At 43.0% G+C, this 72,089-nt stretch overlaps 1 protein-coding gene across 2 annotated transcripts; it reads right to left on the reverse strand.

The window, feature by feature from the left end:
- Positions 1 to 4,896: 4,896 nt before the first annotated feature.
- Positions 4,897 to 57,921, reverse strand: LOC139408552 (phosphoinositide-3-kinase, regulatory subunit 1 (alpha)). 2 transcript variants are annotated; one of them, XM_071152576.1, is made up of 15 exons: positions 57,678 to 57,912; positions 52,883 to 53,076; positions 51,059 to 51,733; positions 28,308 to 28,400; positions 27,509 to 27,583; positions 25,851 to 25,982; positions 24,760 to 24,961; positions 24,287 to 24,369; positions 10,339 to 10,546; positions 10,044 to 10,224; positions 9,649 to 9,917; positions 9,350 to 9,526; positions 9,151 to 9,225; positions 8,823 to 8,993; positions 4,897 to 8,348 (listed from the first exon to the last, which is right to left on the reverse strand). In XM_071152576.1, the coding sequence occupies exons 3-15, from the start codon at positions 51,387 to 51,389 to the stop codon at positions 8,159 to 8,161; spliced, it is 2,187 nt and encodes a 728-aa protein (XP_071008677.1). In that variant the 5' UTR covers positions 51,390 to 51,733; positions 52,883 to 53,076; positions 57,678 to 57,912; the 3' UTR covers positions 4,897 to 8,158. The 2 variants fall into 2 exon arrangements, with proteins under 2 accessions (XP_071008677.1, XP_071008675.1); XM_071152574.1 differs by lacking the exon at positions 52,883 to 53,076 and having other exon boundaries at positions 57,678 to 57,921.
- Positions 57,922 to 72,089: the final 14,168 nt, after the last annotated feature.

Below are 72,089 nucleotides of genomic sequence, written 5' to 3' on the forward strand. Positions count from 1 at the left end.
GGTAGATTTGCAGTGGTCTGATACTCCTTCCATTTCAATATTATCGCTTGCACAGTGCTCCTTGGGATGTTTAAAGCTTGGGAAATCTTTTTGTATCCAAATCCGGCTTTAAACTTCTTCACAACAGTATCTCGGACCTGCCTGGTGTGTTCCTTGTTCTTCATGATGCTCTCTGCGCTACGGACCTCTGAGACTATCACAGTGCAGGTGCATTTATACGGAGACTTGATTACACACAGGTGGATTGTATTTATCATCATTAGTCATTTAGGTCAACATTGGATCATTCAGAGATCCTCACTGAACTTCTGGAGAGAGTTTGCTGCACTGAAAGTAAAGGGGCTGAATAATTTTGCACGCCCAATTTTTCAGTTTTTGATTTGTTAAAAAAGTTTGAAATATCCAATAAATGTTGTTTCACTTCATGATTGTGTCCCACTTGTTGTTGATTCTTCACAAAAAAATACAGTTTTATATCTTTATGTTTGAAGCCTGAAATGTGGCAAAAGGTCGCAAAGTTCAAGGGGGCCGAATACTTTCGCAATGCACTGTATAAATAAGTGCATTGGAGATGTCGTAACCACTGTGACTATTAAAACCTACCCTAACCAGAAACCATGGATGGATGGCGGCATTCGCGAAAAACTGAAAGCGTGATCCTCCGCATTTCACCATGGAAAGAGGTTTGGCGATGTGGCTGAATATAAACAGTGTAGTTATTCCCTCTGCAAGGTATTCAAACAAGCGAAATGCCGGTACAGGGACAAGGTGGAGTCACAATTCTACAGGAAATCCGCAACTACAAAAACAAGAACAGCCACTTCACGGATACCGACGTCACGATTCCAGATAAACTAAACACCTTCTTTGCTCGCTTTGAAGATAGTACAGTGCCACCATCGCGGCTCGCTAACAAAGTCTGCGGCCCCCTTCTCTCCTTCTGAGTGGCTGACGTGAGTAAAACATTTAAACATGTTAACCCTCGTAAGGCTGCTGGCCCAGACGGCATCCCTAGCCGCATCCTCAGGGCATGCACAGACCAGCTGGCTGGTGTGTGTATGGACATATTTAATTGCTCCCTATCCCAGTCTGTCTCAAGGACATCAGACTGTTAAACAGCAGTCACTAACTCAGAGAGGCTGCTGCCCACATTGAGATCCGATCACTGGACACTTTAATAAATTGATCACGAGTCACTTTAAACAATACCACTTTAATAATGTCTACATATTTTACATTACTCATATCACATGTATATCGTGTATTGAGACCCAATCACTGGACACTTAAAAAAATGGATCACTAGTCACTTTAAATAATGCCACTTTAATAATTTGTACATATCTTACATTACTCATATCACATGTATATACCGTATTTTATACTATCTACTGCACCTTGCCTATGCTGCTCGGGCCATCGCTCATCCATATACAGTGGGGCAAAAAAGTATTTAGTCAGCCACCAATTGTGCAAGTTCTCCCACTTAAAAAGATGAGAGAGGTCTGTAATTTTCAGCATAGGTACACTTCAACTATAATTTGCAAATAAATTCATAAAAAATCCTACAATGTGATTTTCTGGATTTGTTTTTCTCATTTTGTCTGTCATAGTTGAAGTGTACCTATGATGAAAATTACAGGCCTCTCTCATCTTTTTAAGTGGGAGAACTTGCACAATTGGTGGCTGACTAAATACTTTTTTTGCCCCACTGTACCTATATGTATATATTCTCATTCACCCCTTTAGATTTGTATGTATTAGTTAGTTGTTGGGGAATTGTTAGATTACTTGTTAGATTTTTTGTGTATTGGGTAGTTGTTGGGAATTGTTAGTTATTACTGCACTGTTATTACTGCACTGTACTGTTGGAACTAGAAGCACAAGCATTTTGCTACACTCACATTAACATCTGCTAACCATGTGTATGTGACCAATACAATTTGATTTGACTGTGTAAAACCTAGTAGTAGTTATTTCTCTGAGAGTGAGGCGGATATATAGCATTATTTGTCTCTGAAATGAACCCACCAATTTAAACAAATACAGGTCTGTCATTGAACAACCCCATGCCATGATTAGATAACGGAAAAAACACACAAAATCTCTTACATCAATAAAAGCTAATTTACCAACATTTCTGAAAATTGATATATAGCATTTTGGAATTAAACTTTTCACTTACTCTCAAACCTTCCTTGTTTTATTTTTGCAATTTAACAAGGCTAGCCAGTTAAGAACAAATTCTTATTTACAATGACAGCCTACCGGGGAACAGTGGGTTTAACTGCCTTGTTCATGGGCAGAATGACATTTTTTTTTACCATGTCAGCTCGGGGATTCAATCCAGCAAGCTTTCGGTTACTGGTCCAACACTCTAACCACTAGGCTACCAGTCGCTCAGCCATAGCATATGATTAGCATATGAATGAGTATGATAACAAATGCAGACTCTTTCCATGATGAGTATGCTCAGGTGCATGCTTTAGTTTTCACAAAATACTAATTCAAATCAGGGCTGGCATTAGATGGATATCACAGGATAGAAAAGCATGCTGTTGAGACGTTAATCTGACCGAATTTTTAAAATGGAAATCCAAACACTGAGATTAAAACACCCTTGTTGAATTGGACTGGAATGGGCCTACAACAGTTTTTCTCCCCTACTATGAGTGTGTGTGCATGCACGTGTACTTCCTTGTCTCAAAGCATGTACCACATCCGCCAACAGTACATACCAACCACAGTCAGAACACATAAATACGCATCCCATCTCATTACAACTAAGTACCTCAAAACATTTCACATGGGCCCTCATCTCCTCTCTTTTTAACATGTACGTCATAATACAAATCATTAAATGCAGCTGACCTCTGCTGGTCTCATTTATAAGCTTAACCGTTGTAAATCTCTGTCCTGAAAATGTCTCTGCAGATTAAGCACATTAATCAGAGATGTGGGAGCAGAGGAGACCATTAATGTCATCATCTGTGATCTAACGGCAGGAGAATCCACCTAAAGCAGCGTTATTACCCAGGGCCCAGCTGGGCAGGAGTGTTGCCTCGTTGCAATGCCCTTTTCTGCACTACATTTATGACTGTATATAGGCTACTGTATGAGACTCTTATTCAGGTGTTTCAATGTGAACTGTAAGATTCGCTGGCAGATCTCGACTGCAAGACCAGGGTTGGAGACCCCCACCCTCAGCTCTAACCAGCCTTCCTACACCTAGTGCAGATCAAACTAATGGTGGAACAAACATTATGAACGATGGGTTAGAGTTGTTCATACAGGCAAATGTGTTTAGAACACCAATTTGAATTCAAGATGGGGAAACTACCTTGAACTTGTTAAGGCCTTTAGCTAATGGACACTCCCCCTTTGCCGTTTCATTCGGTTTAACTTCGATACCATAATAGCTTTGTGCATAGAGGTATCTTGGAGTTAGGAGTATAACTAACATTGATAAGATTCCTTAATAAAAATACAAATTATTTAAAATATTTCAGTATTATGAATTGAGTTTATGATTTACTACTTAAACAAGCTGTGACTAAATGCAGCCATAATCTAGTTTACCTCTGTCATGTTATAAGATAAGCACTACATTTGACTATGGAAACATTTGCTCTATATATTTATTCGTATGTGTGAAAAAGATGCAGTCCGCTGAGGTGTGGCTTGTACTCAGCTCCAGTACAAGTCCAGAGGTTAAGGTCATGTGATCTGTGGTTTTACATTTTCCGTTCCCCAAGCTGACGCAAACAGTAAACAGTGGTTGTCAGAGGATACGCTTGATCAACCTCATCTATATCCTACATCTCGTAGCTACATCTGCATTCTGGCACTTTAGTTGAGAGGAAGTTCTAGAAGGTGATCGAATTTGAACAAAATACATTTCTGCATGTTTTAAAACTGAACATTTTGGAATTTCCCATCCTGGTGGTTCTAAATGCAGACTAAGGACACTACTGATGGGCAGGAGGGTGGTTAGTGTTTGCAATTCAAGGAACTGCAATGGGAAGAATCCAGTCTATATTTACTTTTGGTCTGCATTGCTGAAATGATATCCCTCTCTCACACTCCCGCTCTCTGCAGATGATCACTCAAGTTTTCTGGGATGGCCATAACCTCCAGTGAACTATGTGCCTTTTGAGCTGGAGCAATGTTACATAACCTAGGACAAAGACTCATTGCTCCCAGTCAGTCAGGTCTGGTACGGCCTGCTGGTACGGCCTGCTGGTACGTCACTGGATGTCTTTGTAACACTTAAAACCTGTTAAAAGACTGTGATAAACTTGTTACACACAATGGTGGATAGCAGCCCATACCTACTGGGTTGCTGCTTAAGATTTCGCTGTGGATAGAACCAGTACTTGGTCAAGGCATTAAATAAGTTAATTAACCACAGCCTGGTTAAGGAACACTGAGCTTAATGTGGTACTGGGCATGACAAAGTAAAATGCTAAAATCAAGTGAAATCTGATAAAAAGACCCATTTAATTTAATACATCAACATCCTGTATCTGCAAGTAGAAATGAACTGGTGAAATGTAGGATGTAAAAGTCCATTCTAGAATTAAGTGATGAGTGGTAAAATAGCTAAAACCACATACGCCTCTATAAATTCAGTCACAATGTGAATGTTCTCAGAGGGAACAAAGCGTTCAGACGCTCTCGGTTTTCTTATTACTGGTGACATCAATGCTGTGCCATCATGCCATACCCGGAATTTGCATAACCTAAAAAAAAGACACCCAACTGTACACAGAGTTCTGCAACTGAAAAGGAGCCTTCAGTATTTTTTCCTTTGAAGTCATGTAGTTGTACTTTTCAGCTGGTATGGATACATAGATGTCACAATATTCTGGTAAAATGAGCAATTTACTTCAAAAATAGTTTCTTAAACACTTTTATTTCATTTTAACAAAGCCTAATACAGGTTTGAAGCAAAACTGGGGAACACTGTTAAATCTCAATCTCAACATTTCTGTCACAGTCCCCATGTCAACTGAAGTCATATAGTTGTTGAGGGTTAAAAGAAAATAAACCTCAAAACGGTGCAGGTTTTTTTCAAAGAACACAGAGCGTAGAGATGACACTTTGGACTAAAGTGACAAACAAGACCAGGGCCACCTGAGATCAAACTACAATTATACAACAAACTTGAAAAGGTATTGTATAGTACAATGGGTATTTATCCCAGAGGTGACATAGTAGCTTGAATCCAAAGTTGCTTTGTTTTAACTGGTTCTGTAGTTATTGGCCTCGAGTGAACCAATGTGAGTAAAGCAAAAGAAAAACAGTTAATCTGATAAAGAGTAGTTCAATATTTTACAACTTGGATGTTAGATGTTAGATTTCAGGGAGAGGAACTGTCTAACATAAAGTTGTAAAAGAGTGAACTACTCCTTTAAAATGTGTAAAAAGGAAAATTCTACATTTTGAAATAGCTATTGACTCTTGACCAATCAGAATGACGCACATCCACATTGCAGAGCTTAACAGTGGACATGCTGCTTTCCACTAGATGTTGGAACATTGCTGCGGGGAGTTGCTTCCATTCAGCCACAAGAACATTTGTGAAGTCGGAAACTGATGGGCGATTAGGCCTGGCTCGCAGTCGGCGTTCCAATTCAATCCAAAGGTGTTCGATGGGGTTGAGGTCAGGGCTCTATGCAGGCCAGTCAAGTTCATCCACACCAATCTCATTTCTGTAGGGACCTCGATTTGTGCACGCGGGTACTGTCATGCTGAAACAGGAAAAGGGCCTTCCCCAAACTTTTGCCACAAAGTTGGAAACACAGAATTGTCTAGAATGTCTTTGTATGCTGTAGCGTTACAATTTGCATTCATTGGAACTGTGGGCCCTAGTCCGAAGCATGAAAAACAGCCCCAGACCATTATTCCTCCTCCACCAAACTTTACAGTGGGTACTATGCATTGGGGCAGGTAGCGTTCTCCTGGCATCCGCCAATACCAGATTAGCCAGTCGGACTGCCAGATGGTGAAGTGTGATTCATCACTCAAAAAAACGCATTTCCATTGCTCCAATATCCAATGGCGGTGAGCTTTACACCACTCCAGCCGACGCTTGGCATTGCGCATGGTGATCTTAGGCTTGTGTGTGGTAGCTCGGCCAAGGAAACCCATTTCATGAAGCTCCCGAAAAACAGTTATTGTGATGGTGTTGCTTCCAGAGGCAGTTTGGCACTCGGTAGTGAGTGTTGCAACTTAGGGCAGACAATTTATACGTGGTACGCGCTTCATTCTGGGGACATAACGGAGTTGAAAAGAAATGTATCAAGATTATTTTTGTCATGTTAGGTCATACAATATCTATCACTGTGAATTTCCATTGATACATGTTTACAGTGTAGTACAGATTCAAATTCAAATCATTACACTCATGGACATTTTAATTTTTGAATAAAGGGGTGAGAAAACTAAAACTGCAGCAGTGACACTGTTTACTAGAGGGTTGCAGCAAAATGTTGGTACTTCCTCCAAGTAACAGAACCACTATGTATTGGCAGACTAAGTCGTACGATAATAAGCAATCATTATTCTAAATGAGTTGATCCACCCCTTTAAACACTCAAAAGATTTTCTGATACAGAAAAAATACTATAGGGACAAAGCATACGGGAAGATCAAATGTCTCCCAATTTATACTTTTAATAACAATTTGTCATTTAAAAACACAGATTTGCTTTGATCTCATTGTGAAGGGGAAGGGTTATATAACAAAATAAATCTATACTGTTGTTTCCATGGAGATGGTTGAAAAGTTGAGTACAACATGCACCATTATGACTGCAGTAATCAACAAATATTCCCATTATTCCATGCTAAGAGCGCACATACTTAAGAGCCATCAGCTACCTCTCAAATGGCACCCTAGTCCCTGTATCCAATAAGGAATAGGCTGCCACGTTGGATGCTATGGGATGCTACCATTGTTTGTTTTTCGACTAAGATCTAGAACATGTGGCTCTGCTAGAAATATTTGTGACTGAAGCAGCTGTCAAATACTCAAAAGGCTCTCAGCCTGAGAAGAATATCAGTTTGAAGCAAAAAAAGTACTAATAAAACACTCATTTTATCAGTTGCTGATAAAAATTTGTAATAAAGTATGTTACTATTATTTACTTTCTTAAAAAATATGAAGCAGTTTTTATCTTGGCATTTTGACACAAAATATCCTCTTGGATATTTACATGGGAAAAATACACTTTTTCAAGCAATAAAAACAAGCTTATATTATGGGTTTGCAACAGAATAAAAACAACTTTGCAGAAATAAGGGAGACAGAATTGCATAGCATATTAGGATATAACCGAAAAGGAACTGAGCTTTTTTGGTATGGTAGGTTTTCATCGCTTTGTACTGACATTCTCCTCTGTATATATACATACTTATTTCCATTTTAAGTCCGTTCATATTTTCACTCATCCACAGTAGAGAACAGTTGAGTCTCTGCACTGGTTTGCAAGGGAAAAGTCCGGAATTCTTGCCACCTTGTCATCTCCTTTGCTCCTTTGATTCAACAAGTCCGTAGTCTTTTTCAATAAAACAATTATCCTTTGTCAAAAGTGCCATTTTGCTACATTTATCAGTTGATCCACAGTCTGTCACTGAACACTTAAACACACAGGTGTGTTAGACATCCCCAACACCTTTCAGATACTGTGAGTTTTGGTCACAAGGATGCACACACTAACTCTCAAACACTCTCAGACACATACACACAGTAAAAACAAATGGGGAAAAGAGGAGGAACAGTAGAAAAACAAAAATGATGCACTCGAGTTTTATCTGCATTTTGACATTCCAGCTGGTAAAGCTTTGAAAAGAACAAGCACCATTAGGAAAAGGCCTCCAATGTCCTCCACTTAGGGAGAGAGTTCAGCAGTTTCGCCTTGACTCTGTGCTCCCACAATAAGCACGAGAGTAACAAGACTACATTCAGGCTCTCGCCACTGCTCACAGTCGCTGAAATGTTTTCAGGCTTCGTTTTGCGGTTGTCTTTAGTCCTTTCCTCTCTTGTGGATAAAAAGTATGTATGTTAGTAGGCAAGACACATCCTAGCTTTTAAAATCCTTAAGGACAAAGTCTGAGTAGACGTTTCTGTCCGACTGAATGGCCGGTAGGGTCCTCACCGCCTCTGCTGTGCGTAGACGGGGTGTGCTAGTGTCACATTCAGAGAGTCATTGTGCTGGACCAGTGACGTGTGCTGGTAGTGGAGGACCAGTTCTTTGAGCGAGCTGTACAGGTTGTAAGGCTCAGCGAAGCCAAACCCTGAGGGTGTCTTGTTGATGACACAGTGCTTCACTTCACCTTCCACCCTGGAGAGGAGAGAGAGAAATGTTAAGTCTTGTCCTGTTAGGTCAGGGTTGTAAATTTTTGTTACAGCCCAGCACTACGGCACACCTGACTCTACGACTCGACAAACCACCAAGCCCTTGGTCAAGTGAGGTTCTACCCTACACTAAACTAGTCCATGGTTGAGCTGCAATGTCTACACTGAATGCTACACCAGTCTACAGTGTCTGATGCGTGTTTGCAGTGCAAACGTTGATGTATTACTGAACAGTGTAGAAGCAGATAGCTGGAATACAGGTTGAGGTAAACAGAAACTGTGTAAAGCAGCACAGTCCCGACCTTCAAGGGAACACATAACACCTGTACCTAAACGGTCTATGAACTGTGTTTGCAGTACTTCTTAGGTAAATTATGTCAGTAACCAAAGCAGGTAATGTCAGTTCTGGATGAGGTAGTAGAATGAGTACTTATACTTGTACTTAGGTCTTTATACGTACACAACACTGCAGGCGTAGCACCCTGCCTTGCTGCTGTCTCGAACCAGGAATGTTCCGTCCCTCTTCCCCCGGAGGAGGGCCTCAGCCTGCAGCCGGTTGATGTTGCCCAGCTTCCAGGAGCGCTCGTCGTGGTGAGGAAGGTCCTCATCGTCATCCACCATAGAGTATTGACTGGAGAACACAGATGGGCGGAGAGAGGGAGTTCGATAATTAAAGTTTGATATTGAATGTTTCTACCGCATTTAACAATGGTGCAATGTGATTCCCCTTTGTCAACTTCAGACACCAGGAACATAAAAAGGATGTAAGACCAGTCTAGAATACTCACTCTTCTGTGTTCTCGTTTCTGATGTCTAGCCACTCGTTGAGCTTCTTCTGCCTGACTCCCTTCTGGGTCAACCACCTGGAACACAAGAACCATGACACCGATTAGAGACAGGAAGTAGGGAGACCTTTACAAGATGTTCCCTCACCAGAACAAAGTTATTTGAATTTGAGACTAGGAGGTGGATAGAGATTATACTTACGTGAGGTACTGATCCCTGGTTTTGCGGAGCTGGATGAGGTCGGGTTTGATGCTGTTCATCCGTTTGTCGATCTCTCGGTAGTCAGCAGCCTGCTTCTTTAAATCCTCCTCCAGGCGCCGCTTGCTGTCCACGATCTCACTGATACGAGACTTTAGCTTCTCATAGTTGACCACGATCCTGAGAAAAACAATAATTCACATAGTTAAGAAACATGAAGAAATTGATCAGTTAAGAAAACGTTACTGTCCAAATTCAACCTTTTTATAATTTTTTGGGGGGGTTTAGATCCAAGTCCTTACCTCTGGATCTCCTTGTCATTGCCTTCCCTCCTGAACTTCTCAATGTACTCCTTGCTGTACCGCTCTTGCGTTTGGCACTGCTCCTCGAATATCTTGATGGTTTCATTGAAGGCTTCGATTGCTGTCCTTTTCATTTGGATTTCCTGGGACGTCCTGGTGTACTCCTCGTAGAGTCGGTCATACTCTCGATTCTTCTCCTGGTACTGCTGATGGTACTCATGGAGCTTCTTCCCCACAGCATCAATATTGTCCTCCTTGACCACCTGATCCTGAGGAAAGGAGAAGAAATGGATTGAATCTTCAGATTTATGATGAACTTGCAAAGACCTTTTAGCTAAGATGTATTGTATGAAAAGTCCTAGACAAATAAAGTTGATGATTATGCTGATGGTTACCTGCTGGTGTTTGGAGACGGGAAACTGCAGCTTCACGTCTAGCTTGGGATTGTACTGGGCCAGGGACTCGTTACGGTAGTGGTTGATGAGCTCCACCACTGAGTTGAAGGTCAGGGGGTCAGAGAAGCCATATTTCCCATCCCGGTGGAATATTTTTATCAGCTTATTGTTACCCCCTTTTCTGAAGTTGGAAACCAATAGAAAACCAATTAAAAACTAAAATATCAACAAACACTTGTTAACAGGAATGGTGAGAAGTCTTTAAGAGGAAGGGAATGGGGAAGGGTAGTCATACCTCAACGTGAGCGTGTAGTCACCGTGCATCTTGGTGGAGGCGTCACGGACCAAGAACGTACCGTCGGCCGTGTCCCTCAGCTTCTCATTGACCTCCTCGCGGGAGATGTCTCCCCAGTACCACTCGGCGTCCTGCAGCGCCATGTTGTTGTTCATACCGTTGTTAGTGACAGCAGGGGGAGTGGGTTTTGGTGGCTTGGGAGGTAGGGCTGTAGTGGACAAAAGGGGAGAGATGGCTGCTTAGTACATGAAATAGTGAGTTATCAGGAGGGATGTCAGAAAATCCTGGCGTAGTCAAAGAAAAAAAATATAGATATGTTTTCTTGTCACATACACCGAATAGGTGTATGTCGTGCTTTATAGGGTCAGCCATAGTAGTATGGCGCCCCTGGAGCAAATTAGGGTTAAGTGCCTTGCTCAAAGGCACATTGACAGATTTTTCACCTTGTCTGTTCGGGTATTCAAATCCAGCGACCTTTCGGTTACTGGCCCAATGCGCTAACTAGGCTACCTGCCGCCCATTAGATTATAATATAATGCTTAGCCAGCATATTCCTGGGGGGAGCTGGAAGTGGGTGTTGAAATATCTATTACTCTATAGCTGCGAGATGCAATATTATTCCATTTGCTTTGCAGGTAATTAAATTGGCCCACAAATCTGTAGGGATACACATTCAACTGGACGCATCTTTGCCTCGTGAGCAGGAGACGTGAACCCAATCAAACGTCTGCGGCAGTTAGCAGTATCCTCCCCCCATCATCCTCCCCACTACTCTCTCCACTTGAGTGAGAGTGTCAGGGAGAATGTATTTCATTCTGGAAAAAGAAGCCCCTTCCCATCACTATCTCCAGTCTTCGTGTTTGGACCATAAATCACAACGACTGGAAATCAACCCCATCTGTTGACCCGATTATACCATGCACAGATTATCTCTGCCTTTCTGCAGAACGGCCACAAAAAAATACAAAATAAATTACACTGCACAATTTCAGACCTAAATGGAGCACATCTGTGCTCCAGCAGCTCAAATACAAACAGCGCTAAACCATTGGAGTATCATCCTGTAAGTCCTATAACTACATATCTACCAATATAACGGTCTGTAGAGACAAAAAAATAAACAGATCCATTGACAAAAAAAATCCTCGCGTGGCATTGAGCACATCCAGTCCCTTCTCTTCTAATGGCTTCATCTCAGCATCAACATTCTCCCTAATGCAGATTGCCATTCTGATTCCATGCTGCCTGGCTCAGGTTCCCTATAGCTGCCTCTCTCTCTCTCGGAGGTAGGAGTTGGCAGGAGCAGAGCTGAAATGGTAGCAGGCTATGTTTAACCCACTAGTACTGCTGCACTCCCTTTGTTTCCTCTCTCTCTAGCAGCCTGCCTACTGACCTGGACCTCGCAAGCTTTTGTATAGCAGGAGAGACACCGAGTCATGTGTATAATACACATGTTTATAACATGAGCCATATCCATGAGATGGAATATTATATGTAACAGTACAAATAGTACAAATAACAGCAACACCCAACTGGTGGCAGGAGTGCCTAAAGCCACTGATCCCAAAAAGAGGAGCTCAGAGATAAAGCTCGGAGATGACCAGAGGGTATGGAAATGAAAGCAGCAGGTTTTGGGTTGACAGCCAAGGTGACAATTCACATCACACTGCCTTGTGAACTGCTGCTGCTAGCCCCTAGCCTCAGACTAATCTCCTGGTCATACTGAAACCAGTGTCTCAGCATGCAAAGAGAAAGACTTGTCATGCAACATCCAACGTGACTGAGCGAGTCAGTTCGCCTACCTGGAAGGTCCATCTCTAAGTAAAATAAAGGTTCGGCATCAAACTCAGATCTCAGACACAAGTCCTCCAAATCATCCATGTTTCAGAGATCGCCTTGTTCTACATTTGAATGATAATAGAATATCGTAATACGCCCGGAAAGGTGCCCCGTTCTCTTGTACAAGCGTCTTGAAACCCATTTTAAAAAGCCATCATAAAGGGCAGCTTGCCTGCTTCCTTGCTCAGTAACGCGTTACATCACTTACCAGAGCCAATCACACAGGGGGACTGTCACCGACCACTCCTGCATTTTTCATTTCCTGAGAGCGATGTCGTCATTTTGAAAGCACACTTGCCTTTTTTCTTTTTTGTTGCCGATGCTATCCCTCAATGTGCACAGCCCATGCAGTGCAGATCACAGTACCTGTATAGACTAGAACACGCACAGGCTAAAATACCCCTATAACAACCTCCGTACACAGCATCCTTTCCAAAGATCTGACTATAGCTGCTGCCAAACCAAACCGTGCAACATCTTCTCTTAGCTGTAGCACAATGTGAGAGAAAAAAAGCTGCAGCCTCTCTCTTTCTCTTCCTCGCTTGTTCTGACTCTCAGCCCTCCCCTCTGCCCCTCTCTTGCTGGTTGCTCGCCCCACCTCCCTGCACGCTGTGCACCGGTTTAGTCCTGCCCACTGTTGGCACTGAGACAAAGCCAGCTTGGCTGCTGCATCACGTAGGCACAGTGGTGTAAAGTACTTAAGTAGTACTTTAAAGTATTTTTACTTAAGTCGTTTTTGGGGGCATCTGTACATTACTATTTATATTTGACAACTTTTACGCCACTATATTCCTAAAGAAAATAATTTACTTTTTACTCCATACATTTGTACATTTTGAATGCTTAGCAGGACAGAAAAATAGTCAAATTCACACACTTATCAAGAGAACATCCCTGGTCATCCCTACTGCCTCTGATCTGGCAGATTCACTAAACACACATGCTTTGTTTGTAAGTTATGTCTGAGTGTTGGAGTGTGACCCTGGCTATCTGTAAACATTTTGTAAATTTTTTAAATCTATTTTTTATAAGAAAATTGTGCCGTCTGGTTTTCTTAATATAAGGAATTTGAAATGGTCTAGATCTTTACTTTTGATAGTTAAGTATATTTAAAACCAAATACTTTTAGACTTTCACTCAAGTAGTATTTTACTGGGTTACTTTCAGTTGAGTCATTTTCTATTAGGCATCTTTACTTTTACTCAAGTATGACAATTGGGTAAATGTTCCACTACTGCATAGGCAGGCCAGGCAGAGGAGCTACACTACACGTCCTAAAGCCTGTGCACCGGTCACAGCCTCCCTCCTACTGTCACCTGCATTCCGGAGGCTCCAAAATACACCAGTAATCCTCTAGGAGTGACACTCAGCAAATTCAGGACTTCTCTGCGCGGCTGAGGGACACTAAAATAGCGCCAGTTCTGGGTACTGGTTTAAAACTAGGGGCCAGGAGTGGAACGCTGTCATTGTCATCCCAGGACCAGCTTATGGAGGCGAAAAGGATGAGGGAACGGTGTCTTTCCAAAGGTAGCTTGGTAATGATGAAATAGGCCACATTGACTGAAAGTCAATATACCTGAAAAAAGCTTATCTGCATGATGAGGACAGCTGAGCTTGGCTTTACCTTTTTAAGGACACGATCTCATTTCAATGATAGCTAGCTACGCACTAAATGAAAGTCATACACATCATTTTATACATATTAAAAACATTTCTTAAGATAGCCTACATTATATACAGATATAATACATTACTCAACTTAACTTGTGCTACATATGCATAAGCTTCTTTATCTTGAGCTCGGTCGTAAACCAAATTCCATTTGGGGCCACTAAAATTGCCTCTCTGAAACAGTTTGTTCTAAATGGAAAATTCAGGAATGTAGTCCCTAGATAAATCAGCATGCCTTTCTGACCACACAGACAGACAGCAAGGTGATATATGGGGTCTGTAAGAACCGACAGCTTCTAAAAGACCAGCAGGGGAGAGAGAGAGAGAGAAACACACGGAGAGAGAGAAGCACACGGAGAGACACACAGAGAGAGAGAAACACACGGAGAGACACACGGAGAGAGAGACACACGTGGAGAGACACACGGAGAGAGAGAGAAACACACAGAGAGAGAGAAGCACACAGAGAGAGAGAGAAACACACAGAGAGAGAGAAGCACACAGAGAGCGAGATAAACACACGGAGAGACACACAGAGAGAGAGAGAGAGAGAGAAACACACGGAGAGACACACAGAGAGAGAAACACACGGAGAGACACACGGAGAGAGACACACAGAGAGACACACAGAGAGACACACAGAGAGAGAGAGAAACACACGGAGAGACACACGGAGAGAGAGAGAGAAACACACAGAGACACACGGAGAGAGAAACACACGGAGAGACACACAGAGAGAGAGAGAAACACACGGAGAGACACACGGAGAGAGAGAGAAAAACACACGTGGAAAGACACACGGAGAGAGAGAGAAACACACTGAGAGACACGGAGAGAGAGAAAGAAACACACGGAGAGACACACGGAGAGAGAGAGAGACACACACGGAGAGAGAGACACACGGAGAGAGAGAGAGAAACACACGGAGAGAGAGAGAAACACACGGAGAGACACACGGAGAGAGAGAAACACATGGAGAGACACACGGAGAGAGAGAGAAACACACGGAGAGACACAGAGAGAGAGAGAGAGAGAGAAACACACGTGGAAAGACATGGAGAGAGTGAGAAACACACGGAGACACACGGAGAGAGAAACACACGGAGAGACACACGGAGAGAGAGAGAGAAACACACGGAGAGACACACGGAGAGAGAGAGAGACACACACGGAGAGAGAGAGAGAGACACACGGAGAGAGAGAGACACACACGGAGAGAGAGAGACACACACGGAGAGAGAGAGACACACGGAGAGAGAGAGAGACACACAGAGAGAGAGAGAGACACACGGAGAGAGAGAGAGACACACGGAGAGAGAGAGAGAGAGACACACAGAGAGAGAGAGAGAGACACACACGGAGAGAGAGAGAGAGAAACACACGGAGAGAGAGAGAGAGAAACACACAGAGAGAGAAACACACGGAGAGAGAGAGAAACACACGGAGAGACACACAGAGAGAGATAGAGAAACACACGTGGAAAGACACAGAGAGAGCGAGCGTGAGACACACGGAGAGAGAGAGAAACACACGGAGAGAGAGCGAGCGTGAGACACACGGAGAGAGAGCGAGCGTGAGACACACGGAGAGAGAGCGAGCGTGAGACACACGGAGAGAGAGCGAGCGTGAGACACACGGAGAGAGAGCGAGCGTGAGACACACAGAGAGAGAGCAAGCGTGAGACACACAGAGCGAGAGAGAGAGACACACAGAGCGAGAGAGAGAGACACACAGAGCGAGAGAGAGACAGAGACACACACAGAGCGAGAGAGAGACAGACACACACAGAGCGAGAGAGAGACAGAGACACACACAGAGCGAGAGACAGAGACACACACAGAGCGAGAGAGAGACAGAGACACACACAGAGCGAGAGAGAGACAGATACACACACAGAGCGAGAGAGAGACAGAGACACACACAGAGCGAGAGAGAGACAGACACACACAGAGCGAGAGAGAGACAGAGACACACACAGAGCGAGAGAGAGAGAGAGACACACAGAGCGAGAGAGACACACAGAGCGAGAGAGAGAGACACACAGAGCGAGAGAGAGAGACACACAGAGCGAGAGAGAGAGACACACAGAGCGAGAGAGAGAGAGACACACAGAGCGAGAGAGAGAGACACACACAGAGCGAGAGAGAGACAGATACACACACAGAGCGAGAGAGAGACAGAGACACACACAGAGCGAGAGAGAGACAGACACACACAGAGCGAGAGAGAGACAGAGACACACACAGAGCGAGAGAGAGACAGAGACACACACAGAGCGAGAGAGAGACAGAGACACACAGAGCGAGAGAGAGAGAGAGACACACAGAGCGAGAGAGAGAGACACACAGAGCGAGAGAGAGACACACAGAGCGAGAGAGAGAGAGAAACACAGAGCGAGAGAGAGAGAGACACACAGAGCGAGAGAGAGAGACACACACAGAGCGAGAGAGAGAGACACACACAGAGCGAGAGAGAGACAGAGACACACACAGAGCGAGAGAGAGACAGAGACACACAGAGCGCGAGAGAGAGAGACACACAGAGCGAGAGAGAGAGACACACAGAGCGAGAGAGAGAGACACACAGAGCGAGAGAGAGACACACAGAGCGAGAGAGAGAGAGACACACAGAGCGAAAGAGAGAGACACACAGAGCGAGAGAGAGAGAGACACACAGAGCGAGAGAGAGAGACACACACAGAGCGAGAGAGAGACAGAGACACACACAGAGCGAGAGAGAGACAGAGACACACAGAGCGCGAGAGAGAGAGACACACAGAGCGAGAGAGAGAGACACACAGAGCGAGAGAGAGAGACACACAGAGCGAGAGAGAGAGACACACAGAGTGAGAGAGAGACACACAGAGCGAGAGAGAGAGACACACAGAGCGAGAGAGAGAGACACACAGAGCGAGAGAGACACACAGAGCGAAAAAGAGACACACAGAGCGAAAGAGAGAGAGAAAGAGACAGAGCGAGAGAGAGTGAGAGAGACACATAGCGAGAGAGAGAGAGAGACACAGAGCGAGAGAGAGAGAGAGACACAGAGCGAGAGAGAGAGAGAGACACAGAGCGAGAGAGAGAGAGAGACACAGAGCGAGAGAGAGAGAGACACAGAGCGAGAGAGAGACAGAGACACACAGAGCGAGAGAGAGAGAGAGACACACAGAGCGAGAGAGAGAGAGAGACACACAGAGCGAGAGAGAGAGAGACACACAGAGCGAGAGAGAGAGACACACACAGAGCGAGAGAGAGACAGAGACACACACAGAGCGAGAGAGAGACAGAGACACACACAGAGCGAGAGAGAGACAGAGACACACACAGAGCGAGAGAGAGACAGAGACACACAGAGCGCGAGAGAGAGAGACACACAGAGCGCGAGAGAGAGAGACACACAGAGCGAGAGAGAGAGACACACAGAGCGAGAGAGAGAGACACACAGAGTGAGAGAGAGACACACAGAGCGAGAGAGAGAGAGACACACAGAGCGAGAGAGAGAGACACACAGAGCGAGAGAGAGAGAGACACACAGAGCGAGAGAGAGAGACACACACAGAGCGAGAGAGAGACAGAGACACACACAGAGCGAGAGAGAGACAGAGACACACACAGAGCGAGAGAGAGACAGAGACACACACAGAGCGAGAGAGAGACAGAGACACACAGAGCGCGAGAGAGAGAGACACACAGAGCGCGAGAGAGAGAGACACACAGAGCGAGAGAGAGAGACACACAGAGCGAGAGAGAGAGACACACAGAGTGAGAGAGAGACACACAGAGCGAGAGAGAGAGAGACACACAGAGCGAGAGAGAGAGAGACACACAGAGCGAGAGAGAGAGACACACAGAGCGAGAGAGACACACAGAGCGAAAAAGAGACACACAGAGCGAAAGAGAGAAAGAGACAGAGCGAGAGAGAGTGAGAGAGACACATAGCGAGAGAGAGAGAGAGAGACACAGAGCGAGAGAGAGAGAGAGAGACACAGAGCGAGAGAGAGAGAGAGACACAGAGCGAGAGAGCGAGAGAGACACAGAGCGAGAGAGAGAGAGACACAGAGCGAGAGAGAGAGAGAGACAGAGCGAGAGAGAGACACAGAGCGAGAGAGAGAGAGAGAGACACAGAGCGAGAGAGAGAGAGACAGAGCGAGAGAGAGAGAGACACAGAGCGAGAGAGAGAGAGACAGAGCGAGAGAGAGAGAGAGACACAGAGCGAGAGAGAGAGAGAGAGACACAGAGCGAGAGAGCGAGAGAGACACAGAGCGAGAGAGAGAGACACAGAGCGAGAGAGAGAGAGACACAGAGCGAGAGAGAGAGACACACAGAGCGAGAGAGAGAGACACACAGAGTGAGAGAGAGACACACAGAGCGAGAGAGAGAGACACACAGAGCGAGAGAGAGAGACACACAGAGCGAGAGAGACACACAGAGCGAAAAAGAGACACACAGAGCGAAAGAGAGAGAGAAAGAGACAGAGCGAGAGAGAGTGAGAGAGACACATAGCGAGAGAGAGAGAGAGACACAGAGCGAGAGAGAGAGAGAGACACAGAGCGAGAGAGAGAGAGAGACACAGAGCGAGAGAGAGAGAGAGACACAGAGCGAGAGAGAGAGAGACACAGAGCGAGAGAGAGACAGAGACACACAGAGCGAGAGAGAGAGAGAGACACACAGAGCGAGAGAGAGAGACACACAGAGCGAGAGAGAGAGACACACAGAGCGAGAGAGAGAGAGACACACAGAGCCAGAGAGAGAGACACACACAGAGCGAGAGAGAGAGACACACACAGAGCGAGAGAGAGACAGAGACACACACAGAGCGAGAGAGAGACAGAGACACACACAGAGCGAGAGAGAGACAGAGACACACAGAGCGCGAGAGAGAGAGACACACAGAGCGAGAGAGAGAGACACACAGAGCGAGAGAGAGAGACACACAGAGTGAGAGAGAGACACACAGAGCGAGAGAGAGAGAGACACACAGAGCGAGAGAGAGAGACACACAGAGCGAGAGAGAGAGAGACACACAGAGCGAGAGAGAGAGACACACACAGAGCAAGAGAGAGACAGAGACACACACAGAGCGAGAGAGAGACAGAGACACACACAGAGCGAGAGAGAGACAGAGACACACAGAGCGCGAGAGAGAGAGACACACAGAGCGAGAGAGAGAGACACACAGAGCGAGAGAGACACACAGAGTGAGAGAGAGACACACAGAGCGAGAGAGAGAGAGACACACAGAGCGAGAGAGAGAGAGACACACAGAGCGAGAGAGAGAGACACACAGAGCGAGAGAGACACACAGAGCGAAAAAGAGACACACAGAGCGAAAGAGAGAAAGAGACAGAGCGAGAGAGAGTGAGAGACACATAGCGAGAGAGAGAGAGAGAGACACAGAGCGAGAGAGAGAGAGAGAGACACAGAGCGAGAGAGAGAGAGAGACACAGAGCGAGAGAGAGAGAGAGACACAGAGCGAGAGAGAGAGAGACACAGAGCGAGAGAGAGAGAGAGACAGAGCGAGAGAGAGACACAGAGCGAGAGAGAGAGAGAGAGACACAGAGCGAGAGAGAGAGAGACAGAGCGAGAGAGAGAGAGACACAGAGCGAGAGAGAGAGAGACAGAGCGAGAGAGAGAGAGACACAGAGCGAGAGAGAGAGAGAGAGACACAGAGCGAGAGAGCGAGAGAGACACAGAGCGAGAGAGAGAGAGAGACACAGAGCGAGAGAGAGAGAGAGACACAGCGCGCGAGAGAGAGAGACACAGAGCGCGCGAGAGAGAGAGACACAGAGCGCGCGAGAGAGAGAGACACAGAGCGAGAGAGAGAGAGAGAGAGAGACACAGAGCGAGAGAGAGAGAGAGAGACACAGAGCGAGAGAGAGAGAGAGAGAGAGAGCGAGAGAGAGACAGAGCGAGAGAGAGACAGAGCGAGAGAGAGACAGAGCGAGAGAGAGACAGAGCGAGAGAGAGCGAGAGAGCGAGAGAGAGAGCGAGAGAGCGAGAGACACAGAGCGAGAGAGCGAGACACACAGAGCGAGAGAGCGAGACACACAGAGCGAGAGAGCGAGACACACACACACACAGAGCGAGAGAGAGACACACACACAGAGCGAGAGAGAGACACACACACAGAGCGAGAGAGAGACACACACAGAGCGAGAGAGAGACACACACACAGAGCGAGAGCAAGAGAGAGACACACCGAGAGCGAGAGCAAGAGAGAGACACACCGAGAGCGCGAGCGAGACACAAAGAGCGAGCGAGCGAGACACAAAGAGCGAGCGAGCGAGACACAAAGAGCGAGCGAGCGCGACACAAAGAGCGAGCGAGCGCGACACAAAGAGCGAGCGAGACACACAGAGCGAGAGAGCGAGACAAACAGAGCGAAAGAGCGAGACAAACAGAGCGAGAGAGCGAGACACACACACACAGAGCGAGAGAGAGAGACACACAGAGCGAGAGAGAGAGAGACACACACAGAGCGAGAGAGAGAGAGACACACACAGAGCGAGAGAGAGAGAGAGACACACACAGAGCGAGAGAGAGAGAGACACACACAGAGCGAGAGAGAGAGAGACACACACAGAGCGAGAGAGAGAGAGACACACAGAGCGAGAGAGAGAGAGACACACACAGAGCGAGAGAGAGAGACACACACACAGAGCGAGAGAGAGACACACACACAGAGCGAGAGAGAGACACACACAGAGCGAGAGAGAGAGAGACACACACAGAGCGAGAGAGAGAGAGACACACACAGAGCGAGAGAGAGAGAGACACACATAGAGCGAGAGAGAGAGAGACACACAGAGCGAGAGAGAGAGAGACACACACACAGAGCGAGAGAGAGAGACACACACAGAGCGAGAGACACACACAGAGCGAGAGAGAGAGACACACAGACTGAGAGAGAGAGAGACACACACACAGAGCGAGAGAGAGAGACACACACACAGAGCAAGAGAGAGAGAGACACACACACAGAGCGAGAGAGAGAGACACACACACAGAGCGAGAGAGAGAGACACACACACAGAGCGAGAGAGACAGACAGACAGACGGCGACAGACAGACAGACGGCGACAGACAGCGACAGAGGAGAGATCCTGTTCTCTTGACAGCTCTAGAAGACTGGCCATATTATTATACACATTTTTTTTATATATACATCTGTCAGTCTCATTCCTGTCCCATGTTGCCAAGTACAGTTATTTAAAAAAAAATGTATCAGGCCTATTCATCTCTGTCTAAAGGTTTAACTGAAGCCCTTGCATTAGCAATAAACATTTAAGATTGTAATGTATCAGATTTGCAAAGATTCAAGATCTCAAACTCACGTTGCAAGTTGTGCATGTTCTGGTAAAGGCACCAGTGGTGTCTCCAGTATGAACTTTGTTTCGTTCCCCCCAAAACAATGTACAAAATCCAAACAGATCGAACACTCAAGTCCTCCTGAAAAGTTCCATTCTGTGGCTTTATCTGGATTCTTTTAGTTTAGTTCTCAGGGAAGATGACAGCCCGTTCCGCAGTACTTAATGAAATCCAGGTAATCCGGTAACTCTTGGGAGGCAGGTGCAGCATGCGACCGCTTGCTTGCCTGCTCTGCTTTCCTGACTGCCTGGCTTACTCCTTGGTCTGGCGCAGGTGGTGTGAGAGAGGGAGGGAAGCGTGCCTCTCTGTACCTCTCTCGCTCTACCTCACCCCTCTCTTCCTCACTAACCCACCGCAGTCTCCCACTCTCTCTCTTGCTCTCTACCTCCCACTTTCTCTCTCTACCTGCCTTCTCTTTCTCACTCTACACCCTTCTCTCTCTAGCCACCCCTCTCCTCTTGCTCTACCCCTATCCTCTTGCTCTACCCCTATCCCCTTGCTCTACCCCTCTCCCCTTGCTCTACCCCTCTCCCCTTGCTCTACCCCCCTCTATCTACCCCTTCTCACACCCCTTCTCTCTCAACTCCCTCTCACTCTCCCAACCCACCCCCCATCCTCTCCCGACTACCCTCTACCCCCTCTCCTCTTTCTCTCTCTCTGGGTGTGTTGGGGCCGCTGATTGGTTAATGATTAGCTGAGCTGCTGCCCCGGTGTTGGCCCTGCATGCCCACTCTGAAACCTGGCCATAGTGCCGACCGAGTCTTTGTGCGTGTCCCTCTCCGTGTTTGAAAGGAAGGGAGTAGGGAGTGTTCAGTCTTATGATTAACTCGCACAGGTTCAGATATTTGCTGAGCTGGGCACTTTGGTGCTGGGAGGGATGTGTGGAGGGAGGGGGGGTTAGAGGGGGAGGATTGTGGCCCAAGGAAGTAGGAGCAGCCGCTGGGCTAACAAGAGGTGCTCTGTGGAACAGACCCAGTTTCCAGCCAACTAAAACTAAGTAGGCCTTTGGCTGATTACTTAAAATAGGCCCCCAGTAACTGAGGAGGCACACAGACACTCACACACAGGCAGATTATTATTCAGAGAAACACGCATGTGCAGACAGTAAACATAAACACGCTTTCGTAGAAAGTCTCACCAGCTCTCAAAGACAAACACACATTCACACACAGGTGATGTTAAACGGGTCAAATTTGACACAACTGATCACCAAACGGCTCCCCTCCCAGGTTCAACCTGCCTGGCGTGTATGTATATGTGTGTGTGTCTGTACATGGAACATAGTATGTTTGTGTGTGTGAGCATACGAGTGTTCATTCACACAGGAAGGAACCTGGCTGGTTCAGCAGAAAGAGAAAAGCTTGCGGTGGTGAGCTTGTCATTCCCCGCCCGGCCAGCCTCCCCGCCCGGCCAGCCTCCCCGCCCGGCCAGCATCCCCGTCAGTTTGCCTCCATCCCCGTCGGCCCATTGCTCCTGCAGCTGCGAACTCCTGACAGCGGCCCATGCGAGGGGGATATTATAAATAGTCCCAAACAGGTAATAAAACGTTTTAACAGTCACAGCCAGGCACTGGGCCTGCCCACCAAAAGCAGTTTTAACTAGCGACTGTAAAAAGCCAACTGTGCCACGCAAACGTTCCGCAGTCCTACACCTTACGGCCTGCTGGAGTCTAGAGAATGCTAGGGTAACTGGTTAGCTGAAAAATAAAATCACATTTCATAGCTTTTAAAAAAAATACAATATAAGGTATTATTCCTTCATGGCCTGAATTTATCTAATGTTCAAAATGTAGTTTGTGCATTTCTGGCCACGGTATAACATCTTACATAATTAATCAAGGGTAGCCTACTTCACTTCACAGCACATGTAGGATGGAATTCACCTAGAGCCCTGTAACCTCAACTACTTTCACTTTGATCTCAACACGCCACTGATTTCCTGCTCGAGAGGATGGATACTCTATCCTGGGCTACAAACCAAAAATGAACAACCCATTTTTACACAATACCGTTTTAGACCCCATCATTGAGAGACTAACATGGGTTAACAAACTCCTGCAGCCTAAGTCTAGGCTATATGCTTCAATTTGCATAACTGTTTTGATGAGTCAAGCTAGTTCCTCCCATCCCAGAAGAATGCTCTGCAGGTTCCATCGCCAAGTCACAATGAAAGATGTGTGACAAACACAGCCAAGCCAAGATTCTGGTATTAAAAATTGCATTATAAATGTGAGGGAAAAAATTCAGCGATTCTAAATTAAAGGCTGATATTTAAGCAATAAGTTCAGAGGGGGTGGTATATGGCCAATATAACACGACTAAGGGTTGTTCTTGTTGTTATGCAAGCCAAATTCTAGGCTAGAAGCAAGGAGAAATAATGTGTTTAATAAAACCATTATTGCTTTTCTTTTGTCATTTGCTGTGATATATCAAAAACAGTGTAGTGATACTTCAAATAGAACAGTAAACGTGGATTTTTGCATCATACCCATATTCAGACGGGTGGAATGGTGTTTTAGCCAATCAGCATCCAGGATCCAAACTACCCGGTTTATAAATGAAGACAGGCTAATTGCAGCCAATTTGCAAACATTGACTGGCATATAACAATAAAGCCTTTGAAACAAGTGCAGAAAACCTTAACTAAAGCTGTAATAAATGGAGCCAGCCAGGTATGCGATGGGGCAGCTTTTGACCCACAATGGAGGCTTTTTCCCATGCAGTGCAGCCAGTACATCCTGTGCTCTGTGCTACTGCTAGAGTGCGAGCCCCCGTGTGGCTCTACGGGCTAAGATCAGCCCAGGTTCCCTGCTGTTCCCCTCGGCTCCCGCACTCAGTCAGTCAGTAACTACCATGGGCTTAGCGCCACTGCAGTCTTAATATATGCACTTGGGCCATTCTCTCAATGCCCCTCAATAACAAAGTACAGTACATGAGTGTAAATAATTTCACAGAGGAAGAGATGGGCAGTCATATTGCTTTAAATATAGTTGTTCTGTATCTCTGCATACACCCCCAACCAGAAATTTAACAGATGACGAATAACGGAAAAGGACAAAGTGTGTTTCAAACCTGGAGCCGCCTGTGCTTCTGTCCATTCGCTAGTCACAAGGGTCTCAATGATCTTGATGTGAGCATCCGGGCTGGGCTCGCAGCTGATGAGAGTGAAAAAAAAAAAGTAAAATAGAGTCAGCGATTCTCAGGCCAGCTGACTGGCCCTGCTGTTGTGATTAATGTGTGCATGATCTTGCTCCATCTTTGTCACTCTCTAACTGATGGGACTTCAAGCATGGCTGCTTTAATTGCAACAGCACAGCTGGCAAATAGAAAATCTTCCAAACCTAAATCCTTTCACTGCAAATGTGTGTGTCAGTGAGAGAGTGTGTGTGTGTGTGTGTGTGTGTGTGTGTGTGTGTGTGTGTGTGTGTGTGTGTGTGTGTGTAGGCTGCTTGCCTGAAAGTGTGTTTCCTTGAGTATATAAAAAGTGTCTGGCTGTCTGTGCACACCTGTCTGTGAGTGCCAGTTCCTCTCTCTCCTGTACCCACCTGGCAGCCTGCTGTCTGAAGAGCACGGGGCTGAAGATCTCACCCAGGGCACGGGAGCTGAGCAGGTTCTTGGGCGCGTTGTGGCACACTCGGGACCAGTGGCGCAGCAGGCAGTGGAAGGTGAGCCAGTACTGGGCTGGCAGGCTGGGCGTGCTGGCGATGCGACGCAGCAGCTGGGCACACTCCTTGGGGCTCTGCACCTCTGTGGGACCAAAACACAGCTGTCAGAGAGGGAGGTGTGTCATACATACACATGTTTCTATGTGCTAACACTTACGCACAAATTCATAGATAGCGATCACATAGGGAGATATACACATTGCATTGCCACACATGTATGACTTTGAATGTGTGCACAGGTACGCTGCAGGCTACGCACTAACAAAACCCTTCAAAAAGCTCCCGCAGTTAAAGCTACAGAGGTGCTAGCAGACTTCCCTTCGACCAATGGGTGGCAGAAAAAGGAGCCCTGTGCTCAGTAATCGGGTTAGACAACCGCATTGAGATTGTGTGTGCTCAACAATGACTGGAGTGCAAGGTACACTTGCAGGTGATTGGCTAGCACTGAGATAAACTTGTATAAGTTAACAGAGATCCTGTTTCTGGCCATGTGACAAAAAGATTACTCTGAGATATCTCTGTCTTATGTTCTTCCGTGCTAAAGCAAACCTGCTGTGTGTGTGTGTGTGTGTGTGTGTGTGTGTGTGTGTGTGTGTGTGTGTGTGTGTGGATATTGACACTAGCTCTAGGTACTGTGGGTTCCCTCTCCAAGGTACAGAGTGTTCAGCAGCCCGGCCAGTGGTAGATTAGGTTAGGACTGCTGCTGTAGGCCAATAATTAACTAGACACCGTACCTTTGGGTTGAGGCACGTTCCACTGAAAGTGATTGCTGAGAGCAACAAACAAATTGAATGAACAGCAACCTCTAACCGACATGCTGATTTGGACATGACCAATTTTCTAGTAGAACATTGACATTAAGGAAACAGCAGGTGCTATAGAATATTGGTTATGTGATTGTGTGTACATCATGTGGTGTACTCTGATGAGTGTATGGCAGTGTTACAGTCACAGTGTGTGTGTGTGAGTACCTTGGGCGGTGTGGACCAGCTGAGTGTAGATGGCCGGTGGGATGACAGGCTGGGGAAGATCTTGCAGGTACCGACGTAGACCGTCACACAGCATCTGCAGGTCCATCTGGTCCAGGTCTGCTGACGGAGGATCTGAATAGAACCACACACCATTAGCTCAAAGTCAAACTGTTTTTCCCCCAAAAAAATTGCACAAAGTCAAATAACATTGAATTCAGGTGGATACAGTGCATTCGAAAAGTATTCAGACCCCTTGACTTTTCCACATTTTGTGGAACCCATAATGACAGGTTTAGTAATGTTTGCAAAAAATGTATACCTTATTTACATAATTATTCAGACCCTTTGCTATTCGACTCGAAATTGAGCTCAGGTGCATCCTGTTTCCATTGATCATCCAGATGTTTCTACAACTTGGGAGTCCACCTGTGGTAAATTCAATTGATTGGACATGATTTTCAAAAGCACACACTTGTCTATATAAAAGTTTGCACAGTTGACGGTGCATGTCAGATCAAACACCAAGCCATGAGGTTGAAGGAATTGTCCATAGAGCTCCGAGACAGGATTGTGTCGAGACACAGATCTGGGGGAGGGTAACAAAACATTTCTGCAGTATTAAAGGTCCCCAAGAACACAGTGGCCTCCATCATTCTTAAATGGAAGAAGTTATGAACCACCAAGACTCTTCCAAGACCTTGACCAAAAACCTGATGGTCACTGACAGAGCTCTAGAGTTCCTCTGTGGAGATGGGGGAACTTTCCAGTAGGACAACCATCTCTGCAGCACTCCACCAATCAGGCCTTTATGGTAGAGTGGCCAGACGGAAGCCACTCCCCATTAAAAAGGCACATGACAGCCCACTTGGAGTTTGCCAAAAGGGACCCAAAGGACTCTCAGACCATGAAAAACAAGATTCTCTGGTATGATGAAACCAAGATTGAACTCTGACCTGAATGTGTCCGCTCAACACCTGGCCAATACCATCCCTACGGTGAAACATCGTGGTGGCAGCATCATGCAGTGGGGATGTTTTTCGGCGGCAGGGACTGGGAGACTAGTCAGGATCAAGGGAAAAATGAATGGCGCAAAGTACAGAGATCCTTGATGAAAACCTGCGCTAGAGCGCTCAGAACCGTAGACTGTGGCGAAGGTTCACCTTCCAACAGGACAGCGACCCTAAGCACACAGCCAAGACTACGCATGATTGGCTTCGGGACAAGTATCTGAATGTCCTTGAGTGGCCCAGCCAGAGCTGATCAAACATCTCTGGAGAGACATGAAAATAGCTGTGCAGCGACACTCCCCATCCAGCCGGACAGACCTTGAGAGGATCTGCAGAGAAGAATGGGAGAAAATCCCCAAATACAGGTGTGCCATGCTTGTAGCGTCATACCCAAGAAGACTCGAGGCTATAATCGCTGCCAAAGGTACTTCAACAAAGTACTGAGTAAAGGGTCTAAATACTTAATTAAAATGTGCTATTTCTAAAAAACTGTTTTTTCTTTGTCATTGAGGTAGGTGTGTAGATTGACGAGGAAAAAAACAATTTAATACATTTTAGAATAAAGCTGTAACATAACAAAATGTGGAAAAAGTCAAGGGGTCTGAATACTTTACGAATGCACTGTAAGAGATAAACATGAATTCTGCTCACCAGTGTCAAAGCACTGTCTAACATCCAGTCCACCATCGGCTGTGAAAGTCCTGTACAGGGTTGGGTTGTCCAGACCTACACAGAATCAAGCAGCACATGATAAGCCCCTAGCTTAGATGCAACTACTTAAATTCCTAGAAAGTCATAAAATCACTATAAAAAGGCCTTCCGATTTATTTAAGTATAAAAACATTCAGGGAATAAAGCGCACTACAAGCTACCAGACCTAGTCTCAGAGAGTTAGATAAACCTGCTTTTAGTTTCTTTGCACCTTACTTGTGGAATATCCTCCCAAACTCTCTCAAATTGGATATCATGATGCCTCTGGAGAGCTACCCTTTAGGTTTTTGCTCTAACCCCAGTTTTAACTAATGTGATTCATCTTATGAACCAGCTAAGTGTGAGAATCAGGAGCGCTAGATTAATAGGGTTGGAGCGAAAATCTACCGGGATGGTAGCTCTCCAGGAACAGGGTTGGAAAGCCCTACTCTAGGGCAATTAAGACAGCTGATTAATTACTTTGAATGTGTTTTGTTTTCTATGATTGTGTTTTGTATCACTGTTCTGCTTTTCATAGTGTATAGATTTTGGAATATTATTGTAACTACAGGGCTCTTCAGACCAAAGAGACCTTTATCTCAGCATGACTTCTTGTCAAAATAAAGGTTAAATAAATAATGACATAAGTAACTGAAACCATGTTGATACACGAGGGGTGGATCTTCTAGAATGAAATCTAGGAAATGTTTAGATGACCAGTGTGGATGTGTGCTAGTCCATTGTGTACAGGCCAGTGCACCTTTCTTCTCGATGGCCTCCAGCAGCTTGGCCAGCATGGGAGGAGCTGTCTCTGGGAGCGCAAACTGCTCTGTCAGGTCCAGGAGGGCGGAGCCTGGAAGACGAGAGAAGAGAGGAATAGCGGTTCAGTAAGTCATTTCCTCCAACCCTGTCTAACACGACACAAAGGGGCCAATTTTGGGCCTCCACTTCAATCACACCACCATGATGGTCTCCACCCACATCCCTTGCCCTCAGGCAGCCTATTAATATATCAATCCCATGTTGCAATGCATTGGTACGCCTTTTAAAAATGATCAGGAAGGGAGATTTGGGACTGGAGCGCTACTTCAAAAGGTATTGCAGACACCAGAGCAAAGGACTGATGGAGAGACAAAAAGGCAACTGTGCACAACCGAACGATTCAGGTTGGAGAGGTGCCGAGCAGTAGGCTACCATGAAGGTAGCGTTGGGGTGGACCAAGGGGCTAAGCAAACACCATGTGATATGCATGAGGCAAGCCAGGTCTGAGGCTTTGCCCCCCCCACCCCACTTTTTTCATTAGATCTTAGCATCCAGGTGTGGACATGAAAGGGTCTGTGGGCTGGCACCAATTTTATTTGGATTTGCAAAATGGTTATTTTGAAAGAGCACCTTTCTGAAAGGCCCAACTGTTTGAGGATTTCAGTCTGCAGTTTCAAACGCAGACGACCATGAATGGAGCCCCTTTCACGGTTTCCCTTTATTTCACTAATTAAGAGATGTATTTATTTATGTTAGATGCTCTACATCTCAGAAGATTTCAAAGGGTTACAATATTAAGGCAATGTAGTGGCATTGCCTACATGTGATTTTATCCTATTGTTTTTAACAAACAAATGTCAATTATTTTGCTCTACCCTTTTTTGTAAACGGGCACAAAACCGGGCATCTAGAGTAGCCATCTATGCATAAACACCGGTCTTTAGCCTGGAAACGTTCTCTCCCCCAGGAGATTATTATTTTGCTTGCCTAAATAATGATCTGCCATATTTTAACATTATGTCCTCGTTAGCGCACCAAACGCTGTGGATAACGCTGTCCGGTTGTATGTGAACCAACTGGATTAGCAGGGAGAAAGACCTTCAGCCACTAAACACGCTAAACCATGTGTAGGCTAAAGAGACAACTGTCATCTGGAAGACACAGTGTGGACCGCACCACACGGACCAGAAAGCGAGTCATTTTCTCAGAAGCAGTGAACTTTGAGGTACTGGAACAGCAACGTTTCCCCAAATAGAGAGCTAGGCATCCAGTGCCACCTCTGCATGACTTGGAAGTGTAACCTTCCTACCCAGACAGACATCCTACACTGCTGTCAATCTACTGCCAAAGCCCTGCCTGCATTGGCCTCCCGCTTCTGGGAAACTCACTTCACAACCTGGGGCTAAATTTACACCTGGCCTCAGTGCTGCTAAAAGTAAATATGCAGAACAACAAGCCTAGCTAGACCTAGATACAATCATCATGTTCTATTTTTTCAACTTATCTACAATCACATTCTAGCATTCCTAGATTATAGATAAGACTGCATTTACCATTGTGATAACTATAGTAAGATACATTGTGTTCTTAAAAGTGAAATGCTACCTCTGTGTGCTCATCTGTACAGAGACACACACTGATTTTAGTATCAGAGTTTTGAGTAGACCTATATCAGATTTCACAATATTATTTTCTACGATATAATGTACATAGATACTATGACTCTAAGTAACAGGGGGGGAAAAAACGATTGGTTGGTGGATATTCCCTCAAACCGCAGTACTATTCAAAGTGTCCTGTATCTGGGACTGTGTATATTTACTCTATCCATAGCAGCCCTGTGAGTGATACAGGGAGGGGGAAGATAAAGTTGTTTCTCAGTACCATCTGCGCGACCTGATAGTTCCAATGCCGACGGGCCGGTGTCGAGTGACACAGAAAATGACAAATGTTCGGGCCGATCAGTTGGTGATTTCCATGAGGCACTGCCACGAGACCAAGAAACAGAGCAGAAGGGATCTAATGAAGGCAGAGGGGCAGTGAACGAGCGAGAGAGAGCACGCGAGGGGCAGCGAGAGAGAGAGTGAGGGGCGACGAGCAAGCGAGAGGGCGCAGAGAAGGAATCGGCCACAGAGAAGTCCTTGGTAGCAGGCCACTTCGATGGAACTGTGTTATCCTCAAAGCCGGAAAAAAAGGTGTTTAGCTTGTCCGGAAGCAAGATGCCGGTGTCCGCGACGTGGCTGGTTTTCCCTTTGTAGTCCATGATTGTCTGTAGACTCTGCCACATACATCTCGTGTCTGCCGTTGAATTGCGACTCCACTTTGTCTCTGTACTGGCGTTTTTTCCTGTTTGATTGCCTTACCAGAGAATAACTACACTTTTTGTATTCGGCCATATTCCCAGTCACCTTGCCATGGTTTAATGCGGTGTTTCCTTCTTTCAGTTTTGCGTGATTGCTAAAACATCTATCCACAGTTTCTGGTTTGGGTTGGTTTTAATAGTCAGAGTGTGTACAACATCTCCTATACACCTCCTGATTAACTCAGTCAACGTATCTGTGTATTTGTCAACGTTATTCTCAGAGGCTTCCCGGAACATATCCCAGTCCGTGTGATTAAAACAATATTGAAGCCTGGATTCTGATTGGTCAGACCAGCGTTGAATAGACCTTAGGCAGAAACTCAAACAGGAAGTACCCGTGCTATAGGAAGGGAGGAGGGGGGGGGGCTTGTAGGCATTTCGAAATTTTGAGTAGCAGCAGTCCAATGTTTTTCCAAAGCGAGTACCACAGTCAATGTGTTGGTAGAACTTCCATAGCATTTTCCTCCAATTTGCTTTGTTAAAATCCACAGCAACAATAAATGCAGCCTCAGGATATGTGGTTTCCAGTGTGTATAAAGTCCAGTGTAGTTCTTTGAGGGCAGTCATGGTATTGGCTTGAGGGGGAATATACACAGCTGTGACTATAACCAAAGATAATTATCTTAGGAGGTAATGCGGTCAGCATTTGATTGTGAGGTATTCTAGGTCGGGTAAACAAAATTATTTGAGTGTCTGCATGTTATTACAATCACACCATGAGTAGTTAATCATGAAACATACACCCCCACCTTTCATATTCCCAGAGAATTAATTATTTCTGTCTGCGCTATGTACTGAGAACCCAGCTGGCTGTATGGACAGGGACAGTATATCCCGACAGAGCCATGTTTCTGTGAAACAGTGTATGGTACAATCCCTGATGTTTCTCTGGAAGTAGATCCTCGCCCTGAACTCGTCTACTTTATTATCCAGAAACTGAACATTAGCGAGTAATATACCCGAAGCGGTGGATGGTGTGAACGCCTCCTGAGTCAGACTAGAAGTCCACTCCGAATACATCTCTGCCGGAGGTGTTTTGGAGCAGCCTCTTGAATAAGTTCCATTGCCTTGGGGGGGGGGGGTACAAACAAAGGATCCAATTCAGGATAGTCGTATTCCTGGTCGTAATGTTGGTGAGTTACCGCCACTCTGATATCCAAAAGTTATTACCGGCTGTATGTAATATAAAAAAAAATAATTGCTAATAATGTAAGAAATTAGTATGTAACAATAATGTAACAAAATACTGCAAAGTTGCTTAGGCACTAGAAGCAGACCTGCCATATCTGTTGGCACCATTAAGTTCCACTGCACTAGAACAGGGGTTCCCAAACTTTTTACACGTGGTGGACTCCCTTCCAGCATTGGGGAACATCACGAGAGAGGGGCGGCGAGCGAGAGTGCGCGAGAGAGAGAGGGGGGCGGCGAGAGAGAGAGAGGGGCGGCGAGCGAGAGCACGAGAGAGGGGCAGCGAGCAGACTCTCTCGCACTCTCTCTCTCGCGAGCGCAAGAGGGGCAGCAGCACGAGAGAGAGGGGCGTCGAGAGAGGGGCAGCAGAGAGAGCGAGGGGCAACGAGAGAGAGAGAGAGAGGGGCAACCAGATAAACTGGTTTATCCATTTCACTTGCTTTCGCTCCTTTGCTCTGCAGAGAGCGAACAAAGAATGCAAAAATACAGGTTAGTCCTTCTGCAGCTTTCAGCGCCGTCTCTCCCAAAAAAATGTCTATGCCTGCATTATTATTATTTGCAGGATTCCTCATAATATCCCAGAAGGCATTAGCTCAGTCAGCCAGTCAGTCAACCACAGGTTGAGGAAGTCAACGCAGCTGCCACTGGTGCTGTGGTGCGGCAGGCGTCGGCGGAGGGAACACTCTCCCCCCAGTTCAAACGGTACCTGTAAACTCCAGTAACGGCTCTGGCCAGGCCAGGGCATGGAACACCAAAAACGGACTAAAGATAGCGCACACCTCTGTTAAGTGTAAGGTCCCGGCATTTTCATAGGTTCTAGTGTTCATTTTCTTCTGGGGAGGAGGTTCTGTGGAAAAAGTGTGACTGAAAACTGATGACCAGTAGAGCAGCCATAGTGTTCGATGTGTGACTTGAGTCCATTTACTTCAAGGGGCAACTGGGTATAAAAAAAAAAAATCTGTCCTCAGCAGTTGACGCTTTGTTGAAACAATATTTAATTCTCAGGTCAGTATGGCTTTTTACTACTTGCAGTGTACCATGTACCAGTACCATGCAGTGTAATTGCATGTGAAATAGGCTATATAACATGGAGAAACCTTGAGTTTGGACACATGAAATGGGGCTGCAGGCATGAGAAAAGTGAGACTACGTCTCCCCCTGCAGAGAGAAAAAAGCAACGCATGCACCTCACCGAGAAACAATGAATAGCCTGTTGCTACACTGGCAGAAAAAAATCCAAGATAAAAAATAAAAAAATATTTATTTATTGGTGCTTTGTGCAAAATATTTGGTTCAACTGAAGGTCTATAATAAACCAGTATCATAATGTACAATTTCAAGACTCACCATTACAGATTCCACCAAGAAATTAGACAAATAATGACGACAACCATTGCCATCCAGGCCGCTATTTGAACAAAAACAAAACTTTTGTTTGTTTAAGGCCTACATCAATTGATTCAATCAATAAAGTCCAAAGCATTCCCATTAATAGATATAAGAACCAAACTTCATCTACCTTTGTTTAGCCATTATGAAAAAACACTACAGTACAGAAGAGGGAGGTGTCTACAGTCTACTTTGATAAACAGATATACAGTGCCTTGCGAAAGTATTCGGCCACATTTCAGGCTTCAAACAAAGATATAAAACTGTATTTTTTTGTGAAGAATCAACAACAAGTGGGACACAATCATGAAGTGGAAAGACATTTATTGGATATTTCAAACTTTTTTAATAAATCAAAAACTGAAAAATTGGGCGTGCAAAATTATTCAGCCCCTTTACTTTCAGTGCAGCAAACTCTCTCCAGAAGTTCAGTGAGGATCTCTGAATGATCCAATGTTGACCTAAATGACTAATGATGATAAATACAATCCACCTGTGTGTAATCAAGTCTCCGTATAAATGCACCTGCACTGTGATAGTCTCAGAGGTGTGTTAAAAGCGCAGAGAACATCATGAAGAACAAGGAACACACCAGGCAGGTCCGAGATACTGTTGTGAAGAAGTGTAAAGCCGGATTTGGATACAAAAAGATTTCCCAAGCTTTAAACATCCCAAGGAGCACTGTGCAAGCGATAATATTGAAATGGAAGGAGTATCCGACCACTGCAAATCTACCAAGACCTGGCCGTCCCTCTAAACTTTCAGCTCATACAAGGAGAAGACTGATCAGAGATGCAGCCAAGAGGCCCATGATCACTCTGGATGAACTGCAGAGATCTACAGCTGAGGTGGGAGACTCTGTCCATAGGACAACAATCAGTCGTATATTGCACAAATCTGGCCTTTATGGAAGAGCGGCAAGAAGAAAGACATTTCTTAAAGATATCCATAAAAAGTGTCATTTAAAGTTTGCCACAAGCCACCTGGGAGACACACCAAACATGTGGAAGAAGGTGCTCTGGTCAGATGAAACCAAAATTGAACTTTTTGGCAACAATGCAAAACGTTATGTTTGGCGTAAAAAAGCAACACAGCAGAACACACTTCCCCACTGTCAAACATGGTGGTGGCAGCATCATGGTTTGGGCCTGCTTTTCTTCAGCAGGGACAGGGAAGATGGTTAAAATTGATGGGAAGATGGATGGAGCCAAATACAGGACCATTCTGGAAGAAAACCTGATGGAGTCTGCAAAAGACCTGAGACTGGGACGGAGATTTGTCTTCCAACAAGACAATGATCCAAAACATAAAGCAAAATCTACAATGGAATGGTTCAAAAATAAACATATCCAGGTGTTAGAATGGCCAAGTCAAAGTCCAGACCTGAATCCAATCGAGAATCTGTGGAAAGAACTGAAAACTGCTGTTCACAAATGCTCTCCATCCAACCTCACTGAGCTCGAGCTGTTTTGCAAGGAGGAATGGGAAAAAATGTCAGTCTCTCGATGTGCAAAACTGATAGAGACATACCCCAAGCGACTTACAGCTGTAATCGCAGCAAAAGGTGGCGCTACAAAGTATTAACTTAATGGGGCTGAATAATTTTGCACGGCCAATTTTTCAGTTTTTGATTTGTTAAAAAAGTTTGAAATATCCAATAAATGTCATTCCACTTCATGATTGTCCCACTTGTTGTTGATTCTTCACAAAAAAAATAGTTTTATATCTTTATGTTTGAAGCCTGAAATGTGGCAAAAGGTCGCAAAGTTCAAGGGGGCCGAATACTTTCGCAAGGCACTGTAGCTAGTGTGATAGATCCATATCACAGTTAGGGTTGCAAACTTTCCGGTAAATTTCTGTAATTTTTCCAGAAATTTTCCATGAGAGGTTAAGCCCTGGAATTTGGGGAATTTTGCTTAAATTCATTTTTTTGTTGTTGTTGCTTATAACAGTGAACCTTTTTTTGTGGGATACACAAGGCAATTCTAGGTCTTGTGGCATATTTGGTTAAACTATCCCCAATTCAATGGAATTGAAACAGTGCATTCTTCCATCACATGTACAGTGCACTCTTCCATCCCATGTACAGATGATTCTCAAGATCTTGCACACTAATGAGATGCTATTGAGCCCACACTATGACACTGTCTGAGCCAAGGACTACATGCTTTCTGGTAAGTTTTGATTACAGTACTGGGTGGGATGAATATATTTTTTGTTAACCTCTTATGGCTGCATCCCTTGTTCTCAATTTCCACCTGAAGACATACCCTAATCTAACTGCCTGTAGCTCGGCCCCAGAGGCAAGGATATGCATATTCTTGGTATCATTTGAATGGAAACATTCTGTATTTTGTGGAAATGTTAATTGAATGTAGGAGAATATAACAGTAGATCTGGTGGAAGAAAAGAGAAAGAGCATACGTTTTTTTATTTTTTATTGTTGTAGCATCATCTTTCACATGTACTAGAAAAGCCACACAGTCAGATAGGATGCTGGGGATAATTTTGATGGATAACACAAGAGGGCAACTGTAGGTGTGCAAAGTTTCAGACGGATAACTTCAGGAATGGGTGAGCTACATGACATTTAGCATGAAGTCACCCAGGTGTCCCACACAAGTTACCCAAGTGGCCGAATTGGTGAAATGACCTATAACTATATACAACATATCAAAAAGCAATTCTAACACACACACACAAAACATTGTTTTTTCAATATTAGAACATTTAAAAAAACAGTACACCCTTTGGAAGTCCTCTACACAATATTTTGCTGCCTGTGCCATGTCCCATAGCAGTCTCTTTCTGATGTAAAGCAGAGGCAACCTGCAGAAGTGGTGCAGGTCATGCGACACAGAACACAACGACGCCTCCATGCTGTGCCCTTTTGGCCCTGAGGCACAGTCATGCCTGCAGTAATGAACTGTGGCATATGAACACCACTGGAGGCAGTAGTAGAGGGGGCAGAGGTAGAGCGTGCAGCTTGGCACCGGAGGCTCAAAGTCGGAGTCGCTATCACTGTGAAAGAAAACATAAAATAAATATTTGTAATGTATGAGCCTTTTATCATCACATAAAATAAACATATATATATTGTATAGAGCAGAGGGAACAGTCACTAATGTGAAGTGCTGTTCCATTCAACTCCGGCCATTGTTGTGGGCCTGCCCTCCCCTGAACAGCACCCAATGGCTATTTCATATGGAAATGGAGAGGAGTAGCAGAAGCAGTGGTTGTGTGTGTGTGTTTGCTGTTCTACTCCATTCCATTTGAATAAAAAAATTTAAAATATACAGTGGGGAAAAAAAGTATTTAGTCAGCCACCAATTGTGCAAGTTCTCCCACTTAAAAATATGAGAGAGGCCTGTAATTTTCATCATAGGTACACTTCAACTATGACAGACAAAATGAGAAAAACAAATCCAGAAAATCACATTTTAGGATTTTTTATACATTTATTTGCAAATTATGGTGGGAAATAAGTATTTGGTCACCTACAAACAAGCAAGATTTCTGGCTCTCACAGACCTGTAACTTCTTATTTAAGAGGCTCCTCTGTCCTCCACTCGTTACCTGTATTAATGGCACCTGTTTGAACTTGTTATCAGTATTAAATACACCTGTCCACAACCTCAAACAGTCACACTCCAAACTCCACCTATGGCCAAGACCAAAGAGCTGTCAAAGGACACCAGAAACAAAATTGTAGACCTGCACCAGGCTGGGAAGACTGAATCTGCAATAGGTAAGCAGCTTGGTTTGAAGAAATCAACTGTGGGAGCAATTATTAGGAAATGGAAGACATACAAGACCACTGATAATCTCCCTCGATCTGGGGCTCCATGCAAGATCTCACCCCGTGGGGTCAAAATGATCACAAGAACGGTGAGCAAAAATCCCAGAACCACACGGGGGGGGACCTAGTGAATGACCTGCAGAGAGCTGGGACCAAAGTAACAAAGCCTACCATCAGTAACACACTACGCCGCCAGAGACTCAAATCCTGCAGTGCCAGACGTGTCCCCCTGCTTAAGCCAGTACATGTCCAGGCCGTTTGAAGTTTGCTAGAGAGCATTTGGATGATCCAGAAGAAGATTGGAAGAATGTCATATCGTCAGATGAAACCAAAAGATAACTTTTTGGTAAAAACTTAACTCGTCGTGTTTGGAGGACAAAGAATGCTGAGTTGCATCCAAAGAACACCATACCTACTGTGAAGCATGGGGGTGGAAACATCATGCTTCGGGGCTGTTTTTCTGCAAAGGGACCAGGACGACTGATCCGTGTAAAGGAAAGAATGAATGGGGCCATGTATCGTGAGATTTTGAGTGAAAACCTCCTTCCATCAGCAAGGGCATTGAAGATGAAACGTGGCTGTGTCTTTCAGCATGACAGTGATCCCAAACACACCGGCCGGGCAACGAAGGAGTGGCTTCGTAAGAAGCATTTCAAGGTCCTGGAGTGGCCTAGCCAGTCTCCAGATCTCAACCCCATAGAGAATCTTTGGAGGGAGTTGAAAGTTTGTGTTGCCCAGCAACAGCCCCAAAACATAACTGCTCTAGAGGAGATCTGCATGGAGGAATGGGCCAAAATACCAGCAACAGTGTGTGAAAACCTTGTGAAGACTTACAGAAAACATTTGACCTCTGTCATTGCCAACAAAGGGTATATAACAAAGTATTGAAATAAGTATTTGGTCAATAACAAAAGTTTATTTTCCACCATAATTGGCAAATAAATTCATTAAAAATCCTAAAAAGTGATTTTCTGGATTTTTTTCTCATTTTATCTGTCATAGTTGAAGTGTACCTATGATGAAAATTACAGGCCTCATCTTTTTAAGTGGGAGAACTTGCACAATTGGTGGCTGACAATACTTTTTTGCCCCACTGTATATATCTGACATGGAAAATATATATACACACACATACCATTGCAAATTAATTATATAAATATAAATATATATATATATATATATATATATATATAATAAATAAATATATATATATATATATATATATATATATATATATATATTTCATAAAACGGCATTAGCACTTACCCGTCCAGAAGTACGTCCTGTCCTTGCAGAAACAGCTCCTCAGCTCCTGTTTGAATCATAACACTCAAAGATTCCTCATACAAAAAAAATCTCTCACTTTCTCGATCAATCTATTCTATAATCTGGTGCAAATCTGTATACTATGACTTCGCTTTTCCTTATTTATTCGCCATGATGTCTTCAATGAAATCGTTGAAAATACAACTTTCCAAAATACTGCTGTGCGTAACAAGCGTCACAGCAACTCCTCTGATAGTCAAGGCGAGAATGGAGTTCGTTACGAGTGCATTTACAAACAAGGAATGGTGGTCCAACCCAAAACCATTACATACTGGCGTTTACCTCAGCTCATTGGCTATCTACCCAGCTAGATTTCAAGAAGATCAGTGGTCAGTGGGCAGAAATACAGTCAATCAACGAAGCTTTGCTAAAATTATTGGTGCGCAAGGTAGTCATTGCTCGTTGTCTTCAAATCAGTTCACTTCGGTCAATACTCCCCGCAAAAAAAATGGCGTTTGGCTGTGTTGCAAACATCCAGAGGAATGCACTGAAACCAACCATGACTAGATAAACAATGGTTTACCGTGTGTAATTACGTCGAATGCCCCGTAAAAAATTGATAGAGATGGAATTCACGGCACAAACGGGTTACAAAATGTTTCGATTTAGGCTATAAAAATGGATTTTATCAAAGAAAACGGCACTTCATTTGATCACTGGGACCCTCAGGAAGAAAAATAAGAGCAAGATATCAGAATGTAAGTCATAATTTTACCTTCAGATGTGAATGTGTAAAAACTGTCATGGCGGAATTTTTTGTTTGTTGTTGATTGCTCTTCTAAAACAAAAGCATGGTATTTGTTCTCTGTAATAGCTATTTTAAATCGGAAAACGTAGTTTCATTACCAAGATGCTAATCTTTTGAAGGATGTAAGACACTTGCATTTTCAAGAATGTTTAATGTTACGACGTTGTATTTTTAGTTGTCACTCTGAAAATTTCCCCTGATGTTGATCCCTGTACGGGGATCGCAGCCTAGTAATTAGTAGCCTACAGCAAAGTGTGTTTAAATCATTTCTAACTTGTTAACAATTTCTGCTAGTTAGTTTTTGCTACCATGTGGGTTTTAGCTTGCTTGAGAGCCTGCTAACTGAGGAGTGTTAATTCACCTATTTCCATACATTTTTCATTTTAAAACATTTATTTTACAAAGGAGTTGTTTAATATAACTGCTTAACCATCTATACATGGAAATGTATTTAGGGTTTTTTACTCATTTTTTTCTAATCTCTACAGGAAAATGCCACGGGCACTATCTGATGTGTGGAGACATTTCACTGCAGCTAAAGTAGAAGGAAAAGTTGTGTAATTATGTAAATACCATGCCAAATCATGATGAATCAGACACCTTATCGATAACAATAGCTCATGGTTCTCCTGGAATCATAAGTAGTCAGAGGAACGTAGTCAGAGAAATGCTGATGAATGTCTTGATTGAGCTGTGTATGCAACTGGTTCAACTCTGATGCTCACATGCAATGTGTATTTGAAGAGATTTCTGAATGTTCTTCGCACAGCATACACCCCTCCAACCAGACATGCTTTATCTACTCATTTGCTGGATGCAGAGTTCAACAGAGTTCAAGTGAAGGTCAAGCAAATCATAGAGAAAGCAGACTGTATTGCAATCATCTCTGGTGGTTGGTTGAATGTTCGTGAGCAAGTAATAATGAACTACATCATCTTCACCACTCAACCAGTATTCCACAAGAGCATAGACACAAGGGACAACAGACACACCGGTCTCTACATTGCAGATGAGCTGAAGGCAGTCATCAATGACCTTGGACCACAGAAGGTATTTGCACTGGTGACAGACAATTCTGCGAACATGAAGGCTGCTTGGTCTAAAGTAGGGGAGTCCTACCCTCACATCACAACCATTGGCTGTGCTGCTCATACATTGAATCTGCTCCTCAAGGACATCATGTCACTGAAAACAATGGATGCACTCTACAAGAGAGCCAATGAAATGGTTAGGTATCTGAAGGGTCATCAAGTTACCTCACCAAGCAAAGTGAGAAGAATAAGAGCACGACATTGAAGCTGCCCAGCTGTCATCATGTTTGACAGTCTCTTGGAGGGGAAGGAGTCTCTCCAAGAAATGGCCATATCACAGTCTGCCAATATGGACAACCCCATCAAGAGAATCCTCCTGGATGATGTATTGTGGTAGAGTGGTAAGCAGCGTGAAACCTATAGCAGTAGCCATTGGACAGATTGAGGGAGACAATGTCATCCTGCGCTGCCTTTTCAGCGGAATGTTGGGAAATGGGGGGGGGGGGGGGGGGGGGGGGGGTTCCGCTAGAGGAACCTGTGTGCTAGACAGGTTAATTGACCACAAACTTGTTCAATGGACCATAAACAATTAATGAACATGCACCTGTGGAACGGTCGTTAAGAAACTAACAGCTTACAGCAGGTAGGCAATTAAGGTCACAGTTATGAAAACTTAGGATGCAAGAGGCCTTTCTACTGACTGAAAAACAGCAAAAGAAAGATGCCCAGGGTCCCTGCTCATCTGCGTGAACGTGCCTTAGGCATGCTGCAAGGAAGCATGAGGACTGCAGATGTGGCCAGGGCAATAAATTGCAATGTCCGTGCTGTGAGACGCCTAAGACAGCGCTACAGGGAGACAGGACGGACAGCCGATTGTCCTCGGAGCGGCAGACCACGTGTAACAACACCTGCACAGGATCGGTACATCCGATCATCAGACCTGGGGGACAGGTACAGTATGGCAACAACTGCCCGAGTTACACCAGGAACGCACAATCCCTCCATCAGTGCTCCGCCTGTCCGCAATAGGCTGAGAGAGGCTGGACTGAGGGCTTGCAGGCCTGTTGTAAGGCAGGTCCTCACCAGACATCACAAGCAACAATGGGCACAAACCCACTGTTGCTGGACCAGACAGGACTGTCAAAAAGTGCTCTTCACTGACGAGTTGCGGTTTTGTCTCACCAGGGGTGATGGTCGGATTCATTCGAAGGAATGAGCGTTACACCGAGGCCTGTACTCTGGAGCAGGATCGATTTGGAAGTGGAGGGTCCGTCATGGTCTGGGACGGTATGTCACAGCATCAGACTCCCTGCAATGGCAACAAGCTCAATCTCAATGCTGTGCGTTACAGGGAAGACATCCTCCTCCCTCATGTGGTACCCTTCCTGCAGGCTCATCCTGACCCTCCAGCATGACAATGCCACCAACCATACTGCTCGTTCTGTGCATGATTTCCTGCGAGACAGGAATGTCAGTGGCCTGCCATGGCCAGCGAAGAGCCCGGATCTCAATCCCATTGAGCACGTCTGGGACCTGTTGGATCGGAAGGTGAGGGCTAGGGCCATTCCCCCCAGAAATGTCTTGGAACTTGCAGGTGCCTTGGTGGAAGAGTGGGGTAACATCTCATAGCAAGATCTGGCAAATCTGGTGCAGTCCATGAGGAGATGCACTGCAGTACTAAATGCAGCTGGTGGCCACACCAGATACCGACTGATTTTGACCCCCCTTTGTTCAGGGACACATTATTCAATTTCTATTAGTCACATGTCCCCCTCTCTCGCTCTCCCGCTGTCTAATCCTGCTCGCAGACATGCTTCGCCTCCAGTAATAAGATTTGCCAATTCAGACTCCAGTCTCTGGAGGCGATCAAGTAATGAAACTCACATGTGCACGCTCTCATGCACACAGGCCCATAAAAACAGGCCTTTTACTGGAATGCTGCCAGGCCAAGAGCAGTTTGGTGGGGGTTTTAAAAAGATAAATCAAATTACAATGTGGATAGGTTTGATTGTTGCCCTCAAATTAAGTTCTGTGTGGTTTGTGCTTTGGTGTGATCAGCTCTAATTTGATGGCCTGATATGCACTTAGCACATATGGGGAAATCCCAAAGAGTGTAAAGTCTAGATGCAGAATAATTATATAAAACCCTATAGGTGTGACTTTCACATTCTTTTCGACTTTAATACTTGTCATTATACTGGTCTACTACATGAGTTGCATAAACCAACATATAGGCTACATTTAGAATAAACAAAATACCACATTTTCAAAATAAAAACGGGGGCATCAAATGTGTAAATTAGTCAACTACAGCAGCACAGATGTCCCAAGTGTGTGAAACAGTCGCCATTCAGTTCCCTTTCACCGTGCATCCATTTGTCCTGCCGGCATTGTGCCCCAAGTTAATGCAATCAGCACTTAGTACAATTCTACTGATTCATCACAACGCCACAAATCAGTGCAGTCTGTGTGCCCCCCTCCACCAAAGGAGCGCCATTACCACCCCGACTACACTATACCACAGCTGCCTTCAGCTCTATTGAGTTCCCACCACATCAGAGTAAACTGTTCCAGCAGGCACATTGTAACTACCTGAATTGTGAGTTAGTTGGGTCTGACTTTAGAGGGGGTATGGCCATCTATCGTACGCTCCATATAATCAAGGCATATTTGAACATGGAGCAACCCACCTGCCTACCACCCCAACCACTCCATGCCTGGTTTTTAAAAAAGTGTGCATTCTTTGTAGAACAAGGCAACAATTCTCCTTCAGAAAAACAGCTCAATACAGCAATGCTATTTGCCAGAGCACTAATTTGGCCACGAAAATAAGATTTCTACATTATCTAAATCGCCAGCTATGCAGGCAGAGTGTACTTATTCACTCTCCTCATTCTCTCCCTCTTATGCCTGAGCTTCTCTTTGGTACAGCTACAGATGGGGCTAACTTTATTACTGTTTTACTCTTAGCGGCTAGATACAAAAACCCCTTCCCTCTCCTACATGCTAACTATTCTCTCTACTTTAATACTGTACAGGCGTCATTATCTCAGAGTAAAGCATCCTCCTCTCATTCTCTTGCGCTTTCCCCTTTTGTCTGCGTCACAAACTGTCACTTTAGCCTCCTGCACTACTACATGTTGCAAACTGTCTGTCCACATCGTGCACATTCACATGTATAAAAACACGACCAACTACACAGTTCCAAAACAGCTACCACAGCATCCTAGCTAAGAAAAGGCATGAGTTTGCGCTTAGAAATAGGCTGATAAAATGCAGTCTTAGAGAAAAGATAAGGTGACTTACATCTGATAAGCATGCATGTCAAAAAAAGGTGTTTGGAAATAAATTCACGGTAACCGAGTGATTCTGAGACTCCGATTTTTCACTTGAAAGTGTCAAAAAAACAAAACAATGATTGCAAAGTTAAATAAAAAATGTCTACTGAATATTTAGCAAAAACACATTTATTTTAACAGTGCAGATGCAAAGTTTGTTAAAATAATGACGGCAAACAGCACTGTTGCTAGTATTAACATTAGAATTAAATCAATGGATTAGGTTAGTTTCCATGAAACAGCTGCCTGTGTTAGCACTGTAAAACAAACGCTACTGCTACCTTCTGGTTTGGAGTATATTAACAAGGCTGAGTGGCTTCCCACTTCCAAGGTGTCTGCTGTGTGAACACAAGAGATTGACTGCCGACAATATCTATTCAGAGGTGCTTAGTACTTTGACAATCCTACCGGTGTCTCTGAGCAATTTAGGTTACCTCCATTCCCTTTAAGTTGAACTTGAGAGGGAAATTGTCTCCAAAGAATGACAAACTTCTAGGCCTACTGCGGTAAGAATCCGGGACAATAACGGCATCAAATATTTCCTTGAGCAAGACGGAGCACGTAGCCTATGTGCCTTGTAGGGACTTGTTGGGGAACAATCAGTTTGTCAGAATTTACTTCAGTTTCTCAGAATGTTCTTCGAAATGGTTGTTGAGACTGATAAAAGCCAACCAATATCCAATTTTAGGATCCTATACCAATTTTAAAAGTGGAAATATTTACAGGAAACCAATATATCTGCTAATATTTGTATTATAGCTAAAAAAAAATTTTTTTTAAGTGCTTTAAATCAGAAAGCCGATTTCTTACATTTGAGGAAAGAACATTAACTTAAGCACCACATAACACTTTGGAGTACGAGAAAGGGATGATTTTTAATAGAAGAAAACAGTTTAACAACAAATTCTTATTTTACAACAATGGTCTACCCTGGCAAAACCTGGCCAATAGTACACCACAATATGTTACTCTAGTGAAAGGAGAATAAAGTGCACGGATTCCAGCAAAAAATGTGCATAGGTACTGAAGCCTAAGCTCAACGATATGACACATTTTCACTATTCACTATTTAGTAGTGATGCACCGATATTACATTTTTGGGCGATACCGATATCTGATATTTTCCTTGCCAAATAAAACCCGATATCGATACTGATAACCAATATTTAAAATGTTAACGACCTTAACTATTTAACTGTACTAGAATGCTTATCACTCACACACAGACGCAGCGGTCTAAGGCACTGCATCTCTGTGCAAGAGGCGTCATTACAGTCCCTTGTTCAAATCCAGGCAGTATCACATCCGGACCTCCCATAGGGAGGCGCACAATTGGCCCAGGGTCGTCCGGATTTGGCCGTCATCGTAAATAAGAATTTGTTCTTAACTGACTTGCCTAGCTTACACACACACACAAAAGTTATTTTGTTGGTATTTATGCATGTCCCCACTATCAGTAAAACAATCAAAACCTATTTCTTTCACTTACTTGCTGTGCTGTTTCATTGTTCAGTCGTTTCATTCTCAACCAGGATTTATCATACTACGGAACGCCGTTTGAGTCTTTGCTTGTCAAATAACACACTATTTGACGTGTCAAATAAGCTTGTTGACCAATCAGGACCTGAATATGACTGCACATCACTTAATTTAACAAACTCATAAATTTTTGACGTAGTTATTACACATTGATTACACCATCAACCGTATTTCATATGTCACAACGATTCATCGATACGTATACTATGATGCTGGTAAAGTTGTCTCGCGCATCTACAGTGCTGGTCATAAAAAAGCTAGCTAGCTCATGGATGCAAACAATGTTATTCCCTAAAAACATAGCAAAATGACAATCTGTTTCAGTAGCTATATAGTTAGTTAGCTAACTATAGTTGTAGTTGTGTTGAATTAGTGTCCAGTCTTGCTGTAGCACGCCAAGGCAAGATGGGTTTATAACCATATAAAGAGTGCCCTATTCAGGACAAATAATGAAATGCAAAAATAAAGTAAAATACTATGAAGAACTGCTTCCCATCCTTCGCATTTTTTCTTTCAGTCCTTTTCGGTGGATTAAATGTTGAGATACAAATACATCTGTAAAAGGATCATTTCAGCTGATAATGTCGGTCAACCGATAAATCGGTTGGGCTCCACTTTACACTACACTAGTTTGACGACACACACCCCATAACACATTTTTGCAGTGTAAAGAGGCGGATGTAGATTAAAATCTCTTATTTCCAAAATGTCCACACATATGTGAGTCGTTTCATTAAATCAAGTGTTCAGCATTATGTACATGAGAAGCTCCTTTGTAGTTTGAATAGTTATTCCTATTTTGTTTGTCTACATACACTATGGTATTTATGGTGTGCTAATAGCTGCATACACATGAAGCAGAAATGAGGCTTTGGCCACACCGTCTGCAATAAAGCACAAAACAGATGTTCTTTTTTTTACCTATAGGCAAGCTATCAACCATCGCACAAAATTCAAACGTTGTCCATGGGAGGCAATTGGAATGTGAGAGATTTCACAATTGAATTGCGGTTAGAATATGTTATGGTATCAATGGCGATCCAATTGAATGATGACAGTAGTCAGCACTATTGTCAGCTGGTCCCCACCACTAGGCTGGTGGTGACAAAGAAAACTCAGACAAGTATAGCTGGTTATAAAACAGAGGGACATTCTAGTGTGCCGTTTTGTCACATAATAAACAACCTCAGCTGCATAAAATGGCCTCAACACCAGGATCACATCAAACACTATTTAAAATGTTCTACAAGGGAGGAGTTAGTAGGAAGATTTTCTGGTTTGAGCCTGCCAGACAAAATAAGTGAATGGAAGTTGTGAACTGAAAATGACGCTTCCTTCTTCTCAGTGGTTTTCAGGCCCAGAGTGAAGGTCCTCTTTTCAAGGCTGGCTGGCTGGCTACATGACTCAGTCGAGAGGCCTAGGAAAGGAGCAGCAGCATGCTGGTGTTTTAAAAAGACTGGGAGCTGGAATGAACCGGAATTCTTCTCCAAGCCCGGCCCAGCCCTCGCTCTTTCCCTCTATCCACATCTGCTGCTCTGAAGTAAACCCCTGTGGCTCAGTGAGAGCAGAGGCCCGTTTCCAAGCCTACGCTCTCCTCCCTCCCACCCTCCCAGCAGGGACCGACTCCAAGAACATTATCAAAACACTAAAAAAAAAAAAAAAAAGAGGGTGAGAGGAAAAAAAGCTGAAGCACTGGAGGAAATGAAGAAAGAGGGGGATCTGCCAGATCCCTCAGTGGCAGGCAATAAATCACACTCTGAAGCAACAAGACTCGAACCAGCCCAGAGCCCTCCTCAGCCCCTTAGCCTCCCCAGGCCTTAGTCTCCACACTTCCCAGCCCCTCTCCTTTCTCGCCAGCCAGTCTGCAGCCCTGATCACTCAGCTCACCAATGCCGTTCCCCAGCCCCTTCCCTCCCACACCTCTCCCTCCCAGCCTCAAGCACTCTCTCCCCCTTCCCGTGACACAGAGACCTTTCTTTTCCTGGTGCTACATTCACACTTGCTCTGGGCTCAGCGCTGCCACTCAACCACAGTCATGCCCATTCACCACATGCCCCCTTCACATATGGCTCCTCGCTCACCCTGCAAGCCCCAGCTAAAGAATTTCACAATAGCACCACAAAGGACAGGAAATGGAAATCAGGCCACCAGAGCCTGTTGTATAGGTGAGCTGACAGATCTACGCAATGTCAGAGAGCCTGAATATACGTCACAGCATCTTTAAAGATGCATGTCTTTCTACTTAGTCTTGTAGCATCAAGTGGGCATATAGAATTGTGTCGGTGTTGCCTGAAACAGCCCGGGTTGTTTCGGTTTAACTTTTTTTTTTTTTTTAACATGACACAAAAAAATGACATTTCAAAGGTGTGATATGCAATAGCGTTGACTTGAGGCTTTTCCACAACACGAAGATGGCTCTCGTCATCTTTTGTTAGCGGAATATCAACAAAAAAACTGATTACAGAAGGTCAGAATGGCAGATTTTCTTAGCCAGACCAAAATAATCTCCCCAAAAATATACCCAATGCAAACAGATAGGCTTCCAGTTCAGATCTGGCCCATTTATTTCACATGGATTAGTCAGTAGAAAATAGCATGACGGTAAAAAAATATATATTGTGCCTAAAGCAAAATTTAAAAAAATTATCGATGCTGGCCAGGAGGAGTTTCAAAGAGGAGTGGTCCAGCAGTCCAACCACTGGGCTGGTACCAGGTACTGCACAGCATCACAATGCACTGGACCGGAGCCAAGCCCCATTGTCCTCCAGCCCTGGTTAGCATTCAGTGGGGCTATGTGAGCACTGTCACTTGTTATCAAAGATGTCATTGTAGTCCCACCATGCGAGTCCCCTTTCTCAGCTAGTGTTTGACGCTGGGACCGAAACAAAAAGGAAAAAATGTCAACTGACTTGCTTGGGCTTAATGTAAAGAAATAAACTGTCAAGGAAATGGCTCACTTGCAAACATTGGCGCGTAGGCTACACCAATCTGACGTTTAGTAAACATTGTAGTAAACCGTTTAGCAATCATCACTTCCTAACAAATCATAATTGGAAACCTCACAAGATGCAATCGTTCCATTCAGCGTGACCAAAAAGCATACAGCCAGGTAAGCAACATAAAAAAAAAAGCAAAATATAAATTTACCCATTCTCTATGATGAAAGAAGAGGGACAAAAAACACAACATGATTGTGACAATCGTGTGGACCCTTAATTATGTAAATTACTGCGGCTTGAAAACACCTCTGCTTTTTTCCAACTCCAAGGCAACAGGTTTCCACAGGCCCTAATTGAAGGATGGATACGTAGAGATCTGTGACGCGCATCTGCTAACCAGGTTAGCAATAAACTGGGCAGTAGTTCGAATGTCCAATCATCTAAGAAGATGTCATGACGTTGGCCTGGGGGTAGGTTTATGACAGTCATAAATACCTCTTCCACCCTTTTTCCTCTCTCTACCCTACTGATGATACATTTGCAAAATCCTTGGTTAACATAGAGATTCTGGGAACATCAGAAGGTGGGGGGGAAATGAACTATATTCTGGCAATCCGACAAATTGAACATATGCGGTGGTACTTAATGAATATGACGTCAGTTCGGTTGTCATCGGAGACATTCTCAATGATAAGATGACAAACTCTACAGTGGAAAGTCTAAACATCAGAGTTATCGGATTCACATGGAATTGTTGTTCAATTTAAATGTTTGAATATTAAATTATTCGTGATGGGATGAAATGTGATTTTAGCTTCCAAAATGTGAGATTTGGGTTTTCATGAGGTAGGGCTCTGCTCAATCAGTGGCCCGCCCCTGTGAAGGGACTTGGGCTATAAAACTTTTCAAACATGCCCTCCTCTCCCTTCCTATATAAAGCCTTGACGACAATATAACCTCCTGTTCCGAGGACGACGGTCTGATGTAAGAATGGTTCAGATAATAACTACAGAACGAAGCCAACTTTGAACTCTTATTCACTACAGAAGTGATACCTCCTAGCCGTTGAGTTAGCAACAGCCGATGCAAACGAGGGTTAGGAAGGAACAGACAGAGTATCTCGTCTACCACACAACAACGTTACTACAACGTATCCAATTTACCAGCAGAGACATCCTTCAAAGGATTAGGTTGGGCAAAACGGCCTTTCATCTACCACCAACCTACCAAAGCGCAGTTCAGAGTAAATATTTATTGCATTTTCCTTTTCCAAACGGGCGGTAATTTAGAATGCATAAGATAGCGATAGCACAGCTTCGCCCTTTGTTCCTCAGTCTTCCCGCTCTTTCACTCAAACCGGGCCCCTTTTCTTTTGTGTAACCAGCTGTCATATGTGTTCCGCCCGTTAGGGACGTTTTCCTTTATGACGTAATTTGTAATCAAGTTATGATTTAAATATGTGTGTGTAATTCTGTGTGATTAGTTAGGTATTTTGTAAATAAATAATTAAACCCAATTTTGAATTGCTGATTCAACTTGTTATCCAGGGTTCGTGCAGATAACCAAGAATTTACAACTTTCAGATGACGTTTAATATTGACTGCTATTAATGTAAAATATTACTAGGTCTTTAAGAGTTTATTCGGAAGATAACAGTTCAATAAATATTATTTTGTGGTGCCAGACTCTCTAGTTAATTACATTTACATGATTAGCTCAATCTTGTAATATTAATTACGGATAAATTATTTTATAGAATAGCATGTCATATCACTTAATCCGGCATAGCCAAAGACACGACAAAGAGATAGGAGAATACTAGACAAGAGAGAGAATTGGCTAATACTTTGTAGATAGCCAAATAAATTGCTTCAGCAAATGCATCCAACACAACATAAAGATAACATAAATCAGGCAATGTTTGCTTTGGTCACTTACATAGATGTTTTTGGGGATCTATTTGATGTAGGGAGAGAACAAACCTAATAAAAGGTTAGGCATTGGAATCCATAACTTTTTTATCTTAAATGATTTCAATATGAGGCATCTACAATCGTGTGTCCTAGCTACAACACAACCATGTGCAACACAATACTACCCTGGAGCAGAGAGTGTAAATGGAACCATGAGTGAGCCCAATGGGTTGAATTACTACTGTGGTTTGACCAAATGGCTTCCACACACAGATTCTCAAATGGTGAAGGAACTAAGTTTGTAATGTCACAAATACAGTAATGCACAAGGTCCATCCAACACAGATGGGAAGTTCTGTGAATAAAATGCAATGTTATAACATCAGGATAGTCTTTCAAGTGCTTTCAAAAAGAAGCATACCACTGAGGGACGATTGAAATGTAAGGGGTAGGGTATTTGCAAAGTAGCCGACCATCTGGATTTGCTTTGTGGGTTTAAAAGTATTTTCGATTAAATCCAACAAAGGAGTTTGTAAGGGCTATCTAAAACTCAGTGGTAATGTTAACAAGAGGTTAGTCTATGTGAAGGATGAACCATTCCACCACCTCTACAGCAAGGTTACATGTCAGCTTGGCTGCCTGCAAACCTATCGTGGATTAGCCTTTGGTTGGGCATTTTGTTTCAGCAACTGATTGTTAAAAGTTTGGCTTAATTGCGTAGGGGCCTATTCAATCAAAACCTTCAATGGGGTTCTTAGGGCATGTAAAAACAAAAAAAGAAAAAAGAGCTGGGATGATAACCGAAAATGATAACCGAAAATCGACAGACCAAATAAATACGTTTCTAATATGTTTTTATTAATTGGACAATTGATAGATAAAACTACTACTACTACTTTGAATGTTGTAAGGTAAAACATAAAAAAATACTATGGTGAACATTAATGTACCAATTTATCGTTAGTGATAATTCAGTAAATTTATCATAATATGGATTTGTGTCTATATCACCCAGCTCAACATTTTACCCATGCAGTGTGAAATGTTTGAATTGTTTCTGTTGAGTTTACAATGTGAACAGTGATTTGTACAGTACAAAACAAAACTGCATCCCAATACCATGTCCCAGAAACCTTGTATTGGGGTTCAGTTGAAGATCAGACTGTTTATCACTCACCTAGTTCATCACCAGAGTCAGCCTTGGAGGAGCCCGGGGCCACTGGTAAGGGTCTGGGGGGTCTCGGCTTGGGAGTGGGAGGAGAGATCCTCTTCTTCCCAATGAACTCAACATATGTCCCTGGAAAGTCTCCCTTTTCCTGAGTGGTTTCGTTAAAGCCAGGCAGCCAGCCAATGTCCTCTGGCCTTTCCTCCAGGCCGTCACTGTACCCTAGGGCCACCAGGGTCCCTTTGGTCACTGTTAAGATGTCCCCCACATGGAGGTCAATGTCCTCCTCTCGCTCCTTCTTGTAATCATAAAGTGCCCTGTACTGATATCCTTCTGCGGCCATCGTAGAGACTTTTCGCAGGTGTTTTTGGTTGTTGTTGGTATATATATATATATTATTTTAAATGAACACTGCTGTGAATAACTTGATCGGACAGGTTAGAGTTCCACCAATTAGTTACTCCTCAGGTTTTCCAAGAATATAATAATGGAGCAAACAAAAAAAGCTAAACACAACACTTAATGAACATTCTAGCCCTCAATAGTTCTTTGGGTGATTATTGTGTTTTAACTTGTCTTCAGGTCATTCTCAAGCTTGGTTATCCACTGCACCCCTGTGGTGCCTCCGACAGTGTTTCCATAAGTATTTGGCCCCTGCAGCAGTGGCCTTGAAAAGGTACAACCGATCTGCAATACAGAACAGAAGAAGCCATTTGCAACACATTGCGTAAGACTTATGATCACATACATGTAGCCATCACTGATTTTAAAGTGTACGAGGTACCAGCGAAATTGGGACAGTTCTAAATTGGTGGGGGGGGGGACACACGATTGGAGGGAGTTGAAAGTCCGTGTTGCCCAGCAACAGCCCCAAAACATCACTGCTCTAGAGGAGATCTGCATGGAGGAATGGGCCAGAATACCATCAACAGTGTGTGAAAACCTTGTGAAGACTTACCGAAAACGTATGACCTCTGTCATTGCCAACAAAGGGTATATAACAAAGTATTGAGAAACTTTTGTTATTGACCAAATACTTATTTTCCACCATAATTTGCAAATAAATTATTTAAAAATCCTACAATGTGTTTTTCTGGATTTTTTTTCTCATTTTGTCTGTCATAGTTGAAGTGTACCTATGATGAAAATTACAGGCCTCTCATCTTTTTAAGTGGGAGAAAGTGCACAATTGGTGGCTGACTAAATACTTTTTGCCCCACTGTATATTGAGCACAGGGGAGGGTAATGCATTTTTTTCCACTGGTTTACATACACCATTTTGTAGGTTTTACTATCCATTTTCTCCATCTTAGCCCAACTTCCTAATCTCCTTGCATGCACCTCCCCTATCAAGGTACTTCCCTTTAGGCACTACGCTTTTCCGCGCGCTTACTATACCACAGGTCAAAATAGTCCAATCCAACTGTCTATCCTGCCCTCTATCGACCATTCATAGTGACAATAGCGGTAGGTGGATCGTTTGTCCCGATCTGTAATAGGCTAACTTGCAGGCCGGTTGGACAGAATACCAAATTCTCTAAAATTAAGTTGTAGGCGGCTTATGATAGAAAAAGGAACATAAAAATTCTCTGCCAACAGATCTGGTGGACATTCCTGCAGTCTGCATGCCAATTGCATACTCCCACAAAACGTAAGACATCTGTGGAATTGTGTTGTGTGACAAAACTGCACATTTTAGAAATGTACATGACACAAGTTTAATTAAATGTAAAAGCTTGCGGTACACAGTGCTCCTTTGACATTTCAGAGATATGCTTGTTTATCGCAATATAAAGAAAGCGTATACTAAAATCTCAAAATCAACATCTGCCTTACCTTTATATATTTTTATGTCCTCCAGATTTGAGAAGATAACTAGCTCAACGTTGAGCCTGTCAGTTTGCCTTAATTCTCGCACAACACCCAGACAAGCTGACAAAAATATATATTTTCATCCCCTCTTCTTACGGCTTCCAACGATTTAGTCGCCCTAATCTTGGCAATCCTACAAGGGTAAAAACTCCAATAACCTTTGGACAGATGATAGAGACATGAGGTTAGGACCATTGCTTTTCTTAGAAAAGTATCTACACAAGTAACATATTTTACTATTAGTCAAAAGATGCAGTTTTGATTGGATACCCTACATATTGTGGCTTTTTCACTAGTGCCAATGAGTAGTTCTGCTGAATAAACCCAAAACTCAAACAAGCAGTTGTTGAAAAGCACTAATTAAAACCTTTTTAGGTTAACATAATTTATGAGATGGAATGCTAACATAGATAAATAAAAAATGCATTCATATATATTTGCTTATGCTGTTCATCCATGTTGAATGCCAATGAAATACTGTAGTGTTTAATGCAGTGGTTACCAAACTGTTGAAATAGTAGACTGCACAAGGTGCAATTTCAAAATTGGGTAATGCATCAGCAGTTTTGCTTGTCATGTCAGTCATTGCAGAACTTAGAGAGCTAATTATTACTAATGTTAGTCCCCACTACAACAACAACATACTTAAACACGTAATATTGTCCTTGAAAGATTTCAAATTGAAATACTCTAGAATTCCATTCATTCCTATGGAGGACTGGTTTGTGCAACATTTGCCCATTACTCATTTCCAAATTCTTCAAGCTCTGTCAAATTTGTTGATCATTCCTAGACTACCATTTTCAGGTCTTGTCATAGAATGTCAAGTAAATTTAAGTCAAAACTGTAACGCGACCACTAGGGCACATTCACTGTCTTCTTGGTTAGCAACTCCAGTGTAGATTTGGCCTTCTTTTAGGTTACTGTCCCGCTGAAAGGTGAATTCATCTCCCAGTGCCTGATGGAGAGCAGACAACCAGGTTTGACTCTTTATTTATTTAACTAGGTAAGTCAGTTAAAACCTGTTGCGACTCTAGGGGCAGGATTTTCATTTTTGGAAGAAAAAAAACATTCCCGTTTTAAATGGGATATTTTGTCAGGACAAGATGCTAGAATATGCATATAATTGACAGCTTTTGGATATAAAACACTAACGTTTCTAAAACTGTAAAGATATTGTCTGTGAGTATAACAGAACTGATGTTGCAGGCGAAAGCCTGAGAAAAATCCAATCCAGAAGTGCCCCATATTTTGAAAGCGCTGCATTCCAATGAGTCCCTATTGAGCTGTGAATGTGCTATCAACCGGATTACGCTTTCTACGTATCCCCCAAGGTGTCTACAGCATTGTGACGTAGTTTTACGCATTTATGTTGAAGAATAGCCGTAGGCGGCTACATTACGTAAGTGGTCACCTGATGGCTCCCAGGGTGACTCTCGAGGGAAATACAGAGGTAGCCATTACTCCAATCGGTCCTACTAAAAAACAAATTCCTGTGAACGGGACCGTTGTCATCATCTGACACTAATTAGCATAACGCAACGGACATAAATCTTCCTATAAAATAATCCTATTCATGAAAATCACAAGTGAAATATATTGGAACACAGCTTAGCCTTTTGTTAATCACCCTGTCATCTCAGATTTTCAAAATATGCTTTACAGCCAAAGCTAGACAAGCATTTGTGTAAGTTTATCGATAGCCTAGCATGGCATTATGCCTTGCTAGCAGCAGGCAACCTTGTCACGAAAATCAGAAATCAAATTAAATCGTTTACCTTTGATGAACTTCAGATGTTTTCACTCACAAGACTCCCAGGTAGATAGCCAAAGTTCATTTTTTCCCAAATGATTATTTTTGTAGGCGAAATAGCTCCGTTTGTTCTTCACGTTTGGCTGAGAAATCGACCGGAAATTGCGGTCACGACAACGCCGAAAAATATTCAAAATTAGCTCCATAATATCGACAGAAACATGGCAAACATTGTTTAGAATCAATCCTCAAGGTGTTTTTCAAATATCTATTCGATAATATATCCACCGGGACAATTGGTTTCTCAGTAGAAGCGATTGGAATAATGGCTACCTCTGTACTTTATGCGAGATTTTCTATCCGGGAGCGTCATGTGACCACTTGCGCAATGTAGCCCCCTACGGGTATTCTTCAACATCAATGCGTAAAACTACGTCGCAATGCTGTAGACACCTTGGGGAATGCGTAGAAAGCGTAAGCTGGTTCATAGCACATTCACAGCTCAATGGGGACTAATTGGCACGCAGCGCTTTCAAAACCTGGGGCACTTCCAGATTGGATTTTTCTCAGGCTTTCGCCTGCAACATCAGTTCTGTTATACTCACAGACAATGTCTTTAGTTTTGGAAACTATAATGTTTTCTATCCAAAGCTGTCAATTATATGCATCTTGTCCTGACAAAATATCCCGTTTAAAACGGGAACGTTTTTTTTCCAAAAATGAAAATACTGCCCCTAGAGTCGCAACAGGTTAAGAATGATGGAGGCCATGGTGTTCTTGAGGACCTTCAATGCTGCAGATATTTTTTGGTACTCTTCCCCAGATCTGTGCCTCAACACAATCCTGTCTCAGAGCTGTACGGACAATTCCGTCAACCTCATGGCTTGGTTTTTGCTCTGTAATGCACTGTCAACTTTTGGACCTTACATAGACAGGTATGTGCCTTTCCAAATCATGTGCCTTTCCAAATCATGTCCAATCAATTGAATTTACCACAGGTGGACTCCAATAAAGTTGTAGAAACAATTTCAAGTCTCAAAGCAAAAGGGTCTGAATATTTATATAAATAAGGTATCTGTTAATTGATATACATTTGCAAACATGTCTAAACTTTTTTGTTTGTAATTAAAGGGTATTGTGTGTAGATTGAAGAAAATATATTATTTAAATACATTTTAGAATAAGGCTGTAACGTAATGTGGAAAAAGGGAAGTGGTTTGAATACTTTCCAATGTATGTGTGTTTGTGTTGTGTCGTTAATCGTGTGTGTGTCTATGCAGGTTATATGAATGTGTGTGGGTTGCCTGTGCATAGCTCGATTCCGTTTCTTTTTTTATACTGAAAAACCCCAGTCCTTAACGACAACATGATGCAGCCACCACTATGCTTGAAAATATGGAGAGTGGTACTCAATAATATGTTTTGGGCAAATACAACACAACACTTTGTATTCAGGACAAAAAGCCAGTATTATTACATTTTGCAGTATTACATTTGTAACTTATTGCAAACAGGATGCATGATTTGGAATATTTTATTCTGGACAAGCTTCCTTCTTTTCACTGTCAATTAGGTTAGTATTGTGGAGTAACTACAGTTGTTGACCCATCCTCAGTTCTCTCCCATCACAGTCTTTCAACTCTAACCGTTTCAAAGCCACCATTGGCCTCATGAGGTTTTCTTCCTCTCCGGCAACTGAGTTAGGAATGACGCCTGTATCTTAGTTGTGACTGGGTGTATTGATACACCATCCAAAGTGTAATTAATAACTCCACCATGCTCAAAGGGATAAACAACATCTGCTTCTTTTATATTTTACCCATCTACCAATAGGTGCCCTTTGTGAGGCATTGGAAAACCTCCCTGGTCTTTGTGGTTGAATCTGTGTTGGAAATTCTGCCTGAACGAGGGACCTTACAGATCATTTGTATGTTGGGGTACAGAGATGAGGTTGTCATTCAAAAATCATGTTTAACACTTGCACACTGAGTGAGTCCATGCAACTTAATAAGGCATGTTTTACTCCTCAACTTATTTAGGCTTGCCATAACAAAGGGGTTGAATACTTGACTCAATACATTAAATATAAAATAAAAAAATATTCATTTGTAAAAAAAAAAAATTCAAAGAACATAATTCCACTGACATTATGGGATATTGTGTGTCTAGGCTAGTGACAAATCTAAATTTAATCCATTTGAAATTCAGGCTGTAACACTACAACATTTGGAAATAGTCAAGTGGTGTGAATACTTTCTGAAGGCACTGTATATCAGTGCTTTCAACTTGTTTGGCTGATCCCTCCTTGTGACCCTGTTGGATTCATGTCAAACCGTGTCACAGGAGTGATCAGCCAATTGTGAAAAATGTACTACTTCAATTTGCCCATGCTGTCAGGCGCTATAATGACACAGCTACAAAGATAAGTCCTCTATCCATCTCTATAGTATACAGTAACCTCTCATCTTCTAGAATGAGAATGTTAGTTAATGTTTTATGTCTTCTCACTTTTGTTTATTTCACTTGCTTTGGTCATGTAAACATAAAGTCCCTCTGAATTGAATAGCTAGTGGCTTGGTAGTTTACCAGAGAAAATTGGCTTTAGGTTGAACTCAAATTACGCCTGAAATGTTGAAAGCTTTCCCCCAAGTCTAACTTTGTCATGCTTGATAATGACTTTAAAGTTTGGCATGAATAACAACATTTCATTGAATTATCAACATACTGAGGACGAGCAATCGAAGTCCAGCAGTGCAGTGGTCGGCTTATCCCGGTCGTCGCGAGCAAGGGTAACAAATTCCGTTGTAATCAAACGTGTACTACTTTATTTAATAAGCAATATGTCGTTATATGGCATGACAATAAATTCAGATGTCTTTAACTACAAGTAACGATATGAGATATAATTAAATGCCACGTTAGCATACTGGCTAACTAGCTACTGTGCTAACGTGTTAGCCTAGCTAACTAGCTACTGTACATACATACTAAAAGCGCACAACTCACTTGCATGAAGGGGGCCCAGGTTGAATAGAATGAATCCTCCTCCCTTTCCGTGTGGACACACTTTTCCACTCCGATACCAAACACACGTTAGCCACACAAAGACAACGCCAAAAGCCTATGAGAGTAGCTATAACGTTTTCGAACAAATTAGTCCAGGACTTAAAAAGTGGGTTTTAATCTTATTTGCTACGCTCGTACTCTGTCAACAGACAGGACGACTCCGCTCGAGCGAATGCATTGGTTTAAGTTTCAACGAGGGGCATGGCAGTGGACTGGCGGGGTCACTCGTTCACTGGCACGTCAATCCAAATACGTCATCATAAGAGCAGCTATACCCTGCCCTCTCCGGGTAGCATGTCAAGAGCTTGGAGTGTGATTGGTTATTGAGAGTACACTCGAGCAGCACACGCATGAAACGCACATAAAATAATTACGTAACTTCCACACGCGAGCAGGTTAAAATTTCTGCTATCGTGTAGCCTATAGGCCCATGACACTATAGAAACAAATGAATAAAAATAGCTGGTAATGTCAGGTTATTTGGCTTTATGGGTTTTAAAAGCTTACAAAGAGGATTCGTTTTCACATAGGCTGTTTTTACACATGCAACCCAATTCTGACCTATTTTCCACTAATTGGTATTTTGACCATTCATACCAGATCTTTTCACATCAGATCTTTTCAGAGCTGATCTGATTGATCAAATTAGTGGAAAAAAATATCAGAATTGGGCTGCCTGTGTAAATACAGCTCTAGAGGCTATTTAATTGATTCCAGACACAGAAGAGGACAAGCTACATTATGGTAGGAAAACCACTCCCATTGTAGCCGAAGCATAGGAGTGCCAAAGAGGTCTATGGAAACTAAGTTTCAGAACTCTGTGCAGTGCTGTGAAGTACATGTTAGGACTTTACAATTTGCATATTTACCACACACACACATATATATGTTTATTTTTATATATTTATGAATTTATTTATCTAAATCCTATTGAGATCAAATATATTTTACTTCGGAGACCTGTCCCAAGAAGAACTATCAACATGCAAACTATCACAACCGGCTGTGATTAGGAGACCCATAGGGCGGCACACAATTGGCCCAGCGTCTTCTGGGTTTGGCGGGTATAGGCCGTCTTTGTAAATAAGAATTTGTCCTTAACCGACTTGCTTAGCTAAATAAAGGTTAAATCGTTTTTTTAAATATATATTTTTTTAACAAAGGGAAACCCAGCAGCGAGTTGCCCAATGATGTGAACCTACCAGAGGATCTAAATACCTTCTATGGTCTGAGCTAAATGCTTTCCATGCTTGCTTCGAGGCAAGCAACACTGAACCATGCATGACAAAACCAGTTGTTCCGGACGACTGTGTGATCTCGCTCGCCATAGCCGATGTGAGTAAGACCTTTAAACAGGTTAACATTCACACACGGATTACCAAGAAGCATATTCAGAGCATGCACTGACCAGCGGGCAAGTGTCTTCACTGACACTTTCAACCTTTCCCGTACCCAGTCTGTAATACCTACATGCTTAAAGCAGACCACCTGTGCCCAAGAACACCAAGGTAACCTGTCTAAATGACTATCGCTCCGTAGCACTCACATCTGTAGCCTTGAAAGGCTGGTCAGAGCTTACATCAACACCATCATCCCAGACACCTTGGACCCAGTCCAATTCACATACTGCCCCAACAAACTCTATTGCACTCTACACTGCTCTCCCCCACATGGACAAGAGGAGCACCTATGTGAGAATGCTGTTCATCGACTACAGCTCATTGTTCAACACCATAGTGCCCTCAAAGCTCATCACTAAGCTCAGGACTCTGGGACAGAACACCTCCCTCTGCAACTGGATCCTGGACTTCCTGACGGGCCGCCCCAGGTGGTGAGGGTAGGCAACAACACATCTGCCACGCTGACCCTCAACACGGGTGCCCCTGAGGGGTGCGTGCTTAGTCCCCTCCTGTACTCCCTGTTTGCCCATGACTGAGTGGCCGTGCATGACTCCAACACCATCATTAAGTTTGCTGATTAAACAACAGTGGTAGGCCTGATCACAGACCACGATGAGACTTCCTATAGGGAGGATGTGCTAGGACTACAACCTCTCCTTCAAAGTCAGCAAGACAAAGGAGCTGAATGTGGACTACAGGAAACGGAGGGCCGAGCACGCTGTCATCAACATCGATGGCGATGTAGTGGAGCGAGTCGAGAGCTTCAAGTTACTCAGTGTCTACATCACTAAGGAATTAATATGGTCAACACACACCAACTGTCACGCCCTGTTCTGTTTCACCTGTCCCCCTCCAGGTGTCGCTTATTTTCCCCAATGTATTTATCCCTGTGTTTTCTATCTCTCTGTGCCAGTTCATCTTGTAGGTTTCCAAGTCAACCAGCATTTTTCCCGTTCTTCTGCTTTTTGCATTCTCCTTTTTCTAGTCCTCCCGGTTTTGACCCTTGCCTGTTTCTGGACTTTGTACGCGCCTGCCTGGCCATTCCGCCTGCCTTGGCCTGTCTGACACTTTATACCTCCTGGACTCTGATCTGGTTTTGACCTTTTTGCCTGTCCACGACCATTCTCTTGCCTACCCCGTTGGATTAATAAACATTGTAAGACTCCAACCATCTGCCTCCTGTGTCTGCATTTGGGTCTCGCCTTGTGCCTTGATTGTCGTGAAGAAGCCACGACAGCGCATCTTCCCCCTCAGGAGGCTGAAAAGATTTAGCATGGGCCTTTAAATGTTCAACAGCTTCACCATTGAGAGCATCTTGACTGGCTGCATCACCGCAAGACGCTACAGAGGGTAGTGCATAAGGCTCAGTACATTACTGGGGCCAGACTCCCTGCCATCCAGGACCTCTATACCAGGTGGTGTCAAAGGAAGGCCGTAAGAATTGTCAAAGACTCTAGCCACCCAAGTCATAGACTGTCCTCTCTGCCACCGCCCTGCAAGCAGTGCCGATGCACCAAGTCTGGAACCAATAAAACCCTGAACAGCTTCTACCCTAAAGCCATAAGACTGCTAAATAGTTAACCAAACAGCTACCCAAACTTTCTGCAATCTATCCTTTTGTCAGGTCATTTTACCCCTACCTATATTTCCATATCTACCTCAATTACCTTGTACCCATGCACATAGACTCAGTACTGGTCCCCCGTATATATACAGTATAGCCAAGTTATCGTTACTCATTGTGTATTTATTCCTCATGTTATTATTTTTAAATTTTTCTCCCTGCATTGTTGGGAAGGGTCCGTAAGAATTTCACTGTTGTTTATGATGTATGTGACAAATAAATGTAGATTTTGATTGATTTGATACAATTTGATTTTGATTTGGAGGCAGCCATTTTTGGGAAATGAAGTGACATCTAGATATCAAGATTACTGAGGGAATGTCCTATACCTTTACATTGAAGCATGTGAAATTCATACTCTGAGTTCAATTCAAAAGTCCACCCTCCACTGCTCATGCACATTTGATTGTTCAGAATTTCATTAAGGCCAAGTGGTCTAATCAGAAATGATGAGCATGCATTCATGTTTTATTTTTCCAAGAACTGGGAGAAAGGTTTCTGGAGAAGAGTAATAAATGATTAATTTATTGTAATTTATTGTAATAAAACCATCTAGACCTACTGCATACCTGCACAGGGGACTTTCCAGAGCATTTTTCTTGCTGCATTTTCCAAAGGATAAAAAGATTTTGAGGAAATGTTCTTAGAAATGTAGGTTAAATTCACTTTAAATGTGTCACACTCTATTCATCAGAATGATTAGACTTGAAATCTAAGGGACCACAAATTAAATCAAAAGAGCTGGGCTGCTGCCTGTATGATGTATTCAGTGGTAAATTAATTGAAAAGCAGCCATTTCCAATATGGAGTTCACAGATATCCTTCAGAGTACATCATCCCAGGCGCATGACTGTGAATGTGGGTGGCCTAATTATGGGGGGAGGACACTGGGCTCTTAGAAATCCTCTGGCAAGTATAGGCCTACTATCCAAGCAGCACTAAAGGAGCTGTAAACAGCTTTGTGCAGGAATAGGTCCCTCAGTCCTCTCCAGTATCCCATGAATCAATGGACGCCACCTTTCAGATATGAGGAAGGCCTAGATGAGACGTAGCAAACATGAGAAGGGGGATAATATCATCCAAGGAATGGTGGAGCCTATGTTGAAATTGCAAATGCTTGGAAGGTTTAAGGATGCAATTTTAGTCTTCTCCCAAAGAACAGGGTTTGTGGAAATTAAAAGGTATTTGGTTTCTATAATTATCACTTGACTGACTGTGTTGGCGGCAAGTAGCCTAGTGGTTAAGCGTGTTGGGCCAGTAACCAAAAGGTTGCTGGTTTGAGTTCCAGAGCCAACTAGGTGAAAAATATGTTGATGTGCCCTTGAGCAGGGCACTTAAAAATAATTTCCCCTTTAAATTAATCTGGATAAGAGCATCTGCTAAATGACTATAATGTGTGTGAATTGGTTATCTATTTGACTGAAATGATGTTCACTGGTCTTATGTTATTCATCCATAATAATCATTGCTGTGAATAGATCCCTCTGCCATTTACAAAAGGTTTATACTTTACTTTTGCTCCTCATGCCACGTAATCTCAAATTCCCTCTTAGTTATTTAACTTTATAATTCCAATGTAAAAATATTGAATGGGGGGGCCTACCGAGTGGCACAGTGGTCTCGACCTTCACCTTTCCCGAGTCCGTACGGGAGTTGCAGCAATTTATTTAACTAGGCAAGTCAGTTAAGAACAAATTCTTATTTACAATGACGGCCTAGGAACAGTGAGTTAACTGACTGGTTCAGGGGCAGAATGACAGATTTTTACCTTGTCAGCTCGGGGATTCGATCTAGCAACCTTTCGGTTACTAGTCCAATGCTCTACTAACCACTAGGCTACCTGCCGCCCCAACGATGAGACAAGACTGTAACTACCAATTGTGATACCACGAAATTGGGGAGAAATAGGGCTAAAGAAATAAAATAAATATTGAATGGAATGTTTACACAATGTACATACAGTCATACCAAATCTTATATTTCCTCCCCTTTCTGAGAAGAAATAGTAGTTGTAATGTACTATATTTGTAAATGACTTCTTGTAAAATGTTTAAATGAAAGCTGAGCCTTTGAGCTTATGTTGTTTGCTTTGCCATTGATTAAAACACAAAAGTTATTTAAACTACTATTGAATGAAAGTACGAAGAAATGTAATTTACATTTTCACAAATAACAATTTAATAATGAAATGTATATTTGAGCAAGGTCTACAAATCCTTGATTTGAGCAACACACTCATGCAATTCCCTCTGTTCATCAGTACAAACTAGTCTCGTGGGTTCACAGCTGATCAAGGTTTTCATATATAGCTACAGCGTGAAATCTGTACTTTTTTATATAAAAAATTATTCTGAGTGCACATGGACTTCCATAGGTCTATAAGAATACCATTGAGAAGCATAGATGGGATTTGAAGTTCTGTTGTCAACGATGACGGAAAATAATATTTGAACCACTAGACCATATAACATAACAGTGGATCAGGCTCTGGGCTGGCAACGCATCTGATATTCTCCAAACAACTTCAAACCATACCCCAGTTCTGGTTCTGTAGGTTCTCTTTAAGATGCACTCCAGGATCTTAAGCAAAACACATTCATTACATATTGTAAAAATTGAATTCGTAACATATCGTAGGAAATGCACAGATTTGCAGGATGTAACATATCATAAGAAATGGAAGACGTAGTTTACAATTGGATGACATAGTACACAAAAAACGGGGACCACTTTTGGCTCGTGAGTACCCGTTTCAAAACTACTGGCTGAAATTATTCAAACGTTTGAGAGTGCATCTTTAACAGAAAATAAATAGGAAAGAATGAATTTATGAAGGTCAAGGGTTATTACTGTTTAGTGCCGTTAGTATGCTGGAAATGTCTGCTGTAGATTGTGGTTAGTACAGCATTTAGTGACTTCCACTCAATGCTATTGATGGTTGTTGAGCTTAGATTAATTAAGATGGGTCTACTAAAGTTTCCTGAGCCACTAAAAGCTAATTATGTAATATAATATCTACAGTCAGAGTTTGTAACATTTAACCAGATGCTACATAGCACAGTATCCTGTTCCCAAAAGTAAAGACTGTAGACTGTGCCAAGGACCGTCGAAGGCCTACTACTGTATCGAGTTTGACAAATTATTTAATTTGAGTAATTAAAGTCATAACTACACAAATATCAAATTTCTACCTTAAATACGTATTTTTTATTCATTTTAACCCTATATTATAAACATGCTTCCTTCTGTTTGAGAAAACCAAACCCTGACCAAAACCCAGCTGGTATTATTTGGGCCTGTAGGAATGTCCATGCATAAGGCAGTATGTGCTCAATGAGCCTGACACAGTAGACAAAATGGGGAACATCTCAGTTCTTAATGGACGCGCCACTGACATTGGCTGCTGTCCAACAGCTGCACGCAGGGAACCGACTTTCTGTTTCATAATGTGGTTATTCAAATGTGTGCTGACAGACAACAGAGGGTGAGGGATAAGACAACAACACAATAAAAACCCTGCAGATACCAAATGTTAATCTACATTTGTTCAGGTTTGTGTACTATCTATAAAAGCACCAAATGGGCCGAGGATATGTCTTATGTAATGATATTTCTGGAGAGAGGGAAATAGCAGTGCAGAAACCTTTGTCTTTTTATACAGGAGAGAGAGAGAGGAGACGTATCCACAGGCAGATTTGGAGTTTACAGACAAGGTGTGTTTCCCCAATTAATTGCATACCTCTCCGTTTTGGTGCAAGCTCCAACCTGAGAGTATTTAGCATGTAATTCTGACTTTTTTTTGGCACATACCAACCTAGTCATCATACTGTATCATCATCTCAGCGTTAATACCCCAAAATGGCCACCAATAGATTAAGTTACCGATATCTGGAAGGTGTGGAAGTCTAAAAGTAAGCTCTGTGATACATTTATGACATAATGGTATGAGTTCTGAAATGTCTGTTATTGATTTGGACTTTCGAGCAACTTTCCAAACTGGGCAGCAACTTTCCTGTTAGTAACACTATATGCCTAGGATTTTATTTTGCCATACTGTTATTTGTTTTCAAGACTGAGCCTATAAAGCCTCTTGGTTGGTTGCGGTCTGTATAGGACTATGATCGTAACAAAATCGAGGAACAGTTCCTTTTATGATTACTGAATGGATGGATTGGATTTCTAATGAAGCACTATGTATTAGAACTAGAATGGTTAAAAAGGGTGTCAGCGATTAGGTGAATGGATAAGCGGAGTCGGGCGCAGGACACAGGTATGAGTAATCATCTGAATTTACTCAAAATGTAAGCAATGTTACAACAAGGAAAAATACAAATATCCAGAGCACAAAGAACGAACCCACATGACAATAACAATCACTCACAAAACAGAAAGGGAAGCCAGAGGGTTAAATAAGGAACATTGTTTATGGAATGGAAACCAGGTGTGTATAATGAAGACAAAAACAAAACGAAAAATGGATCGGTGGTGACTAGAAAGCCGGTGACGTCGACCGCCGAACGCCGCCCGAACAAGGAGAGGGACCAACTTCGGCGGAAGTCGTGACAAAGGGCCTTCGCAATTGCTTTTCACTCAGACCCTCCCCCACTCTCTTTTTGTGGCATCTTTTGAAGCTTGCAGAAATCAGTATCATTCACAGAATGTTGCTCTTGGCAGATGTGTATAATATTGGGTTCAGGTGTACAGTATTGCTCAAGACTAAAGCCATAGAGTGGAACTACTGTATGTTCCTGAACTGCTTTTGATATTTCTATCACCTTGGCCAACGGATGGTGAGACATTCCTAGGGGCATATTTGTGAAGCATTTGACTGACAACATTGTCAACCATGTCTTTTCACGTCACTTTACTCAGCTTGGTCAGATTTTCCATGGTTGGGGCCAGAACCTGTGCATTACCATGACATGCCATTGAGACAAACCAGACTGGGGGACCTTCCTACCAGCACTCTTTATTATGGTAACGATAGGATATAAAAAGGATAAGTGCTTTCAGAACACCAACTGTCACAGGGCATTCAACAACACTCTCAAAGTAGGCCACAGAAATACAGTATGCTGCCACAATCTGCAAGTCACCACACACACCTGCCTTCAATACTTTGAGTATGATTAGTTGAAGTGTTTTTACTTAATGTCATTCAAACACAACAAAGTAAGTAAAAAAATCATCAGGAAATTAAAAATGTAACATCCAACAGCCCTGTAGGAAAAATATGATTATTTGAAGAAATATTGTCTGGTGTTGTTATATTGTACATACAGTGCCTTGCGAAAGTATTCGGCCCCCTTGAACTTTGCGACCTTTTGCCACATTTCAGGCTTCAAACATAAAGATATAAAACTGTATTTTTTTGTGAAGAATCAACAACAAGTGGGACACAATCATGAAGTGGAACGACATTTATTGGAGATTTCAAACTTTTTTAACAAATCAAAAACTGAAAAATTGGGCGTGCAAAATTATTCAGCCCCTTTACTTTCAGTGCAGCAAACTCTTTCCAGAAGTTCAGTGAGGATTTCTGAATGATCCAATGTTGACCTAAATGACTAATGATGATAAATACAATCCACCTGTGTGTAATCAAGTCTCCGTATAAATGCACCTGCACTGTGATAGTCTCAGAGGTCCGTTAAAAGCGCAGAGAGCATCATGAAGAACAAGGAACACACCAGGCAGGTCCGAGATACTGTTGTGAAGAAGTTTAAAGCCGGATTTGGATACAAAAAGATTTCCCAAGCTTTAAACATCCCAAGGAGCACTGTGCAAGCGATAATATTGAAATGGAAGGAGTATCAGACCACTGCAAATCTACCAAGACCTGGCCGTCCCTCTAAACTTTCAGCTCATACAAGGAGAAGACTGATCAGAGATGCAGCCAAGAGGCCCATGATCACTCTGGATGAACTGCAGAGATCTACAGCTGAGGTGGGAGACTCTGTCCATAGGACAACAATCAGTCGGATATTGCACAAATCTGGCCTTTATGGAAGAGTGGCAAGAAGAAAGCCATTTCTTAAAGATATCCATAAAAAGTGTTGTTTAAAGTTTGCCACAAGCCACCTGGGAGACACACCAAACATGTGGAAGAAGGTGCTCTGGTCAGATGAAACCAAAATTGAACTTTTTGGCAACAATGCAAAACGTTATGTTTGGCGTAAAAGCAACACAGCTGAACACACCATCCCCACTGTCAAACATGGTGGTGGCAGCATCATAGTTTGGGCCTGCTTTTCTTCAGCAGGGACTGGGAAGATGGTTAAAATTGATGGGAAGATGGATGGAGCCAAATACAGGACCATTCTGGAAGAAAACCTGATGGAGTCTGCAAAAGACCTGAGACTGGGACGGAGATTTGTCTTCCAACAAGACAATGATCCAAAACATAAAGCAAAATCTACAATGGAATGGTTCAAAAATAAACATATCCAGGTGTTAGAATGGCCAAGTCAAAGTCCAGACCTGAATCCAATCGAGAATCTGTGGAAAGAACTGAAAACTGCTGTTCACAAATGCTCTCCATCCAACCTCACTGAGCTCGAGCTGTTTTGCAAGGAGGAATGGAAAAAAATGTCAGTCCCTCAATGTGCAAAACTGATAGAGACATACCCCAAGCGACTTACAGCTGTAATCGCAGCAAAAGGTGGTGCTACAAAGTATTAACTTAAGGGGGCTGAATAATTTTGCACGCCCAATTTTTCAGTTTTTGATTTGTTAAAAAAGTTTGAAATATCCAATAAATGTCGTTCCACTTCATGATTGTGTCCCACTTGTTGTTGATTCTTCACAAAAAAATACAGTTTTATATCTTTATGTTTGAAGCCTGAAATGTGGCAAAAGGTGGCAAAGTTCAAGGGGGCGGAATACTTTCGCAAGGCACTGTACATGTACTTGTCAGACAAGTCACACCATGGAATTAGTTATGTACTTTACTGTACCGTAAAGAACAATTCAATTCAAGTGTGTCTTGGTTTAAGTGATACCGTTACACCGATTCATTACCTCTGCTCCAGTTCAAAAGTTCAAGGTTCAGTCTGAATATGTGAGTTAGTAAGTGAAGCCAGACAGGAATAGCTATTGCCAGCAGCTTTATACATTTGTGAGACTGTAGCCAATCGCAGGTTTTAATGAAATGTATTATAGAAGTTGCTGCAACATTAAAAATAACAATTATATCATTATATATGCCATTTAGCAGACACTTTTATCCAAAGCGAATACAGACATGCATTTTACCTACGCATGCATTTTACCTATGGAATCGAATTCACTACCCTGGCGTTACAAGTGCCATGCTCCACCAACTGAGCTAAAAAGAACCAAAAGGTTGATATTATCATAGGCAATTTGTTAAAACTAGAGTAGTAGCAACATGTGAAATTAGTTGACAGCCCTTTAAATTCCACAATGCCACAATGACCAACAGAACGTTCACATCTTCCATGCAATCAGACCGCTTGGTTCACTGAATACAACATTAGAATGTTGGCAGGAAGGAATGTTCCCTGGAATGTTCTGGAATGTATAGAATCAGTGCTTCGGAAGAGGTCGTCTAAACAGGAGAATATGACGCTCAAAACAGTTGGAAGCGAAGTTAGTTTACCAAAGGGATGTGACACACATGCAGCACAAACTCTTAAAGTGCACAATAGGCCAGGACGACCCAGAGAGAGAATAGGTCCTATAGGTCTGTTGAAAACCAGGGCCAGGGCTTCGCACATGGGGGATTATATCTTGGAGAGTGAATTAAACTTTCAGGTACTTAACAGAAGGCTCCTTTTTCTGGTGCTGCCCGTAAATGTTTAAACTACCTTTTAAGAATTCACTCTGCCGGTGGAGTGGACCCCATAAATCATTCTGGCCAGTGTATTCATAATGACTAACCTCAATGTATAGAATAAGCTCTTAGGGAGCTCCCCAGCTTTTCATTTTCTCCCCCCTCTCTATTCACCGATTATTTGACTTTTGTGAGCAAGCTGAGAATTCTCACACGGCCAATCCCACAATGCCCAGTGACATGAGAGGAACTTGTGAAATGCGTCACCCACCAACGCCTATTTAAACAAAAACCCCAAAAGGAGAGAAAGAGAAGCGTTTTCCTTAAGCATGGTTTCCTTCAACAACAGAAACCTCCTTCTCCTTCCCTCCTTCAACATATAGACCGGTTCATCTTTCTGCTGCATCATCTCCAGCACCTCTCCTGACTATAACGGACATTTACATTTAGGCAAAGCCTCTATGACTGACTGCCTGGCCGTTGTTCATGTGAGGGGGCCATGTGAACTGTGGAAGAAGCGACAGTGTCACCAAGTTTATCGCCATAAAATCTCATGGTCATGGATTATACAGTTCAGAGCATTGTGACAGTAAAAATACAATCAGGCGTCTATTGGTATTGTACTGGTTTGCCATAGCCAATGTCATTTCTGAGCTGTGCATTTAGTTAATGTGTAAAATATATAGAGTAGACATAAAAAGTTTAACATTAACCTACAAACAATTACAGTACAGCATAGTAGAGTACAGTATGTACTAACACTGTAATAAAACTAGTAACAACATTGTATTTACGTGTGAGTTGTGCTGTTTTTGTATTGAGAAATAGAGACTGTTTTTGTGTAATAACCAAGGGCATTAAAAAGCAATTTCTAACGTAACAACAATGTTTGTGACTGGACAATTCCACGGCAACATAATGTTTAGCTTAAAATGTATGCCAAACAAAAACCATTGATTTCAAAGTTTAACAAACCACACAAAATCTAAAAATCGAATGAAACTTTATTTGTCACATGCGCCGAATACAACAAGTGTAGACCTTACCGTGAAATGCTTACTTACAAGCCCTTAACCAACAGTGCAGTACAGCTCTATCCACAAGGAAAATGTTTAACAATTTACACAGAACATTTAAAAAACACATTTACTAGAAGAACTGTGCAGATGCAAAGTTTGGTAACAGAATTTCGGGAAAAATCTTCCTGGTTGATCTGGACGGGACCAAATCTGAACCAATCAACGTCTACATTTCACAAGTTTGGACATCAAAGTACAGCACAGTAGGACTCAGTAGAGTACATTACTGTACAGTACAGTAAAGTTCAGCACAGTAGGACTCAGTAGAGTACATTACTGTACAGTACAGTAAAGTTCAGCACAGTAGAGTTCAGTACAGTACAGTATAATGCAGTAGATTATAGTGTACTCAACTGTAGCGTGCTCTACTGTGTACGTACTGAACTCTACTCTACTGTACAGTAGAGTCTTTACTTCAGCATTATTGTGTTTTGATATATTTCTAAAATGATGTATTTCTAATTCCTTTTAAGACTTTTTCTGGTAGATATTTTTTAAGACCCCTTTTCCATCCTTTGACCACAAATCAAAGCCTTTGCTTATTCATAATTTGTAGGATGGAAAATGGTTTTAAAAAGTATATATGCCTTAATGTCATGACTTCCGCCGAAGTCGGTCCCTCTCCTTGTTCGGGCGGCGTTCGGCTGTCGACGTCACCGGCCTTCTAGCCATCGCCGATCCACTTTTCATTTTCCATTTGTTTTGACTTTGTTTTCAATTCCCCAATTACATGTTCATTATTTAACCCTCTGTTTTCCCCATGGTTTTTGTGCGTGTTTGTTTATTGGAAGTTCGGTCCGTTGTTTGTGGGCCTGGTGTTACTTCATGTATTTTGATATTTTGAGTAAAGTTCCTTGTGTTACTCATCTCTGCTGTCCTGCGCCTGACTCCTCTGCACCAGCTACACCCAAATCCTTACACTTAAATTCTAAAAAATTTAGACTCTTAGCTTTCATTTGACACCAAATTTGACATGCTCCTATGAACTTCACATGTTGGTGCTCATGGGTCCTTTTACATGGAAATTACCTACTGTATTAATTTACACAGGTGGAAAAGCAACTTAATATATATAACATACCAAAATCTCTTTAAAGTAAGACCTGTTCCAAAAAAGCAACAATCAAATGCTTGTTATAGACCATACATTGACATATACTGAACAAAAATATAAAACAACATGTAAAGTGTTGGTCCCATGTTTCATGAGATTAAATAAAAGATCCCAGAAATGTTCCATACGAACAACAAACGTATTTCCCTCAAATGTTGTACACAAATTTGTTTACATCCCTGTTAGTGAGCCTTTCTTGTTGACAGGTGTGGCCTGATCAGGTGTGGCCTTTCTCGTTGACAGGCATGATCATACATAGGTGCACCGTGTGCTGGGGACAATAAAAGGCCACTCTAAAATATGCAGTTTTGTCACAGACGTCTCAAGTTTTGAAGGAGCGTGCAATTGACATGCTGACTGCAGGAATGTCCACCAGAGCTGCTGTTAATTTCTCTACCATATCGTCATTTTAGAAAATTTGGCAGTACGTCCAACCAGCCTGACAACCACAGACCACATGTACCCACACTATTCCAGGCCCTCCACACCAAGCTTCTTCACCTGCGTGATCGTCTGAGACCAGAAATCCAGACAGCTGATGTTAGCTGGGCCTGGCTCCCAAGTGGGTGGGCATATGCCCTCTCTGGCCCACCCATGTTTGCGCCCCTGCCCAGTTATGTGAACTTGATAGATTATGGGCCTAATTTATTTATTTCAATTGACTGATTTCCTGTAACTGTAACTGTAACTCAGTGAAATCGTTGAAATTGTTTCCTGTTGCATTTATATTTTTGTTCAGTATACATAGTCCCACAGGAAACACAGATTCACAGTATCTCTATGAGCTGCATTTTTTTTTTTTTTCTGTGGTGTACAGACTAAAATGAACATTTCAGATATAACGCCATAAGCCTGTGCAAGGCTGTGCATGTTGCAACACTTCTCAGCACACAGACAGATTTCACATTAGTCTTCCCCACAAGAACTGTATAATTATTTGCCTGTAAAGAGGCTCACAATAGACACAAGGCTATAAATTGTGTGTGGCTCTATGACTGGAGACAGACTGCCTGGAGCTCTGTGCTAGTCTCAATTAATCTTCTCTAGTCTGTGGAGCTCCCCAGCAAAGCTGGTCTCCATGCCTGACAGGCAAAAATGTAATAGATATGCACTATCGATTCGCTTTAATAAGTAAAGTGTTGGAAGACAACTTTGGAAGGTTTATAAAAGTTTGATTTGTGTCGCCATTGTATTGCATTCCAAAACGCGGGTAAAAGCCACCTTTCTCTCTCAACTGTGTAATTTACTGGTGCTAATTCCAATACCGCAATTTGGAAAATGCTCTGCAAATTAATCCATGCAGACTATAAGTAAAGGCTTGCATGCATATGGTGTAGTTA

The sequence above is a fragment of the Oncorhynchus clarkii genome, chromosome 5 (assembly GCF_045791955.1).
Source record: "Oncorhynchus clarkii lewisi isolate Uvic-CL-2024 chromosome 5, UVic_Ocla_1.0, whole genome shotgun sequence".
Lineage (NCBI taxonomy): Eukaryota > Metazoa > Chordata > Actinopteri > Salmoniformes > Salmonidae > Oncorhynchus > Oncorhynchus clarkii.

Coding starts and splice junctions, on each gene's coding strand:
- LOC139408552 (XM_071152574.1), bottom strand. CDS start 51,389: ATGGCCGCAGAAGGATATCAGTACAGGGCACTTTATGATTACAAGAAG. Junction 25,983..27,508: donor TAGACAGTGCTTTGACACTG/GTGAGCAGAATT, acceptor GGTTCTATTCAG/ATCCTCCGTCAGCAGACCTG. Junction 8,994..9,150: donor AGAAACGAGAACACAGAAGA/GTGAGTATTCTA, acceptor TGTGTTCTCCAG/TCAATACTCTATGGTGGATG.